Source organism: Oncorhynchus mykiss, chromosome 5 (genome assembly GCF_013265735.2).
Source record: "Oncorhynchus mykiss isolate Arlee chromosome 5, USDA_OmykA_1.1, whole genome shotgun sequence".
Lineage (NCBI taxonomy): Eukaryota > Metazoa > Chordata > Actinopteri > Salmoniformes > Salmonidae > Oncorhynchus > Oncorhynchus mykiss.
In genome coordinates, this window is record NC_048569.1 from 17,468,395 (window position 1) to 17,540,483 (window position 72,089).

The following is a 72,089-nucleotide window of genomic DNA, read 5'->3' on the forward strand; positions in this document are numbered from 1 at the left end:
AATCTGTCTTCGGTTGCAACACTCACTACCGAGTTCCAAATTGACTAGTCGGGAGCATCATTAAATGTGTCTCCATGACCGAGCATCCTAAGCTCACCATGCGCAATGCTAAACATCAGCTGGAATGGAGTAAATCTTGCCGCTATTGGACTTGCATTCTCTGGAGTGATGAATCACGCTTCACCATCTGGCAGTCTGGGTTTGGCAGATGCCAGGAGAACGCTACCTGTGCCACCATAGTGCCAACTGTAAAGTTTTGTGGAGGAGGAATAATGGTCTGATTCTGTTTTTCATGGTTCGGGCTAGGCCCCTTAGTTCCAGTTAAGGAAAATCTTAACTTTACAGCATACAATGACATTCTAGATAATTCTGTGCTTCCAACTTTGTGGCAACAGTTTGGGGAAGGACTTTTCCTGTTTCAGCATGACATTGCCCCGGTGCACAAAGTGAGGTCCATACAGAAATGGTTTGTCGAGATTGGTGTGGAAGGATTTGACTGGCCTGCACAGAGCCCTGACCTCAACCCCATCAAATACCTTTGGAATGAATTGGAACATCAACTGCGAGCCAGGCCTAATCGCCCAACATCAGTGCCCAACCTTACTCATGCTCCTGTGGCTGAACAGAAGCCCCCGTTGTAATGTTTCAAATCTAGTGGAAAGCCTTCCCAGAAGAGTGGAGGCTGTTATAGTAGCAAAGGGGAGCAACTCCATATTAATGCCCATTATTTTTGGAATGAGATGTCAGATGAGCAGGTGTCCACATACTTTTTGTAATGTAGTGTATGTCATGATATTTTGGAAAAGTGTTTATTTCCAGCAAGTATATTTTATGTGTTTTGTTTCTGTAACTAGCTTGACTGGCTAGCCATTTCGGTCTGTGTAGCTAGCTGAACCCGAAGACATGACATCACTTTTTTTCTGATTGAAGCAGATACAGTGCCTTCAGAAAGTATTCAGACTCCTTGACTTTTTCCACATTTTGTTACATTACAGCCTTATTCTAAAATGGATTAAATAAATACAAATCCTCAGCAATCTACACACAGTAACCCATATTGAAAATGGATAAACAGGTTTTTAGACATTTTTGCAAATTTATTACAAATTTAAAAAAGAAATACCTTATTGACATAAGTATTCAGACACTTTGCTATAAGACTCGAAATTGAGCTCAGGTGCATTCTGCTTCCATTGATCATCCATGAGATGGTCCTACAACTTGATTGGAGTCCACCTGTGGTAAATTCAATTGATTGGACATGATAGGAAAGCCACACACCTGTCTATATAAGGTTCCACTGTTGACAGCGCATGTCAGCGCAAAAACCAAGCCATGAGGTTTAATGAATTGTCCGTAGAGCTCAGAGACAGGATTGTGTCAAGGCACAGATCTGGGGAAGGGTAGCAAATATTTCTGCAGCATTAAAGGTCCTCAAGAACATAGTGGCCTCCATCATTCTTAAATTGAAGAAGCTTGGAACCACCAAGACTCTTCCTAGAGCTGGCCGCCCGGCCGAACTGAACAATCGGGGGAGAATGGCCTTGGTCAGGGAGGTGACCAAGAATCCAATGGTCACTCTGACAGAGCTCCACAGTTCCTCTGTGGAGATGGGAGAACCTTGCAGCAGGACAACAACCCTAAGCACACAGCCAAGACAAACCAGGAGTGGCTTCGGGACAAGTTTCTGAATGTCTTTGAGTGACCCAGCCAGAGCCTGGACTTGAACCCGATCTAACATCTCTGTAGAGACCTGAAAATAGCAGCGACGCTCCCCATCTAACCTGACAGAGCTTGAGAGGATCTTCAGAGAAAAATGAGAGAAACTCCCCAAATACAGGTGTGCCAAGATTGTAGAGCAGCGTTTCTTAAAGTATGGGTCGCGACGTAAATGTATCATTATTTCATTAATTACTGGAATTGATTTGGCCAAGTGCAACTGCGCTCTCGGTTCAGTGCACTCTCTGCTTATCAGTGGTCTCTGCACATTTTGGCAGCTGCGCAAGTGGGAGTGAGAGAGGTAGAGGGAGATGCCCATATGCTTCGCTGTTTAACTGATTATTTTCTGCAGTTTTCTTGAAAATCACTCTGTGACCCACACGCTGCAGCGCTGTCTTTCAAGCCACTGACTTGTTATACCCAGTCCCACTCGCCATCACTCACCGCTGTCATGAAGTGGACTCATGCTAGCCACAAGTTCTGACTGACCTCAGTCGTCATGAAACGCAAATACAGTGATGACTTTTTGTCTCTTTCATACAAACTTTGAGAAATAACGAGGAGCGTCCACAATGTGTTTTGTGTGGGGAAGTGCTTAGTAATGAGTCTCTCAAAACAAACAAATTAAGAAAACGACACGTTTTATCCAGGCACAACATGACGGTAAACCCAGGGAGTTCTTTCAGAACAGGGCAGATTGCTTCCGGAAACAGTACTTCGAAAGTGGAAAAGTAAGTCAACTAGCAATTCATTGTTGTCATTTTATAACAGGTGATGATAAGCAGAAATAAAGGAGTACTATCTCTCATAGAAGTAGATGTGAATTTCTCTTTCAAACCATCCCCTGGTCTTGTAATGTTACACAGCTAATAGCTAACATTAGCCAAAGCAAGTGTCGTGTCTTTGGCTATGCCAGATTAAGTGATATGACATGCTATTCTATCAAATAATTTCTCCATAATTAATATTACCTGATTGAGTTCATCATGTAAATGTAATTAACTAGAGAGTTGGGGCACCACAAAATAATATTTATAGAGCTGTTATCTTCCGAATAAACTCTTCAAGACCTAGTAATATTTTACATCAATAGCAGTCAATATTAATCGTCATCTTAATTCAGTCTCATCTGAAAGTTGTAAATTCTTGGTTATCTGCACGAACCCTGGCTAACAAGTTGAATCAGCAATACAAAATGGGGTTTAATTATTTATTTACTAAATACCTAACTAATCACACAGAATTACACATGCACATAATTAAATCATAACTTGATTACAAATTACGTCATAAAGGAAAACGTCCCTAGCGGGCGGAACAGATATGACAGCTTGTTACACAAAAGAAAAGGGCTGGGTTTGAGTGAAAGAGCGGGAAGACTGAGGAACAAAGGGCGATGCTGTGCTATCGTAAATACAGTATCTTATGCATTCTAAATTACCGCCCATGTTCATATAGCCTAGGGGCTATAGAGCTTCCTATCTGTCATGTGTTGGAGTTGAGTTGCTCTGTTACACAAACACTTACATTTTTCTTTACAGTTAAGTTGCCCTGGTCATGTCAGTATACAGAAACTTTTATTATGAACTAATGGCATGTTGTACCTCTACCTTGCTACCTTGCAGATAAGCCAAGGACGAGGACAGATGAGAACAGCAGCAGCCAGGGACAACTGGTAGGGAAGAGGATGATTTAGAAGACCCAGACACAGGCCCAAAGCAAGTTAAGCTACCCCAGTATCCCCTTGACCATTTTGGATTGCGAAACTAGTGGGAGACACACCAGACAAGACACAGAGACAGCAACAGAATAATTGGTGATGGAGAGAGACACCAGACAAGACACAGAGACAGCAACAGAAGAATATGATATGATGGATAGAGACATCAGAAGAACAGAACAGGCCATAAGAAAAAGTGAACAAAGGAGACTCAGACAGCAACTGACAAGACACAGAGAAAGTGACAGAAGAGGGCAGATAGAGAAAGAACAGTTTAAAAAATAATAATTTAACCTTTATTTAACTATGCAAGTCAGTTAAGAACAAATTCTTATTTACAATGACGGCCTACCAAAAGGCAAAAGGCCTCCTGCTGGGACGGGGGCCTGGGATACATTTTTTAAATAAAATGCAATATAAATATAGGACAAAACACACATCACAACAAGAGAGACACCACAACACTAGAAAAGAGAGACCTAAGACAACAACATAGCAAGGCAGCAACACAACATAACAACAACATGGTAGCAACACAACATGGTACAAACATTATTGGGCACAGTCAACAGCACAAAGGTCAAGAAGGTAGAGACAACAATACATCACACAAAGCAGCCACAACTGTCAGTAAGAGTGTCCATGATTGAGTCTTTGAATGAAGAGATTGAGATAAAACTGTCCAGTTTGTGTGTTTGTTGCAGCTCGTTCCAGTCGCTAGCTGCAGCGAAATGAAAAGAGGAGCGACACAGGGATGTGTGTGCTTTGGGGACCTTTAACAGAATGTGATTGGCAGAACGGGTGTTGTATGTGGAGGAAGAGGGCTGCAGTAGAAATCTCAGATAAGGGGGAGTGAGGCTTAAGAAGCATCAACCAGTGGGTCTTGCGACGGGTATACAGAGATGACCAGTTTACGAAGGAGTATAGAGTGCAGTGATGTGTCCTATAAGGAGCATTGGTGGCAAATCTGATGGCAGAATGGTAAAGAACATCTAGCCGCTCGTGAGCACCCTTACCTGCCAATCTATAAATTATTTATCCGTAATCTAGCATGGGTCGGATGGTCATCTGAATCAGGGTTAGTTTGGCAGCTGGGGTGAAAGAGGAACGATTATGATAGAGGAAACCAAGTCTAGATTTAACTTTAGGTGGGTTGAGCACACATTAGATTGTATTACTTCAAGCTGCTCTACAGATTCAAATTTGTTGTATTTATTAGCAAAAATGATAGCAGATGAAATACAGAGTGAAAAAGTAAAAACATGGTTTACAAAGAATTTGCAGGTGAGGTGAAAAAGCCTGTAATATTACTGTTAAAACAATTGTTTACTGCCGCAAAGTACACATCAGGGTCATATCGGTTGTTCCAAAATGTGAGGTGTGATGTTGCATGCAGAATGGTTTGCCACAGTGACTTAAAAATACTAAATACTCAAGTTGTACATCTGATGTACAACACATTGACAAAACAGTTGAGGTACAAATAAATAGTTTTTCTGAATCAAAATAATTACACAAACATAGTGGAGACACCACACAATGGTTGTGTAAACATTTTTGTGCAGAGTGACTCTCCGTTGAATCAAAAATATGCTGTGCATCAGTTGTAAAACCTCAGTGTACAGTCCACTGTGAGGTGTAAAGTAATTGAATGGTTTAGATCGTGAATCGTTTGTATACAAAATGGTGTAGATACAGGGCGGTTTATATAGAAGATGGTTAAGATACAGGACAGTTTGGATACAGGGCGGTTTGGATACAAGTCAGTTTGGATACAGGATGGTTTAGATACAGGACAGTTTGGATACAGGGTGGCTTAGATACAGGAGGGTTTGGATACAGGAGGGTTTAGATAATGGACAGTTTGGCAAAGTGACAGAAGATCCGGTCAGGAGGAGGGTTTTATAACCTCTATTTCCAGGTATACTTGGCTGACTGTATGCAGAGACATAAAAATGTTATCCACGAGTTTATATGTCTCTGGGTAAGCAAAAAAAACATGAAAGGTCTCTGGTTCGAATAACCAGAAAAATCTGAGAAATCTGAGAACTCGAGAAAGGCACTTTGCTCCAGGGGCCCTGTACTACTATGGCTGACCCTGTAAAACAACATATTTCACTGAACCTACCTACCCAGTGTCTCCTAAAAATCTCAAATTACCTGGTAGAACTGATACAATTAAATGAATCATAGGGGTCTTATAACTTATTCCATTCTACAGGAATTTGTTTTGGCTCATGTCTCTTTATATTCATGTATACTTGGGGCTATATAGCATCTTATCTGCCATGTTTGGAGTTGTGTTTCTCTGTTATGCAAAGACTTGAATGTTTCTTTACAGTTGAGTTGCCCTGGTCATGTCAGTATACAGTAATTTATTCGGACTCCCAATCATGGCCGGATGTGATACAGTAACTGAATTCTGTTAGTGTCTGCTGTGTCAGGTGGGAAGATGCAAGGTACCTGAAAAAGATCTAGTCTCTCAATGTTCTAATCTCTCAATGTTCATCTCAAAGTGCACCAAACTCATGCATTTAGCTGTTGAAATTCCTTATTTTTTGTCTGGGGAGGATGCCCCCAGACTCCCCTACTGGCTTTGAGCTAAGCCACCAATGTCTTCAAATCCCCAAAATGCCCCTGGCATCTGGTGGTTTGTTTAACATAAATTACCAACAACCAAGGAGTGAAACCAAACTTCTCCTGATATTATGCTATTATCCTTAACTATTATCAATAACAACCCCATTAGCTGAATATTTTACTGTGATCGTTTAATGACAAAACAGAGTGGGATACATTTGCTTTAATTAAGGCTTAGTTTAATCTAAAAAGACTACACAATTTCAGACACTTTCTGAACCACACTTGGGACAAAGGATTTCACGAAGAAAAGAGCACTCAGTCTAGGCAGCCATTTTCCAAATTGGCAAAACACTGTATGGTGATGTGTAGCTTCTATAATGTTTCAGATAAATAATAAAAGACAGTATTACACTTAAGAATCGATTGAACACTACTCTACTTCTATGTGGAATAGTGTGTTGTATTTTCAGAGTAGAACATAAAATGGACAGCATTTAAAATATTCCAAAGGTTCCATTTCAATACAGTATTCACCATCAAAACCAGAACCAAAAACAAATGGTTGATATACACTGCTACAGGGCTCCCCAACTGGCAGCCCGAGGGTCAAATTAGTTTTATCTGGCCCCCCAAGTGTTCCCACGCTTTATAGAGAGATACGTGATTGTATACATATGTCAGCAAGATTTTAAATGCTTATGTTTTAGTCAAATTGGACATCTGTTTGGGCTTCTTGCAGTCCATTTTCAGTCTATAAATTATTTGTAATTATCTTCCGGCTCCCCGACCATCCGCTCAAGAAAAAATCGCCTGCAGCTGAATCTAGTTGAATATGCACGACTACATTGTGAAAATGTGTTGCTCTTTTCAACTGCAAACAAAAAACTTTTTTTGCCTTTAAAAGACACAACCATTGATAATTTGTTTGATTTATTCCATGATTTAATATGTGTAGATCACTTTACTCCTTTTAGCAGTGGAGTAGCGCAGTTTCTCTACGCCGCCCACTAGGTCCGAGCAAGTTCTTTTTAGTGGGAAAAACAGCTAACATCTTTCAATTCTACAAATTTTGCCATGAGGCATCGCGGAGGGGGCTGCATGGGCTGTGGGGCCTGTAGGTGCTGTAGGGGCTGCGGGGCCTGTAGGAGCTGTAGGGGCTGCAGGGCCTGTGGGTGCTGTAGGGGTTGCGGGGCCTGTGGTTGTCTTAGGGGCTGTGGGGCCTGTGGGTGCTGTACGCCACTGTATTTTAGCTCCTAGTGTAGAAAAGGGCCTCGAAGTGCACATCAGGGTCATATCAGTTGTTACAAAACCCTGTGAGGTGTGATGTTGCATGCAGAATGACTTTGATAGAGAATGGTTTGGCACAGAGACTTTACCCCATGCACTCTTTGTTGTACAACTGATGTATAACATATTTGACAAAACAGTTGTGATACAAAGGAATTGTTTTTCTGTATCAAAATAATTACACAAACATAGTGGAGACATTTTTGTGCAGACTAGCAGACTAACTCTCCATTGAATCACAAATGCACTGTGCATCAGTTGTAAAACCTAAATGTGTACAGGCCACTGTGAGGTGTAATGTAGTAGAATGGTTTGGATTAATTATATTTTGGAAACAGGATGGTTTAGATACAGAATGGTTTGGATACAGGAGATATTAGATACAATATGGTTTGGACACAGGATAGTTTAGATACAGGATGGTTTGGATATAAGATGGTTTGGATACAGGATGGTTTGGATAAAGAATGGTTTGGATACAAGATGGTTTGGATACAGGACAGTTTGGCACAGTGACAGAAGGTAACACAGAGAAACAGAGGGGAACAGAGAACGAAGAGGGGATGTTTTGGGATAGTTGCAGTAAAGGAAGAGAATGTGCTCAATTATAAATCCTCTTGTGTTTTGAGATAAGCATATTGTTACAGTATAATCCCCTTCTAAAGGGAAACTGCGATACATACACAAGCGTACCTGTAGACTTCCAGTCATTGCGCTAATGCTAGACATCATTTGCTATGCGAAACTACCTTTAACTTCCTTCATACTGCATGCAGAGACATGCAAATGGTATCACAAGTTCGTCTGTCTCTGGTAAGTTGACTTTTTTTTTATCTCACAGTATCCCTTTGAACACCTACTATATCATGGTGAGACAACTGTTTCCACATAATTAACTAGAGCACTACGTTCCTTTTTTCTTCTTTTGTATTCTATTTTACTCTGTGATTGTACCACAATCAGACTGAGTCATCTACAGCATGATTATCTGTAAAAGCATATGTGAATCTGAAACTAATTTAATGAGTGAGACTTTTTGTGGACTTTATAAGCAACATTCCTACATGGCAATCTGAGAGACATATATATTGATTCAGCTGGGCCACTGTGTTTCTCTAGGTATAGTAGAGCCAGTGGGAAATCTGTGGTGGAATCAGACATAATCAGTCTAACCTTATCAGAGGGAGAGATGGAGGGAAGTAGGGAGGAAGTGAGAGGAAGAGAATGAGGGAGAGTGAGAGAGAGAGAGAGAGAGAGAGAGTAAGGGTGAGAGAATGGGAGAGTAAGAGAGAGAGAGAGAGAGAGAGAGAGAGAGAGAGAGAGAGAGATTGAGTGAGAGTAAGAGAGAGAGAGGGAGAATGAGGAAGAGTAAGAGAGAGAGAGATTAAGGGAGAGAGAATGCAGGAGAGTAACCTGCCCTGCATCTCATTTTCCTTCTTAACTTCATATGCATTATCTCCATAAAAAAAAAAACTGAAACAGCTTTTTCCTGGAATCTAGAGCTATAATCATTATGCTTAAATCTTTAAAAAAATATATTTATATTTTTCTGCATATCTAAGCATACCTCTTGGGCTGTCTGTATCCAGGTGGTTCTATTTTTAATAAAGAAACAAAATATGCTTCTCTGCATCACTCCAAAATTTTGATAAAAGATTAGAAGGAATGTGAGTCTTATTCGGTACATTTAGTTATCGCTTGCTTTTCTACCAACCTACCAACCTTGCCAGCAGGTCATACCGCAGCACACCTTGCGGACTGCCGCAGAATTGAATGGCGTGTTACATGCCGAACTCCACCATTTACGGTCGGCTCTCACCCACCATGGAACTGTGATTGGCCACCATGAGGCACGGATGCAGAAATTATCGGATGATTTAAGAACTCTTGTGTTTGCTCTGCAGACAGAACAGACGGGAGCAACATCTGCTGTGGCTGTTCCTAATCCTCCACTCCCTACCAGCTCAACGTCTTCCTCTCTTCGGGAGCCTCCTCTCCTGGCACCGGAGCGCTATGAGGGGCATCCTGGGAGGTGTCGTGGGTTCCTGCTCCTCTCTGGTCTTCGAGCTGCAGGCATCAACGTTTTCAACCAAGTGTTCCAGAGTGGCATACGTCATCTCCTTGCTCTCAGGACGGCTCTGGCCCGGGTCATGGCCATATGGGAGCAGCAATCAGACATTTGTTTTAATAGTCAAAGCTGTACTGCAGCGCCAGCTGCGCCACCAGAGATTCTGGGTTCGCGCCCAGGCTCAGTCGTAACCGGCCGCGACCGGGAGGTCCGTGGGGTGACGCACAATTGGCCTAGCGTCGATAGTAGCCACCAAGATAGTAGCCACTAAACATTTGGATACCACGAAATTGGGGAGGAAAAGGGGTTAAAAAAAAAGAAAAATAAAAAATAAATAAAAGACTAATTTCAGCCGGAGCGTAGCAGATTACACTATTGACTTTCAGACGCTCGCCGCTGAGAGCGGTTGGAATACAGAGGCACTTCACTCAGCCTTTCTGAACGGACTCAGCGAGAATCTCAAGGATGAACTGGCTTCCCGGAACATTGGACATCTGCTTTCATAGACTCTGGGGCTGTTTTCTGGATCGCACATTAGCTCGACACCACGGGCTGCCTCTCACTAAGCTGGACATTCCATTGTCAGTCACTGCGCTGGATGGTCAATCCCTAGGGTCTGGGAAGGTGAAGCAACTCACCATGCCTATTCAGCTATGAGTTCTGGATTACCATGCGGACCTTATCCACTTACATCTGGGGGACTCTCCTGAGCTTCCACTGGTTCTTGGACATCCGTGGCTTTCTATCCATAATCCTCAAATTGACTGGCCATCGGGAAGGATTCTGGGATGGAGTCCTTCATGCCAGCTCACCTACCAACAGCTCTCTCCTCATCCTTCCGGTCCTGCTCATCTGGAGGCCCCAATGCTCCTGTTCCCCCGGTTGGGGATGACAAGCCTGATCTTTCCCACGTACCTCGGGATTACTGTGATATGGGTCAGGTCTTCAGCAAATGAAGGGCCAGCGAACTGCCTCTTCACAGGTCCTACAATTGTGCCATCGACCTCCTGCATGGCACTACTCCTCCGAGAGGAGGGCAGTATTCTCTCTCAGGGACAGAGAATGCAGCCACGAAAAGTTATATTAAGGAGGTAGCTGATTTTCTTCAGACAGGGAGAAAAGTGGAAGACACCGTTCAACACCCCTAATGGACATTATGAGTACCTGGTCATGCCGTTTGGACTTACTAATGCTCCAGCAGTTTTCCAGGCCCTGGTTAATGATGTGCTGCGCAACTTCCTTCACCAGTTCGCGTTTGTATACCTGGATGACATCTTCTGGTTGAACACGTCCAACATGTACGCCATGTACGCCAGGTCCTTCAAAGACTCCTCTCTCACCACTTATTCGTGAAGGCAGAAAGTGTGAATTTCATGTTCCTCACATCTCCTTCCTGGGGTACATTGTGTCTCAAGGCTGTGTACGGATGGATTCCCAAAAGGTAGAAGTGGTGGTCAACTGGCCGCGGCCCAGCACTGTCAAGCAAGTCCAGCGTTTTTGGGGTTTTGTTAACTTCTAGATTTGTGAGAGACTTTAGTTCTGTGGCTGCGCCATTGACAGGGCTAACCAAGGGCTCGGCTGGGCATGCAAGGTGGACCTCTGCTGCTGAGAGGGCATTCCCGGACCTGAAATGTCGGTTTTCTTCTACACCCATTCTAGTTCATGCAGAGCCTTCTCTTCCCTTCGTGGTAGAGGCGGATGCCTCTGACATTGGCGTTGGTGTGGTTCTGTCTAAGCGCTCGGATAAAAACCAAAAGCTTCATCCCTATGCCTTCCAGACGTCTCACTCCAGTGGTGAGGAACTATGATGTCGGCAATCGGGAGCTGCTTGCAGTCAAACTGGCTTTGGAGGAGTGGCGGCACTGGTTGGAGGGTTCGGAACATCCTTTTACAGTTTTGATGGACCACTAAAACATAACCTACATTCAGGAGGCTAAAAGCCTCAATCGCCGACATGCTCATTGGGCTCTTTTCTTCACTTGGTTCAGATTCATGTTATCCTACCGCCCAGGGTCTAAGAACGCGAAGCCGGATGCTCTGTCTTGCAAGTTCCCCAACTCCAGTGAGGATCGGCCGTGAGGATCGGCCTTAAGTCGCTCATCCTCGCGACAGTGTCCTGGGGTATAGAGGCTGTAGTGAGGGAGGCGCACATCCTCAGAGGGCCACACTGTCATCCTGGTCATTGTGGATAGCTTTTCCATGGCGGCACATTTCGTTCTACTGCCTAAGCTTCCATGTGCCCGAGAGACTGCTCAGCTAGTTTTTCAGTATGTTTTCCACCTTCACGATCTTCCTCTGGACATTGTCTCCGACCGGGGCCCCCAGTTTGCCTCCAGATTCTGGAGGGTGTTCTGTACTCTTCTGGGGTAATCAGCCGGAGCGGGTGAACCAGGATCTGGAGGCCGCCTTGCGGTGCAGTGTGTCCACCAACCCCACCACTTGGAGTCAGCATCGTCCCTGGGTGGAGTACGCACAAAAAACTCTCCAGTATTCCTCCACCGGCCTGTCACCATTCTAGGGGTTGTGCGGGTACCAGCCTCCTCTGTTTCCAGATCAGGAGATTGAAGTGGTGGTTCCATCCGCTCAACATCTCATCTTTCGTTGCCACCGGACTGGAAGAGGGCTCGTTCAGCGCTCCTGAGGTCCTCTGCCCGGGCTCAACGACAGGCCAACCGTCATCTCCGTTCTCACCATCTCCTGCGTCCAGGCCAGATGGTCTGGTTGTCTACTAGGGATCTGCATCTATGCGTGGAATCTAGGAAGTTGGCACCCCAGAACGTTGGGCCATTCAAGGTTCTACAGTGCATCAATCCAGTGGCCTATCGCCTTCGTCTTCCCTGGCCCATGAGGGTTCACCCCACCTTCCACATCTCCAGACAAGCCGGTGGTGTTCAATCCTCTGGTTCCGGCCACTCGGCCTCCAACTCCGCCTCGCAGGATAGCAGGACAGCCATTCTACACTGTGCGACGCATCCTCTCCAGTCACCATTTCCAGCATGGGACTCAATATCTCGTGGACTGGGAGGTTTACGGTCCTGAGGAGCGATCCTGGGTTCCGGCTCCGGACATTCTGGACCCCGGACTCATTTGGGAGTTCCGTCGCCTCTCTGCTACCCTTAGTGGAACGTCAGGAGCCATTCATTGGGACCATAACCCCCCAAGGGAATGTCAGGAGCCATTCCCTTAGGTTACCGCTGGAGGGCACCCTTGCCTTGTCTTCTAGTTTCCAGGTTACCCTAATTATTACTTATTGGTTTCACCTGGTTTTGATTACCTTCTCTGTTCACCTAATTGCCTTGCTATTTATGTTCCTTTGTTGCTTGTATCTGTGCTTAGGTCTTATGTTTTGTTCAGTGCACTCTTGTGCTGTTGCCTTGTTTTTGTCAAGACTTTAAGTACCTTTACCTCTGCTTGCTGTGTTTCTCTGTGACGAGATTTGAGTTTGTACATGCATCAGTGTAACAAGGTGTAGACCTTACAGTGAAATGCTCCTTACAGTAGACCTTACAGTGAAATGCTCCTTACAGTAGACCTTACAGTGAAATGCTCCTTACAGTAGACTTTACAGTGAAATGCTTACTTATGAGCCCCTAACCAACAATGCAGTTAAAACATATATGGATAAGAATACAAAATTAAAGTAGCAAGTAATTAAAGAGCAGCAGTAAAATACCAATAGCGAGACTATATACAGGGGGGTACCGGTACAGAGTCAATGTGCGGGGACACCGGTTAGTTGAGGTAATATGTACATATAGGTAGAGTTACAGTATTAATGTGACTGTGCATAGATGATAACAACAGAGAATAGCAGCGGTGTACAAGCACCGAATACGTCAAGGGGTATGTAGGCACTGTATGTAGACATTGGATTGATGCTGGAGATAATAAATATGAGGTTGAAAAGTAGAGAAGTTGCCGTTTAGTACTGTTCTCTGATTCATGTTATGCACTTACGACCGTTGAAATAACTGATGCATTGAAACTTTATTTTTTCAGGTTGAAGGACAAATAAATAAATACAGGACAATAAGGGGAGGTTTAAAATCACAATGCTGCACAGAGTACCAGAATGTACCTTCACACGCCCTATGGTTCGTGACTGATGTACTTGATTTTGACACACACTGTAGCTATATGTGTTTATCATATTTATCATAAGGCTGTTGTTTTGTATTTTACTATATATAATGACGATTTACGTCATCTATGGAACCATTATTTTTAAACTTATTTGCCGTCTATATAATGAAATAAGATGCTACTATATCCGTAAACACACAATTTTGATTGTTAAAGTCTAATTTCTCCATTGGGTTGCTGATAAGCAGATGCCCAAATAAAGGAATCAGAATTAATTACACATTGTGGAAAGCTATATAGCCACATATAGAAGCACCCGCCTGCTGCATTTATGATTTACTATGTCAATGGTGTTGTGAGTTCACATTAAAGTTGCATTAGCCTACCAGGAACAGGGTTTGAGAGTCCTGGCCTATGTGATGAGAGCTAAACACATGCCTGTGAACAGATGGGGAGGTGCAGGCTGCACTGCCTTAGCCTTGTAGCAAGTGATTTACCTTTCAATGAGGCACAGTATGTGGAGAATTAAGAACAACAACAATAACAACTGTAACAGCAGCAAACATGCAGAGTACTTTGCTAGGTTTGATTAAGCATTAGCAGGCACCGGTGGATGTGATTTGGCAATGTGCCATAGGAGGGCCGTGAGTGTGTAATCCTGCAGGATTAGTTGGAAGACAGGCAAAGATGGGAAGGGAGAGGGATAAAGGAGAGAGAGAGGGAGAGGGAGGCAGAGTGGGAGAGAGAGCAGCAGAGAGAGAGAGAGAGGCAGAGAGGGAGAGAGAGAGATAGTGGAGAGAGGCAGAGAGAGAGCGAGAGAGATAACAGAGAGAGACAGAGAGAACGAGAGAGAGGAGAGAGAGAATGAGTGAGAATGAGAGAGAGAAAGAAGGAGAGTGCAAGTCTCAGGGTTTTCATTGACAGCGTATACCGTATACCTTCCATGTTCATCCATTAGGATTAAAAACATCTGTGGATTAAAAAGGTTTGCACATTTAATTTTGACATTTGTTTCATCCCCTTGTTTCATCCGTAGCCTGGTCTGTTTATTTTGGAATTAGGTATTATTTAAATTGAAAATTCACAGAATCCATTAGCTTAGCTAAGATGGCTGGAATCGCTACAGGGTTTACTGAACTGAACAGCCACACTTAACATGCCATAGATCTTCTACAAGTGTAGCTGCCAGTTTATTACCCTGTAACAGAACCATATAATACCGTTAGTAGGCCATAAGTAGACTAGGTGTGCAATTATGCAGTAGCACTTCACTTCACTTTCCAAAAATGGTAAGTGCTACTACAGTAGGTTCAGTAATTATAATGCTCTGTGCCATTCCTGTGAAATGTGTTGCCAACAACAAGGGCAATGTGGTGAATTCCATGTCTAAATGTGGTGGAGTCCTTGTTGAATAGACAATAATATAACTTTATTGAGTCCCAGGGGGGCATTAAGATGGAATTACTTTTATACTACTTCTGTATATGACTACTAGCCAAAACTCAGACAAGGATGATGAAACTCTAGGAACTATTTGAGCTCTCTAAAACCCAATTGACTCCATACTCCTCTTATAAATATCCAGCACAGTCCAAATCTCACAGCAGACTTGTTATACTATTCACTATTCTCTATGTTTCATCTCCAGACATAGCATACAGTAGATTTCTAGATTTTGCTAGTGAACAGAACATTGATATATTGAAAAAGTGATGTGAAACTGATAAGTGAAAATTAATTTCATGGTGAATTACAAGTCCCTCAAAGCATACATTCGTTCACAAACTCACTGACTCAACAACTTATTTTCCATGTAGATTTATAACATGTTTATTTTGAAGCCACAATGTTCTCCTCCATTAGCAATGATAAGCTCATACAGAGTACAAAGCATTTACGCAGAAGCCCAGTAACACAACATAACAACCCACATGTAAAAGTTTACAGTTTACTATAGAATACTACAGTACTTACTATAGAATTCTGTGGTAAACTGTAGAATACCCACCTACTACACACTGTAGTATACCTCGAGAATGTGTAGTACTTACTATAGAATGTTGTAGTATACTGTAGAGTAAATACTACAGTATACTTCAGACCACAAAAACACCACAGCAAATACTATAGTAATGTTCACAAAAACACTAGTCTGCAAAACACTTTAATAGTACAGTAATATCCGCAAAAACACTACAGTAATTACTATAGTATACATTCAAGTATTTGATTTGCATATACACTGCCCATTAACCCATATCCCAATGTGTGCCACCCATACGAAACCTACATGCCAAGTATAGACCATATAATGTGTTACCTACAGTTTATTAAAAAAAAGAGCAGAAGCTCTGAATCCTACATACGTGTTATGGAAAATCTGCTCTTTGAGTATTTTGTCCAGTAGGTTTCCTCAAAGACAAAGCCATCACTGCTATGTCAATGATATAACAAAAGCAGTATTGTAAATACTACTGTAATGTCTGCAAAAACACTAGAGTAAATACTACAGTACTTTAGTCTGCATAAACACTACAGTGAATACTACAGTAAAGTCCGCAAAACCACTACAGTGAATACTAAACTGTTTTTTCATGTGGGAACACACGCCTTTGATAATCTTCAAAATTAAATAATTTTTAACTGATTTATTACGATTACTTAGCAGCTGTAAACAGTTCAAATGATTGTACAATCTCAGAGGCTGGGTGGACTCATCTTCAACCGATAAGCTGAGGTATGTATTTTTACAAATTTCTTGAACCGGACAATCACAACACCGCTATTGTGGCAACACTTCATGACAAATCACAGCCCTGTCAGTTTCATGACAACAACAGACAACCTATCATAACATTTGATGACATTTGATGACTTTGACAGATATGATACAGTACATAAACAAACAACAAACCCTTTTATACAACAAACCCTGTTCCTGTCACGCTCTGACCTTAGATATCTCTGTTTTCTTTATATTTTGGTTAGGTCAGGGTGTGACGAGGGTGGGTATACTAGTTTTTGTATTGTCTAGGTTTTTGTATGTCTAGGGGTTTTGTAGGTCTAGGTCATTTGTATGTCTATGGTGGCCTGATATTGTTCCCAATCAGAGTCAGCTGTTTATCGTTGTCTCTGATTGGGGATCATATTTAGGTAGCCATTTTCCTTTTTGTGTTTGTGGGTTCTTGTCTATGTGTAGTTGCCTATTAGCACTCATTTGTATAGCATCACATGTCGTTTTGTTATTTTGGTTAGTTTGTTCTGTGTTCATCCTTATAAAGAATGTACGCATACCACGCTGCACCTTGGTCCGATTCATATGACGAACGGGACAGTTCCTGTAGGTTTTTGCTCCAATCCTAATTTAGCACACCTTAATCTGACAACGAGCTGGTTGATAAGCCAAATCAGGCTATACTTCTGGGGTTGGAACGAGAACCTACAGGAGGATAGCTCTCCAGGAACAAGTTTGGAGAGCCTTGGTCTAGATCCATAATTCCCTGTTTCCTAACAGTGTCATTGTGTCGACTGACATAACTGTGATGTTAAGACACAGTGTTGCGTGGGAACTAGAAACCATGATGGAAGTGAAATATTAGGCTACCAGTTATTTTCCACAACATAAAGGTTTTCCAACATCATAAAGGTTTTCCAACATCATAAAGGTTTTCCAACATCATAAAGGTTTTCCAACATCATAAAGGTTTTCCAACATCATAAAGGTTTTCCAACATCATAAAGGTTTTCCAACAACATAAAGGTTTTCCAACATCATAAAGGTTTTCCAACATCATAAAGGTTTTCCAACATCATAAAGGTTTTCCAACAACATAAAGGTTTTCCAACATCATAAAGGTTTTCCAACATCATAAAGGTTTTCCAACATCATAAAGGTTTTCCAACATCATAAAGGTTTTCCAACATCATAAAGGTTTTCCAACAACATAAAGGTTTTCCAACATCATAAAGGTTTTCCAACATCATAAAGGTTTTCCAACATCATAAAGGTTTTCCAACATCATAAAGGTTTTCCAACATCATAAAGGTTTTCCAAAAGAGTAAAACATGCATGAATACAGCTACAAAATTCCACCGCCACTGTATTTATATGACATATAGATTCCTTAGCCTCCAAATTAAGTAGGCTGTCAGTCATAAAGTAATATTTTCTTTGTTAACAAGGATAAATTAGTCAGAACAACTATTCCTGTTCAGCAGAAGAGTTTACAATATTTTAGCACACAGAAAAGCAGCATAAAATTCTAGTGCAAGACACTCATCGTTAAAAATGAATATTCACAATCACTGTTCAAATACAAACAAAACAACATAAAATAATATCCTTCGCTGTATCTCATAAGTACACTGCTTAACTGTTGGTGGTTGGTTGATTCTATTCCCTTTTATTCCCAGTCCTCTTGTCTAAGTGTGCAGCAGCAGGAGGCATCTCTCATCCCTGCATGGTCTCTTGTCATGTTCTAATCAGTCCCAAGGCAACTGAATAGGCACATCACTGCGTTCGCCTCGGCTCTGAGTGTCCCTCCCTTTGACTGAGAGGTGTGGAGCACAACAAGTGTCCCTCTGCATCCATCCTCTCACTCCCACCTTTGACAGAGGTGCGGAGCACAACAAGTGTCCCCCTGCATCCATCCACCCTCCCACTCCCCTCTTTGACTGAGCATAGCCCAGCAAGAGGCACAGGTATTGTCCACTGGTAAGGATGAATCCATGCATATCATATGACATTCAATAAGATGTCCCTCTTAAGTGTGAGATGTCATCCTTAAATGTCACCAGTCAGTCATGACCCTAAAGAGCCATGAGGAAATTGATGTCCACTGGCTACTGCACGGCTGAATGAAGGTTGACTGCACAATTTCTTTGTGACATTAAGTGTGTCTCATAGGTCATATATAACCTGTGGAAGGAAAAAAAGGAGAAAATGTGCCCCCTTAAACATCAGTTTAAGAACAATGTGTTCTACTTATGGTTTTCAATACAAAAGAGGTACTGGAATGGAAGGTTGCATATTTGGTGCAAGCAAATGGAATGCAATGTTCGAGACAAGACAATCAAAGTGCAGTATGATACAAGATGATGCTCAAATCAAATCTTTCTTACATCTATAGTTAATGTTGTCTTTTCCAATCAGACTTTCCCCATAGAGAGATTGGCATGTAATTGAACATAATCAAGAATTGTGTATAAAAGAATTCCCTGTTAATCATCTTCCCTCTTTGCCACAATCAGTGTCTCTGTATGGATGAATCCACCATCCACTAAACATGGACACAATAATGAAACATATTCATGACATTCAGAAAGAGATGTTTAGACAGATTGTACATACTTCTGCCAAGCAGAGATGTGCCTGCAGCGTAAAAAATATTGTGCTAGTTTAGTGACAGGTAGTCTAGCGGTTATGGCCAAAAGGTCCCTAGTTCGAATCCACGATGTGACTAAGTGAACATTCTGTCAATGTCCCCTTGAGCAAGGCTTTGCTCCTGTAAATTGCTCTGGATAAGAGTCTCCTAAATGATGTAAATGTATTTTGAAAAATACTCAACATTTTGAGTATTTCCAAGATGAGGTATTCATATGTATAATATACTTGGTGTTTCACAAGTCCAGCATCTAAAAAATGCCTTAGATCCAACTTAATTTGATCAATTCCAAAACTGTTATCTGCTAGATCTAGTTCATAATTTTGATTAGTTACTTTCAGTGATTGTGTCTTATTGTTTTAACATTGATTTATGTTTTTGATTATCAGTCATTTTAACCCACTTTCGCAGGCATTGTTGAGCATAGTGCTCAATCCACTAGCAGTAGAATAAGTGGTGGTAGAGCTGCAAGCAGTGTGGAATGTTGCATTTGCCTCGGTCATTAAGGGTGGTGCTCATGACATTGTTGATGTTGGGAAAATGTTGTGTCATTGGCTTTGATATCCATGTACCATGATCCAGTACACCTCAAAGCACAACAAACTGCTTAATACTAATATAGAACTATAGTTTTCTTTCTTCAAACATGCACATAATATTGTGTAAAAGTGTCATGAAGTCTAAAAAATTGGAATTACCCACAATCCTTTAAAAACGGGGCCACATGGCAAGTTGTTGCAATAATTTAGAGAATAGGGTGCAATTTGGGACCCAGCCTGTATCCTCTGTGCTCATTGCAGGGTCTGGCTCCTCTGGCCGGTCCTAATGGGCAATGGCACGTACAGTGTATGTGTTATAGTACATGTTAAAATTCAGTGTTTAAATCTGGGATATCTTCTCCATGGTGTTAGGGTCTTCTCAGTGCAGCGTCTGCCTCAGGTTTCTATGGCAGGTACAGTATGTGTGTATTCTGGGATACCTTCTGCATTTCCTGAACGTCTATAGCACAGTATGGGTATTGCAGTAAATGTAACAGTACATGTTTAAATGTCATGTTTAAATCTGATACCTACTCCAGGTTATGTGAATGTCTCTCTATGGCATGTGTTACAGTATATGTGATTAAAATCGCATCTTTAAATCTGCCCACTACATGTCCCAATGGCACATACAGTATATATGAAATGTTTAAATCTGTCCTGTACATGTCCCAATACAGTATGTTTTGACATTTTCAAATCTGGGATACCTTCTCCAGATCCTCCATGATCAGATCCTGCTCCTTCACGTCGCTCTCTGACGATCGCCCGCCGGATGTCCGCCCGACAACTTCCTCCCGACCCAGCCCCTTCCTGTTCACCAAAGCCAATTCCGACCCCCCTGAGCCGGCCCCGGTGGGCAGGTGCAGGTTCGCTGGTAACACTGCGTTGCCTTGGATACGATGCGAGTAGGTCTTCTGCCGCTCCATGACTGCGGAGCACAGCTGGAATTTAAATGCGGCCTGGAACCCCCGTCGGAAGTTCTCATTGAAGAAGCCGTAGATGATGGGGTTGACGGAGGAGTTGAAGAAGGCCAGCCAGTGGGCTAGCGGGTACACGTAGATGTTGATGATGCGGTGCTGGCTTGCCGTCAGGCTGGCGTAGTCGCTTAGCATCATCAGCGTCCACAGCGGGAGCCATGACAGGATGAAGAGAAGCGCTACTACCAACAGCATCTTGATCACCCTCTTCTTCTTCTTCGACTGACGGTTGTTGTCCAGGCTGGGTTTCGTCCCACCGCTGCTGCCACTACCACTGCACCCGCCGGAGGAGGGTATGGCCGTCTTAAAGAGGGTGAATCCGATGCGGGCGTACATGATGACAATGAGTGATAATGGGGCTAGATAGATGTTAGCGAATAGGACGGTGGTGTAGATCTTCCTCATCTCTTGATTGGGCCAGTTCTCACGGCACCAGTAGAAGGGGCGGGTGTTGTTGTAGCCGTCCCCCAGTAGGATAAGGACACGCTGCTCCTTGGTCACCTTGGAAATACAGAGTCACAATAAAAAAACTGAAGGGGATGAAAATGTGTCTGATGCTTACGCTTTACATTGATGTTAAACTTGACATGTTGATGTGTCCCTCTCAAATCCGTTGATTAATAAAACCTGACATGCACCAGCATTAGACAGTGTACCTGGAGCATGACCCCTGAGGGACACATTATGGAGATAGCCAGCACCCAGATGATGATGATGATCAGTGTGGAGGTGGAGATTGTCAGCTTCTGCTTGAAGGGGTATACGATGCAGCGGAACCTGTTCAGACGGGAGGTGAGGGGGAGAACGTTCTGTAAAATGTCTGTATTGTGAAATTGTCTGTTGTGCTGTGAAATTGCATTGAAATTTTCTAAACACACACAAACACGCACAATAAATTTAATAAAATGATTTAATCAGTTGAAAGAAACCTCACCTATCCACAGCTATGGCCACCAGAGTAAAGACTGAAGCTGACACTGATATGCCTTGAACCATCCCACTCAGCTTACACACTAACCTCCCAAAAGGCCAGCCTGTCAAAAGAGACATATTTAGAATATACAAGAAAGGAGATATCTGGGACAAATAATGAGTCATGTGAAATGGATTCTGAGGTTGAATCTCTTTTCACATAAAATGTTATTTGTCAGTTACGCTGAATACAACAAGTGTAGCCTTTAATGTGAAATGCTTACTTTACGAGCCACTTTCCGAACAATGCAGTTTGAAAATTAACAAAGAAATAGAAGTAACACAAAATAACACAACAAAATAACGATAACGAGGCAATATACAGATTATATACAAGGAGTAACGGTACCGAGTCAGTGTACTGAGGTACATGGTAGTTGAGGTGATTGATTGAGGTAATATGTACATGTAGGTTTGGTTAGGTGATTGATTGATTAATTGAAGTACTATGTACATTGGGGTAGAAGCTGTTCTCAAGCCTTTTGGTCCCAGACTTGGTGCTCCGGTAACGCTCTGCGGTAGCAGAAAGAACAGACTGTGACTTGGGTGGCTGTAGTCTTTGACAATTTTTCCTCTGACACCGCCTGGTATAGAGGTACTGGATGGCAGGGAGCTGAGTCGTACGCATTACCCTCTGTAGCGCCTTACGGTCTGATGCCGAGCAGTTGCCATACCAAGAGGTGATGTAGCCATTTAAGATGCTCTTGATGGTGCAGATTTAGAACTTTTTGAGGATCTGAGGGCCCATACCAAATCTTTTCAGCCCCCTGAGGGGGAAAAAGGTGTTGTCATGAATGGGGTGTGCTCGGCCCTCCGTTTCCTGTAGTCCACGATATGCTTCTTTGTCTTGCTGACGTTGAGGGAGAGTTTGTTGTCCTGGCACCACATTGACAGGTCTCTGACCTCCCTGTAGGCTGTCTCATCGTAGTCGGTGATCAGGCCTATCACCGTTGTGTCGTCAGCAAACTTAATGATGGTGTTGGAGTTGTGTGCCAGCCTCGCAGTTGTGGGTGAGTACAGGAAGGGGCTAAGCACGCACCTCTGAGGGGCACCCATGTTGAGGGTCAGCGTAGAGAACCGTATTGTTGCCTAACCTCACCACCTGGGGTATGCCTGCCAGAGGGTCCAGTATCCAATTACAGAGGGAGGTGTTTAATCCCAGGGTCCTTAGCTTAGTGATGTGCTTAGAGGGCACTGAGCTGTAATCAATAAACAGCATTCTCACGTATGCATTATTTTAATCCAGGTGGGAAAGGGAAGTGTAGAGTGCAATAGAGATTGTTTCATTTGTGAATATGTTGGGGCTGTATGTGAATTGGAGTGGGTCCAGCCTTTCAAAGCATTTTATGGCTGCAGATCTGAGCACTATGGGGCAATAGTCATTTAGACAGGTTACCTTGGTGTTCTTGAGCATGAGTACTTTGGTAGTCTGCTTGAAACATGTGGGTATTACAGACTGGGTCAGGGAAAGGTTGAAAATGTCAGTGAAGAAACTTGCCAGCTGGTCAGCACATGCTCTGAGTATGCGTCCTGCTAATCCGTCTGGCTCTGCTGCTTTGTGAATGATAACCTATGTAAAGATCTTACTCACATGGGCTATGGAGAGTGTGATCACACAGTCGTTAGGAACAGCTGGTGCTCTCATACATGATTCAGCGTTGATTGCCAGAAGCGAGCATAGAAGGCATTTAGCTCCTCTGGTAGGCTTGCGTCACTGGGCAGCTCACGGCTGGGTTTCCCTTTATAGTCCATGATAGTGTGCAAGCCCTGCCACATCTGACAAGTGTCAGAGTTGGATTAGATTTTAGTGCTGTATTGATGTTTTGCCTGTTTGATGGTTCATCGGAGGGCATAGTGGATATCTTATAAGTGTCCAGATTTGTGTCCTGCTCCTTGAAAGTGGAAGCTCTACCATTAGCTCAGTGTGGATGTTGCTCGCAATCTATGGCTTCTGGTTAAGATATGTACATACGGTGTGGGGATGTCGTCGATGCACTTATTAATTAAGCTGGTGACTAATATGGTAAACTCCTCAATGCCATTGGATGAATGCCGTAGCATATTTCAATCGGTGCTAGCGAAACAGTCCTGTAGTTTAACGTCCGCTTCATCGGACCACTTCCATTTTGAACGCATCCTTGGTACTTCCTGTTTGAGTTTTTGCTTGTAAGCAGGAATTAAGAGGATAGAGTATTGGTCAGATTTGCCAAATGGAGGGCAAGGGAGAGCTTTGTCTGCGTCATTGTGTGTAGAAAAGAGGTGACCTAGAGTTTTTTTCATCTCTAATTGCACATTAGACTTGCTGGTAGAAAGGAGGTAAAATATTTCAGTTTCCCTGCATTAAAATCCCTGGCCACTTGGAGTGTTGTATTTGGGTGAGCATTTTCTTGTTTGCTTATGGCCTTCGTCGTGTCTTTGGCATCATAAACTTTTTATGGCTGCAGGGGCAGTATTGAGTAGCTTGGATGAAAATGTGCCCATTGTAAACGGCCAGCTCCTCAGTCTCAGTTGCTAATATATGCATATTATTAGTATTGGATAGAAAACACTCTAAAGTTTCCAAAACTGTCAAAATATTGTCTGTGGGTATAACAGAACTGATATTGCAGGCGAAACCCTGAGGAAAATCAAAACAGGAAGTGGCTTCTATTTTGAAAACTCCATGTTCCATAGCCTCCCTTTGCTGGATTTAAAGGGATATGAACCAGATTCCTTTTCCTATCGCTTCCTCAAGGTGTCAACAGTCTTCAGACATAGTTTCAGGCTTTTATTTTGAAAAATGAGCCAGAACGATAACATCGCGTCAAGTGGTCACATGAGTTTTGCTCACGCAACAGAGTTTGGATAGGTATTGCTTTTCCCTCTCCTACTCTGAAAGACATTTGCGGGCGATATATTATCGATTATATATTTTAAAAACATCCTGAGGCTTGATTATAAAAAAAATGTAAATGTAATTAACTAGGATGTTGGGGCACCAAGGAAAATCTTCAGATTACAAAATTAGAATTTTCCTAATATAACTCAATTAATCTTCTAATTAATTAATTATTCTTTACCTCACATTAGTCTCATTCCAAACGTCGTAAATTGTTGGTTATCTGCACGAACCCAGCCTTTACTATGAATCTTCCATACACCAATTGTCTTAATAATGTATTTACTAACTAACTAAATAATCACGGAAATACACAAACAAACCAACAGTAGATATGGTTACAAGGAAATGATAGGGGAGGTTCCCTAGTAGGCTAAGCCGATATGACGAGGTACGCATGGCCCGAAGAGGATTTCTTCAGGTGTGGGTTTTAGTCGTAACAGTAGAAAAGGGCTGTCCCATGAGCCAGATCATGTCTGTGCTCATGGGGGCGGGCCAATGACTTAGGTAAACTTTAAAGGGAATACAATTCTCTCACATTAACGGTTTAAAATCACATTACATAAATTCACAAATAATTTAATCTGTACTCATTCATTTTATACAATAATTAGACGCAAACCTCATAACAGAGGCTCCTGTATAAACAGAGTTATGGTAATGTGGCTGTATTGTCTTTCATGAGGTCACAAACATGAAACAAAACGGACGGGTTATAGCTGGCTTCTCCACCGACCGACCGACACATTCTCCAAAACATGGATATTGTTCAGTTCTCAAGTTCTGTGATGTAGAAGGAGTTCCTTTGCTCTCTATGTGTCTCTTTCTGCATGGCCAGAAGGAGAGAGTCTCCTCCAGGAATTTACGACCTGAGATAACAGAACCTGGGTGTAGGAGGGAGAGAGGGGGAAGCCACTCACTATACCCAAAGAGGGCCACGTCATGACACCTTATACAGCTCATTCAGTGCGGTCTTAGTGGCACCATGTATTTGTGGTGGTAACAAAAAAAATATTATGAAAAATAACATAAGCATTAACAAAAATGTATAGGGATTGAGCAAGGGGATACTTGGAAAGACGAGCAGAGTGATTGGAAACTGTGTAATAGACGTTGGGCAAAAGTAGATAGCACTCTAAGCACTAAGTTCATGACTTTGTCACTTTAAGTAAGTGCTGAGGTATAGAAGTAGCAATGGTTGATGCTCTTGGACTGATTTTATCCATTGGACCTATCAGCTGTCAGAATATGACCATTACAGTACACACAAACGTTGAAGAAAATAACTCCAATACCACAAACAACATGTTAGCAATACTATCACAGAGAAAGTGTGGAAAGTGTGTGACATGTTATAAAGTTGTTGGCATGCAGGATTGTTAGGGTTAGGGTTACTGTGGTTAGAGTTGAGCCAGAGGGTGGACATGAAGCTAGGGTTAGGGTTGTGGTCGAGGGTTAGGGTTGAGTCGGAGTGTGGACATGAAGCTAGGGCTAGGGTTGTGGTCAAGAGTTAGGGTTGAGTCGGAGTGTGGACGTGAAGCTAGGGCTAGGGTTGTGGTCGAGGGTTAGGGTTGAGTCGGAGTGTGGACATGAAGTTAGGGCTAGGGTTGTGGTCGAGGGTTAGAGTTGAGCCAGAGGGTGGACATGAAGCTAGGGCTAGGGTTGTAGTCGAGGGTTAAGGTTGAGTCGGAGTGTGGACATGAAGTTAGGGCTAGGGTTGTGGTCGAGAGTTAGGGTTGAGTCGGAGTGTGGACATGAAGCTAGGGCTAGGGTTGTGGTCGAGGGTTAGGGTTGAGTCGGAGTGTGGACATGAAGCTAGGGCTAGGGTTGTGGTCGAGGGTTAGAGTTGAGCCAGAGGGTGGACATGAGGCTATGGTTAGGGTTGTGGTCGAGGGTTAGGGTTGAGTCGGAGTGTGGACATGAAGCTAGTGTTAGATTTAGGGTTCTGGCTGAGGCAAAAAAAAATTGGTGTTGCGATTCTGCGCTTCAGTGTTTTTTATTTTTTAAATACACTTCAGGAAAGGTGATACCTAGTCAGTTGAACAACTCAATGCATGAGAGATTTTATATGTCTAAGACACATTTTATAACTATAAAACCATTGTTTTAAGTGTTTTATTTCGGGATCACGGTGTTAATGCTGTTCTTAACAGACCGTGTTCGGCTGTATTTTACCGTCTCCTGTAGCTAAGTATAAGCATGTCAGACTCCTCTGTTTTGGAGTCAGATCCAGAGATGGAGTGTCAAGCCATAAAATGTGAGACCTGTGATACAGTATGTTCACTGTAGTGAAAGCAAAATAATTTACTGACTTAAACAATTAAGAAGAGAATGGATGCTGTTTTGATGGAACAAAGGGGATGATCCAGGGTTCTCCATGAGATTCGGTTTCTATCCTGTAGCTACTGAGGATACTACCTTGCACCACTTTGTCGTTTTAACACATCAGGAGGTTGAAAAGATTTGGCACAAATCCTCAACAAGTTCTTCAGCTGTACCATTGAGAGCATATTGACTGGCTGCATCACTGTTTGGTATGGCAATTACACTGACCTTGATCACATGGTGCTACAGAGGGTGGTGCAGACAGCCCAGTACATCATTGGGGCTGAGCTCCCTACCATACAGGACCTCTATAGCAGGTGGTGTGATTGGAAGGCACGGAAAATTGTTAGACTCCAGCCACCCAAGTCATAGAGTGTTCTCACTCCTTCCGCATGGCAAGCGGTACCGTTGCCTCAAGTCTGAGAACAACGGCTCTTGAACAGCTTCTATCCTCAAGCCTCTCAAGAAACTACACTGGACTTTGTGCAAACTAGAAACTGCATATACTGAGGCTGCATTTATTTAATTAAGCAAATCTGAGGACAATGTGACAGAAGATGTATCAACACATCGTCTGCACTACTCGCTCATCAAGAATTCTAAACCATTGTTACTCCCCCTTCCGCGATGGCTACAAGGCCCTCCCCCACCCTCCCTTCAGCAAATCAGATCACACCTCCATTCTGCTCCTCCCTTCCAATAGACAGAAACTTAAACAGGAAGTACACTTGGTAAGGACTGTTCAACGTTGGTCTGACCAATTGGAATCTATGTTTCAAGATTGTTTTCATCCCACGGACTGGGATATGTTCTGGGTTACCACTGGTAATTACATTGACGTATACACTAATTCTGTGACCTAGTTCATCAGGAAGTACATATAGGATGTTGTTCCCACTAGAACAATTAGAACTTATCCAAACCAAACACAGTGGATAGATGGCAGCATTTAAAGACAGCAAGGTGACTAGGAACATGGACGAGTACAAACAGCCCAGCTATGCCCTCCCTAAGGCAATCAAACAGGCAAAACGTCAATACAGATACAACGGATCAGATGCGAGACGTATGTGGCGGAGACTCCAGACAATAACAGGGAAAACCAGGCACATCGCCTTGCTTCTGGATAAGCTAAACACCTTCTTCACCCACATTGAGGAAAACACAGTTTTGCCGATGCGGTCCATCTTTGCTCATGAGAACTTTGAGCTCTCATTTTCCATGGCCAACATGAGTAAGACATTTAAGCGTGTTAACCCTCACAAGGCTGCCTGCCCAGATGGCAACCCTAGCCACGTCCTATGGCCTCTCCCCTGAAGCCCCTCTCTCCCTGGCTCTCGCTCTGGTAACCCAGCCTGGATTATTTTGCCATCGTGTGGGCCCCAGCCTGGATTCTTTTGCTATCGCGTGGGCCCCAGCCTGGATTATTTTGCCATTGCGTGGGCCCCAGCCGACTATCGCATTGAGTAAGTCTCCGCTCTGGTAACCCAGCCTGGATTCTTTTGCCATCGCGTGGGCCCCAGCCTGGATTCTTTTGCCATCGCGTGGGCCCCACCCTGGATTCTTTTGCCATCGCGTGGGCCCCAGCCGACTATCGCATTGAGTTAGTCTCCGCTCTGGTAACCCAGCCTGGATTATTTTGCCATCGCGTGGGCCCCGGCGGACTATCGCATTGAGTAAATCTACGCTCTGGTAACCCAGCCTGGATTCTTTTGCCATCGCGTGGGCCCCAGCCTGGATTATTTTGCCATCGCGTGGGCCCCAGCATGGATACTTTTGCCATCGCGTGGGCCCCAGCCTGGATTCTTTTGCCATCGCGCGGGCCCCAGCCTGGATTATTTTGCCATCGCGCGGGCCCCAGCCTGGATTATTTTGCCATCGCGTGGGCCCCAGCCTGGATTCTTTTGCCATCGAGGGTTCCCCAGCCGACTATCGCATTGAGTAAGTCTCCGCTCTCTCTTTGCTTTTGCTCTGCTGGCAAGGCAGAGCGATTTCACATGTGTTTTAGACTGTGGGTTCACACGCTTTTTCAATTCTGCCCACAAAGTTTCTATAGGATTGAGGTCAGGGCTTTGTGATGGCCACTCCAATACCTTGACTTTGTTGTCCTTAAGCCATTTTGCCACAACTTTGGAAGTATGCTTGGGGTCATTGTCCACTTGGAAGACCCATTTGCGACCAAGTTTTAACTTCCTGACTGATGTCTTGAGATGTTGCTTCAATATATCCACAGAATTTTTCTTTCTCATGATGCCATCTATTTTGTGAAGTGCACCAGTCCCTACTGCAGCAAAGCACCCCCACAACATGCTTCAAGGTTGGGATGGTCTTCTTTGGCTTGCAAGCATCCCCCTTTATCCTTCAAACATAATGATGGTCATTATGGCCAAACAGTTATATTTCTGTTTCATCAGACCAGAAGACATTTCTCAAAAAAATATGATCTTAGTTCCCATGTACAGTTGCAAACCGTAGTCTGGATTTTTTATGGCTGTTTTTGAGCAGTAGCTTCTTCCTTGCTGAGCGGCCTTTCGGGTTATGTCGATATAGGACTCGTTTTACTGTGGATATAGATACATTTGTACCTGTTTCCTCCAGCATCTTCACAAGGTCATTTGCTGTTCTTCTGGGATTGATTTGTCTCTAGGAGACAAAACACGTCTCCTTCCTGAGCGGTATGATGGCTGCGTGGTCCCATGGTGTTTATACTTGCGTACTATTGTTTGTACAGATGAACGTGGTACCTTCAGGCGTTTGGAAATTGCTCCCAAGGATGAACCAGACTTGGGGGGGTCTAAAAAGGTTTTTGGTTCACTTCCGACTTCAACTGTAGATACCGCTACCTGCATCGTAGCACACATCACAACTGGTCTGTCAACAATGCTACTTGTAGCAACATTAACTCTCTCTGGTTTCACTCGCATCCTGCCCCCAATCTATAATCTCGTACTGTAAACCATGACTGCCTACCACTATCCATAAACTCACTTCTCAGTCTCGCAATACCAACTTTGTTCTCCTCAACACTCGATCAATGAAATAAGCCCCCTTGCTAATCTGACAACTAATATCTTTATAACAAGCTAGACTTCCTCCTCTGAACTGAAACTTGCCAACAACCTGGTGATTATTTTTCTCTTAACCAAGCTACTACGGGTAAGAATACTGGATTGGATGGATGATGTGGTAGGCACAACTTGTCCCAAGAATTAATCACAAAAATTGAGGATTAGCTGATAACTACGAAACAAACATTCTGGATAATATAGAGAATCTGGAACTATTTATTGATCAGCATTTTGATATGCTCGAAAAAGAAATACATCGAAGCGAACAAGAGAAGACCTTTCCTCGAGTTCTACGAGCGAAACGGGAGGAAAGTCAACGTCTAAAATTCCAAACTTAACATTGGAGGAGGACGTTTTTATAACTAAGTCTCCAGAAGAGAGAGTTTTGCTTGTAAGCATGAGTGAGCAGTTAAGAAAAACTGGATATTTTGCCTGGGCTACTGGGGGAGGTTGAGGCCTTAAAAACAGGAATGGATTACAGTAATAAAATTATGGAAGAACTACGAGCGGAAAATAAGATATTGAAAACTACCGTGGACTCCCTAAAAGATACTACAGAGAGGCTATGGTATGATAATAAAACAGTTGAATTACTTGATCTAAAGTGCAGGAGTATGAGAAATAATATTGTTATAATGGAAATAAAGGAGGATGAAAACGAAAACTATCAGTCAATGGAGGAAAAGGTCAAGGTGTTCATGAAACATAATATCAAGATGACGAACGAACAGGTGGAAACAATTGGTTTTCAAAGAGCTCACCGTTTTGGTGGCAGAGCAGAGGGAAGGCCCCGTCCGATCGTAGCTATGCTAACCCACTACAAAATGAACATTGCCTTGTTACAACAAGGTAGAGAATGGAAGAACACCCCATTCTCAATTAATGAACAATTTCCTCATGAAATAGTGGAAAGACAACGTGCCCTGTCCCCCTTCGTCATGTGGTCAATAAATGATATGTAAATAATCAAACGTTCAAGGATTTGAAGATTACAACATGGCTGTGAGTGATATCTACCTCCTGTTGAAGTAGTCCCTGATACATATTTACACCGTTCTTACACAGTACAAATAGGGATTCATAGTTTTTTTTACAAAAAAATACTTTTTTGCATGAACAACTTTTTTTATTTTGTATTCATGCATTATGGAACCGTGAACTATGTGGATTTAAAATAAGGTTGGATTTATGGTAATGCAGATCGGGTGTGATGAACTTATCCTTTTTCTATTTAGGCAATATGGAACTTTGGACTGTATGGACGTAATATCAGGTTTTGATTTAGGGCAAGGCGAGGATGGGTAAGGCAGACCTTTTTTTCTTTATGACTTTTATCTATTTCAATTGAAGATTGTACATTAGAAATACCAAGGTACTTTTTTTTGTTCAATATGATACGTCCTAATTGAAGAGGTCGGGTATATTAAGACTAAAACGCTGTTATATAGTGTGACCCTTGTTCACTAATGTGAATCAGAATTGTGGTATTTGGTATTTTATAAGGATCTCCATTAGCTGTTGCGAAAGCAGCAGCTACTCTTCCTGGGGTCCACATGAAACATGAAACATAATACAGAATGACATAATACAGTGCATCATTAGACAAGAACAGCTCAAGGACAGAACTACATACATTTTTAAAATGGCACATGTAGCCTACATATCAATGTATACACAGAAACTATCTAGGTCAGAATTATTAGCTTTTAAGATAAAACTTAATAAATATGAATATATGTATTATAGGGCTAGGATAAAGGATTATATAATTAAACACCTGCTTAGGTTCTCTATTGGAATAGGCCTATACGATCCTAAAACAATTGGTATTATCCTTTTACATTTTTAAAATAAATCTCAATATAAAAACGTAAAGGATGATTATTCTTCCGATACACACCGGCAAATGGATGGATTAGGTATTGTCAACAGGGTTGTTGTCTCTAGTGTGTGTGGGCTGGTTAACACTGGGATAAAGGGATTCAAGTTAACGGTATAACTAATACAATAATTGTCTTATGGAAGCACTTCTCTAAGCGAGAGAAAGGTATATTATATATTTCTATATAAGCTATTTATGCTACCTTTTATATTATTGATCCTAATGATATAGACCTAGGTGTAAAACAGCTGAGGTGATAGAGCAACGACCCTGGAATAAAAAACATAATGTGTAGGGTGGAGAGAGGGTTGGTTTTACAGCTTTACTCGCTCTGGATTGTCAGTACTGCATGTGTTCTTGACTGTCGTGTCGTGGCTGTGTCGGAATCAATTGTGAGTTGAACTTCAGTATGCCTTCCCATAAGGGAGTGCCCGGGGTTGGCTTGCGGTCGGCTCTGGCACAGCCATGGCATGATACAACCGGATATAATGTGATGCCTAAGACACATTTTTTTACTTGCGGTCATTAGAGGCCGTTAGAATCTGTTCCTTTTTCCTTCTTCCTTTTTTTTGTCGGAATACAACATGATATAATGAGGACTACATGAAATATGTCTTGCATGTAATGGACATTAAAAAAAGGTACTGGTCTTGTGATATATTTTGGTTGTTTTCTTTTTTTAACAATTGAATCCAATGAATTGAGCAGGATAGACTGACATGCTTATAGCCTAGCTAGGGCTTTCAAATATGAGCATGCATGTATAAGATTGTGCTGTGTGCTGTTATTATTTATTTTAATATTATGTATTATTGTTACAATTCTTTTCTGACTGTTTTCCATGTTATTTGGTTAGTTCTCTTAGGCATCCTAATAGATAATGATGTTATCATGGGACTGCCCACATTTCCCTCTGGCCAACGCCAATTGGCGGCCAAGGGTTTGCCTTAGGACGCAAAGGTGCATCGTGAGTCAGGGAGATGGTCTGATGGTCTTAGTGACAACAGACCTAGATATGGGGGGAGGTTTTAGTGGGTGAAATATTAGGACAATTGGTTTACAAAGTTGCAGCTACAGTATGCTTAACAGTGCAAATTATATGGACACTTAATCATCATGGTGCTTTTTAATGGTAAGTTTACAGACATTGGTTGTGGTAAGTATAATTGAAACTTGAGTATCATTAAGTGGGAAAATAAGTATAGCAAGTTATAATTGTAAAGCAGATCATAAAAAAAGTAGCTACATTTTTACATGGCTAAAAGAGAAATAATATATATTGTTTACAGGAAACTAATTCTAAGAATATAGATGAGGTTGGGTGGAAAAAGGACTGGGAGGGAGAAATATATATTTGTCATGGGCAAAGAAACTCAAAGGGGGGGGAGGGATTTAACTAATTAATACACATTTTGATCTGATTGTGCAAACTGTGCAAACAGATCCACAAGGAAGATGGATTATTTTAAATATGCTACTGGACCAAAAACAGATCTGACTAATTAATCTATATTGGCCCAATAATGATGAAAATATTTGAAAATATATATAATAATCTATTGAGCTCACAAGCAACAAAATCATATATTATTATGGTGGGAGATTATAATTCGGTTTTAAGTACCTCAATGGATCGTAAAGGAAATCATTCTACAAACTATCACCCTCAAGCACTTAAGGAGATCACAAAGATCATGGATACATGAGAACTAGGGGATATATGGAGGTTGAAAAACCCTGACCTAGTGAGATGTATATGGAGGAGGCTTAATCAACCTAGTCGTCTTGATTACTTCCTAGTCTCATTCTTGCTAGCATCAAAAGTTTTAAAAAAGTATTAATAGGAATTGGCCTCCATATAACTCTTACAGAATTTCCACGTGGACGGGGATATTGGAAATTTAATCAAAGCCTATTGGATGACAATTTGTTCTTAACTAAGACAAAATCATTCATAATTAACTTTGTTTTGTACAAAGTCAAAAGAGATTAGACTAATAAAATAAATAGAGGAAGTAATAGCGCAGGTAGACGTTAATGGCAACTGTACTATAGAGGCACAAAAAAGGTTAGAGGAACAACAAAAAGAAATGGAGGTACTTATTCAAGAACGATCAAGTGTAATGCAGTACAAAAATAAAGCGAATTGGATGGAAAATGGAGGAAAATGCACAAAAATGTTCTTGAATATTCAACACAGAAATTCTACCGAAAATAATTTACAGAAACTCGATACAAATGACGGAGTTATCTATGATTCACCAAATTATATTTTGAAAGAGGAAGCAAAATATTTTAAGCATATGTTTTCTTTTCAGTCTACTCCATTTCCACTGAATTATGTTAACTGTAAGGATTTATTTCCTACTACTACTACTAATAATAATAATAATGTAAAATGAACAAATTTCCAGAAAGACCCGTGTGAATGCCAATTTACAGAAGAGGAACTTTTTAAGGCAATACAATCTTTTCAGTCTGGAAAAACACCTTTTTTGATGTACTAAAATATCCATTATTAGAATGTTTTAATTACATTACTGTTATACAAATGGTAGACTTTCAGGTACTCAACAAGAAGGTCTGATATCATTACGACTAAAACAGTACCCAGGTGGTAAGTATAAAGATCCAGTCCATTTAAAAAACTGGAGACCTCTAACACTTCAATGTTGTGATGTGAAAATCCTGGCAAAATGCATAGCATATAGAATAAAAAAAAGTTATACCAGATATTGTTAATCCTGATCAGACAGGTTTTTGCATGGACAATATATTGGAGATAACATACGACAATTACTTGAAACAATTGAACATTATGGAACATTGAAGATACCAGGTCTGGTCTTCATAGCAGATAAAGTACGATTATAATTTATATATAAATGCCTGGAATACTTGAATATTGGTGAATCTCTTATACAATGGGTTAAAGTTATGCACAGCAACCCCATATGTAAAATAGTAAACAATGGTTCCTCTCAGAAAGTATTGAGCTTTTAAGAGGAGTAAAACAAGGCTGTCCATTGTCACCATATCTATGTATTATGGCCATTGAAATGCTAGCTATTAAAATTAGTTCCAAGAGGAACATCAAGGGGTTACACATCCAGGGGATAAAAACAAAAGTGTCAATGTATGCTGATGAGTTTTTTTCTTAAGTCCGCAATCTGGATCCCTGCACAGTCTCATTGAAGATCTGATCACTTTTCTAGCCTCTCTGGATTAAAATCTAATTATGACAAGTGTACCATATTACTTATTGGATCGTTAAAAAATACATTGTTTACACTACCTTGTAGTTGACCAATAAAATGGGTGGATGATGAGGATGATGATGATGATACTCTCAAAAAATATAAATGAACTTAACACAATTCATTTCAAGAGAAAGTTAGCAAACATGGATATCATTTTGCAACCCCAGAGTGGTAAATACTTGTCTATTAATGGAAAATTACATTGATTAACTCTTTGGTTCTATCACAGTTTACTTACTTACTAATGATATTGCCTACTCCATATTATTTGTTTTTAAAATCATATGAGCAATAAATATATACTTTTATTTGGAATGCTAAGCCAGACAAAATTAAACATGCCTATTTATATAGTGAATATGAGTTTGGGGGGCTAAAATTATAAAATATTAAAGCTTTAAACCTCTCACTAAAAGCTTCACTCATCCCAAAATTATACTTAAACCCCAAAATGGTTCTCCAGTAGATTATTAAACATCTGCTATCTGAGCAGCTAACCGATCGCTGCAGCTGTACACAGTCTATCGGTAAACAGCCCACCCATTTTTACCTACCTCATCCCCATACTGTTTTTATTTATTTACTTTTCTGCTCTTTTGCACACCAGTATCTCTACCTGTACATGACCATCTGATCATTTATCACTCCAGTGTTAATCTGCTAAATTGTAATTATTCGCCTACCTCCTTATGCTTTTTGCACACAATGTATATAGACTCCCCATTTTTTTCTATTGTGTTACTGACTCGTTAATTGTTTATTCCATGTGTAACTCTGTGTTGTCTGTTCACACTGCTATGCTTTATCTTGGCCAGGTCGCAGTTGCAAATGAGAACTTGTTCTCAACTAGCCTACCTGGTTAAATAAAGGTGAAATAAAAAATAAATTAAAAAAAATAAGAAAAGCTCATCCTTTGTTCAAAATAGCTTTTTTGCCTATATACAGATTAAAACTTCTAATTTCCGACTAATTGAAAATGAAATTTTGTTTAATGTATCGCCCTTTCTTAAATAAGCCATACTAAGCTGCTTACAATTTCATTTTTATCCTCCAGAAAAGACAGAACATATATTACAACAAACTCAAATATATTGATTAATAAAAAATATTCTTTATGGAAAAAATGTTAATTTTTTAAATTATATTTATTAATGATATTATGAATATAAATGGAGGAGTTATGTCACACATGCAGTTATCAAAAATATATGGGAATATCTGCTCTATCCAAATTTATTTCCAACTGATTGCAGCACTACCACAAAAATGGAGCTGGCAAGTGGAAAAGGGAGAAGGTAGGGAACTTGTTTGCCTGCCATATATTAAAGATACAAATTGGCTGAAAGGAACTGGCATAAATGGAAAAATCTACCAGTTTTATCTGAGGACAAAAATGTTGACCATGACACATGGTTTATGAAATGGTACAAAAAACTACACTTGACTCAACAATTAGAGTTTTTCAATTTAAATTATTATTTCAAATTCTTGCAGCAGAATGCTATATATATGGGGCATACAACAGTCTCAGCTCTGTAGATTTTGTTGCGAAAAGACAGAATCCATAGATCATTTATTCTGGTGTTGCCCCTATGTAGCTTGTTTCTGGTCGCAGGTTCAGGAATGGTTAAAAAATCACAACATGCATTTAAAATGAACCTTCCAAATAGCAGTGTTGTGCGATCTGGAAAGCCATAGTCAGTCAATAAATAATGTAATAATACTCGTAGGAAAGGTTTTCATCTTTAGCTCACAATCTGTGGAAAATACACAATTAGAAAGATTTAAAATGTTGTAAAACAGCACAGCACAATTGAAAAATATATGGTACATAGAAACCGAACAAGGGCGGTCTATGGTGATACTGTAGGTGGGATGGGCTGAGAGTGGCTGAGGGTTGGGATTAAAGAGTTTTTTTGGTAATGTATTGTTGTTATATGTAAAAGTACCATGTATGTAAAATGTATATGTAAAATGTGTATGTAAAATGTATAGGCAAAATGTATGTTAAAAAAAACGAAGATATTTGTCCTCCGTGGAGGGGTGACATTATTATTATAATTTTTTAAAAAATATATATTTACAAAAAAATAGCTACTCCCGCTGGTTTTGGCTACCAGTGTCACCCTCACTCCACCGGCCGTGGTGGAGTCCTAGCTGTACTGTGCAACTCCAAAATCAAAATAACTAAACTGTCCTACTATCTCCTCATTTGAATACATTGCTTACAAATCATCTTGCTCCATGATTACTATTCTTGTGTACTGTCCTCCTAAAGCTAATGAATAATTCCTGTCTGAACTGCTCACCGTTGCGGTCCCACTCTCCCTCCGCTTACTGTTGCTTGGTACGTGGATCAAACTCAAAACTTACCTCTAATTTCATTGCTGTTCTGGACTGTTTCAATATTACCCAACATGTCAATTTTCCCACTCATATCAAGGGACACATACTTGATCTTGTTGGAGACTATCTGACTTGAGCCCGTTTTAATCTGTTTATAATTGTATAATTAGCCTGCCAGTAGTAATTTTTGTGTTATGGGTTAGATGGAATGATCTACTGTATGTGCATTATACTTAGGCAGAGAGCAAGGATGTTTCCATGTGGGTTGAATAGAAGCCATACTCTGTAAAACATACAAGTCAAAACTGTAACTAGGCCACTCAGGAACATTCAATGTCGGCTTGGTAAGCAACTTCAGAGTATATTTGGCCTTGTGTTTTAAGTTATTGTCCTGCTGAAAGGTGAATTAGTCTACCAGCCTCTGTTGGAAAACAGACTGAACAAGGTTTTCCTCTAGGATTTTACATTTATTTTTATCCCCCCCCAAAAAACTCCCTAGTCCTTGCCTGACAAGCATACCCATCAATGGCAGTCAATGCCGTTTAAGATGAGGGAGGACTTTTTTTAAGTGAGTATGGCCTTATTTCTATTACAGCATGTTGGTTGACTGTCATTCATATTCCATTCACCCAGCTCAATGTAACATCGATAGGTTTAGGCTAATACATGATACTAAAATGTTCCCTATACCCATCATGGAGGTTGCTACAACCTAGCTACGAATGAAAGTTTACAACATAGGTGCACAGGTCAAGAGGATTTTTTTTGTAATCAAGGTGACAGACAGTGACACATTCAATACTGCCTTGCATACTCTTGCCTGCATCTAGCTGATCTAGGGTGTAATCATTAGTCCAACAGTTGCAAACAAGAGTTTCTATTGGACAAATTCCTGTATGTTCATCCCAGTTTTGCTTCCGTTCAACAGAATTGGCGGAATGAATACACACCTGATCACCGCCAGTTCACTTTCATAGCAGCCATACGCAAACAGCATGATAATTTGCTTGTTGTATAATTCCTTCTCAGATCTACGCAATCTCCTCCTCTCACCTTTTCCCATCCCTTGTGGACTTCCGTGCACTACAACAGCTGTCTATGACCAGGCGAAAAATCCTTTCCAAGCCTAACCTTCATACCATAACCACTACACACGGCCTACATCATTGTCACCATTTTATTATTATTATATTATTATTTCAGAGTCAACATAGCTAGCTACAAGAACTAATGCCTTAGTAAACATGCTACAATTATGCAGTGCAGTGTAGAGAAAGCCGTTTAGCAGTTACACTGGCAGGCCCCGGTGGCAATACATTTATAAAACCAAAAGCTTACTTGACTTGGAAAAGTTCCCATATTAGATAACCATAGCCAGCTAGCTAACATAGCATCCCTCTCTGTTTGAGACCGGGGTTTGATTGGGCTAAACTAGCCAGCTGCATTCTCTAGCTAGGTAAGTGAAAGTGAGAAAAAAAATACAAGGAAATATAGCTCTCTCAATCTCTCTCTTTCTATTGCTTCTCCTTCATTTTTGAAGTAATTAATTTGTTAAAAACTGTTCAAATATTGTGTTTCTCACTCTTTAAGTCAAAGTCACATTCTCTGCACCGCAGTGATAGCTAGCTGTAGCTTATGCTGTTTTAATTCTTAGAATTTTTGATTGGGTCGAGAAAATGTCAGTTCATACTGCAAGTGCTCTGATAGGTTGGAGGACGTCCTCCAGAAGTTGTCCTAATTACTGTGTAAGTCTTTGAAAGGGGAGAGAAACATGAGCCTCCAAAGTTTTGTTTTGAAGTAAATATACTCAGAGGAAGATGGAAACTAGCTGTCCACCCGGCTACACCATGGTGCTACCTCATCAAATCAAAATCACATTTTATTTGGCAATATGAATAGAATGCTGTTGATTGCTGTTGAAGCGACTGTAGACCTTCATCGCAAAACAGTGTGTTTTAATCAATCATTTGAAGACGTGAAAATATTTAGTATAGTTTTATCTTAAAAGGATAATTTTATTGTTTCACTATATTTATTTTTCTGAAATTCACTGAGGATGGTCCTCCCCTTCTTCCTCTGAGGAGCCTCCACTGACACCCATAACATAATGCAGCCACCACCATGCTTGAAAATAAAAAGAGTGGTACTCATTGATGTGTTGTATTGGATTTCTCACGAACACGATTGTGTTCTACGTTTTTCTCTATAGGACTCATCTGAAGATAACCCATACAAACAAATGGAAGTATAGAGGTAGTTTTGTGCCCCAAAATATAAGTTAAAGAGTTAAATATGTGTCCAAAAAATATACAGTTGAAGTCAGAAGTTTACATACACCTAAGCCAAATACATTTAAACTCAGTTTTTCACAATTCCTGACATTTAATCCAAGTAAAAATTCCCTGTTTTAGGTCATGTAGGATCACCACTTTATTTTAAGAATGTGAAATGTCAGAATAATAGAATAAATAATTATTTATTTCAGCTTTTATTTCTTTCATCACATTCCCAGTGGGTCAGAAGTATACATACACTCAATTAGTATTTGGTAGCATTGCCTTTACATTTTTTAACTTGGGTCAAAAATTTTGGGTAGCCTTCAACAAGCATCCAACAATAAGTTGGAGGAATTTTGGCCCATTCCTCTTGACAGAGCTGGTGTAACTGAGTCAGGTTTGTGGGCCTCCTTGCTCACTCATTCTTTTTCAGTTCTGCCCACAAATTTTCTATAGGATTGAGGTCAGGGCTTTGTGAAAGGCCACTCCAAAACCTTGACTATGTTGTCCTTAAGCCATTTTCCCACAACTTTGGGAGTATGTTTGGGGTCATTGTCCATTTGGAAGACCCATTTGCCACCAAGCTTTAACTTCCTGATTGATGTCTTGAGATGTTGCTTCAATATATCCACAGAATTTTCTTTCTCATAATGCCATCTATTTTGTGAAGTGCACCAGTCCCTTCTGCAGCAAAGCACCCCCACAACATGATGCTGCCACCCCCATGCTTCACAGTTGCGATGGTGTTCTTTGGCTTGCAAGCCTCCCCCATTTTCCTCCAAACATAACGATGGTCATTATGCCCAAAAGGTCCTATTTTTGTTTCATCAGACCAGAGGACATATCTCCAAAAAGTACAATCTTTGTCCCCATGTACAGTTGAAAAGCGTAGTCTGGCTTTTTTATGGTGGTTTTGAAGCAGTGGCTTTTTCCTTGCTGAGCGGCCTTTCAGGTTATGTTGATATAGGACTCGTTTTACTGTGGATATAGCTACTTTTGTACCTGTTTTCTCCAGCATCTTCACAAGGTCCTTTGCTGTTCTTCTGCGATTGATTTGCACTTTTCGCACCAAAGTACGTTCATCTCTAGGAGACAGAACGCGTCTCCTTCCTGAGCGGTATGACGGCTGCATGGTCCCATGGTGTTTATACTTACGGACTATTGTTTGTACAGATGAGGTCTTAGCTGATTTCTTTTTATTTTCCCATGATGACAAGCAAAGAGGCACTGAGTTTGGAGGTACACCTCCAATTGAATCAAATGATGTAAATTAGCCAAACAGAAGCTTCTAAAGCCATGACATCATTTTCTGGAATTTTCCAAGCTGTTTAAAGGCACAGTCAACTTAGTGTATGTACACTTTAGACCCACTGGAAATGTGATACAGTGAATTATAAGTGAAATAATCTGTCTGTAAACATGGTTGGAAAAATTACTTGAGTCATGCACAAAGAAGATGTTCTAACTGACTCGCCAAAACTATAGTTTGTTAACAAGAAATGTGTGGAGTGGTTGAAAAACAAGTTTTAATGATTCTAACCTACGTGTATGTAAACCTCCAACTTCAACTGTATTTCCTGAGCTTTCTTATCTCTTAGACATAGGACAAAGATTTGAAAACCTTAATCTTTATGATACATTTTTTGACTCTCTTTTTTGTCATTTATGAATGTGTAACTCAATGTTCTAAAATTCAAAATTAAATAGCTAAATGATCCATTATATGTCACATGTTAGCTTAGTCCAAGTGTCACACCCTGGTCAAAGTATTTTGTGTTTATCTTTATTTATTTGGTCAGGCCAGGGTGTGGCATGGGTTTTTGTATGTGGTGTGTATGTATGGGGATTGTAGCTAGTGGGGTGTTCTAGCTAAGTCTATGGCTGTCTGAAGTGGTTCTCAATCAGAGGCAGGTGTTTATCGTTGTCTCTGGTTGGGAACCATATTTAGGCAGCCATATTCTTTGAGTTTGTCGTGGGTGATTGTCCTTGGTGTCATTGTTCTGTGTTAGGTTACACAAGTATAGGCTGTTTCGGTTTTCGTTAAGGTTATTGTTTTGGTAGTGTTTGTGTTTAGTGTGTTACTTCATTAAACATGGATTGCAATAGACACGCTGCATTTTGGTCCGACTCTCCTTCTCATCAAGAAAACCGTTACAGAATCACCCACCACCAACGGACCAAGCAGCGTGTCAACAGGCAGCAACAACAGCGTAAAGAGGAATGGACATGGGAGGACGTTTTAGATGGCAAGGGCTGTTACACTTGGGAGGAGATACTGGCTGGAAGAGATCGCCTCCCATGGGAACAGGTGGAGGCACTTAGGAGAGCAGAGGCAGCCGGAGAGAGGAGCCGGCGATATGAGGGAACACGGCTGGCAAGGAAGCCCGAGAGGCAGCCCCAAAAATTTCTTGGGGGGGGGCTAACAGGGAGTATGGCTACGCCAGGTAGGAGACCTGGGCAGACTCCCTGTGCTTACCGGGGGGCTAGAGAGACCGGACAGGCACCGTGTTATGCAGTGGTGCGCACGGTGTCTCCAGTGCGGGTGCATAGCCCGGTGCGGTATATTCCAGCTCTGCGTGTCGGCCGGGCTAGATTGAGCGTCGAGCCTAATGCCATGAAGCCGGCTCTACGCAGCTGGTCCCCAGTGCGTCTCCTTGGGCCGGCTTACATGGCACCAGCCTTGCTCTCGGTGTCTCCGGTTCGCCTGCATAGCCCAGTGCGGGCTATTCCACCTCGCCGCACTGGCAGGGCGACCGTGAGCATTCAACCAGGTAAGGTTGGGCAGGCTCGGTGCTCAAGAGCTCCAGTGCGCCTGCACGGTCCGGTTTTTCCAGTACCACCTCCACACCCCAGCCCTCCGGTAGCAGCTCCCCGCACCAGGCTTCCTGTGCGTGTCCTCGGCCCAGTACCACCAGTGCCAGCACCACGCACCAGGCCTACAGTGCGCCTCGCCTGTCTAGCGCTGTCGGAGCCCTCCTCCTCTCCAGCGCTGTCGGAGTCTCCCGCCTGTTTAGCGCTGTTAGAGCCTTCCTTCTCTACAGCGCTGCCGGAGTCTCCCGCCTGTTCAGAACTGCCAGTTAGCATAGAGCTGCCAGTTAGCATAGAGCTGCCAGTTAGCATAGAGCTGCCAGTCTGCAAGGAGCTGCCAGTCTGCAAGGAGCTGCCAGTCTGCAAGGAGCTGCCAGTCTGCAAGGAGCTGCCAGTCTGCAAGGAGCCGCCAGAGCTGCCTGTCTGCAGGATGCCGCCAAAGCTGCCAGTCTGCAAGGAGCCGCCAGAGCTGCCAGTCTGCAAGGAGCTGCCAGAGCTGCCAGTTAGCATGGAGCAGCCAGGGCCGCCAGTCAGCATGGAGCAGCCAGGGCCGCCAGTCAGCATGGAGCAGCCAGGGCCGCCAGTCAGCATGGAGCAGCCAGGGCCGCCAGTCAGCATGGAGCAGCCAGGGCCGCCAGTCAGCATGGAGCAGCCAGGGCCGCCAGTCAGCATGGAGCAGCCAGTCAGCATGGAGCAGCCAGAGCAGCCAGTCAGCATGGAGCAGCCAGAGCAGCCAGTCAGCATGGAGCAGCCAGAGCTGCCAGTCAGCATGGAGCAGCCAGTCAGCATGGAGCAGCCAGAGCTGCCAGTCAGCATGGAGCTGCCAGTCATCATGGAGCAGCCAGTCAGCATGGAGCAGCCAGAGCTGCCAGTCGACCAGACTCTCCCAGATCTGCCAGTCGACCAGACTCTCCCAGATCTGCCAGTCGACCAGACTCTCCCAGATCTGCCAGTCGACCAGACTCTTCCAGATCTGCCAGTCGACCAGACTCTTCCAGATCTGCCAGTCAACCAGACTCTTCCAGATCTGCCAGTCGACCAGACTCTTCCAGATCTGCCAGTCGACCAGACTCTTCCAGATCTGCCAGTCGACCAGACTCTTCCAGATCTGCCAGTCGACCAGACTCTTCCAGATCTGCCAGCCGACCAGACTCTTCCAGATCTGCCAGCCGACCAGACTCTTCCAGATCTGCCAGCCAGCCAGGATCTGGTAGATTCATCAACCTGCCTGAGCTTCCTCTCACTCCTGAGCTTCCTTTCACTCCTGAGCTTCCTCTCACTCCTGAGCTTCCCCTCAGTCCCGAGCTGCCTCAGTCCCGAGCTGCCCCTCAGTCCCGATCTGCTCCTCAGTCCAGTGGGGTTCTGGGTGAGGACTACTAGGCCATGGTCGGCGGCGAGGGTGGACTATCCAGGGACGCGAGGAGAAGGGACTAAGACATTGATTGAGTGGGGTCCACGTCCCGCGCCGGAGCCGCCACCATGGACAGACGCCCACCCGGACCCTCCCTATTGTTTTGAGGTGCGTTCGGGAGTCCGCACCTTAGGGGGGGGGGTTCTGTCACACCCTGGTCAAAGTATTTTGTGTTTATCTTTATTTATTTGGTCAGGCCAGGGTGTGGCATGGGTTTTTGTATGTGGTGTGTATGTATGGGGATTGTAGCTAGTGGGGTGTTCTAGCTAAGTCTATGGCTGTCTGAAGTGGTTCTCAATCAGAGGCAGGTGTTTATCGTTGTCTCTGGTTGGGAACCATATTTAGGCAGCCATATTCTTTGAGTTTGTCGTGGGTGATTGTCCTTAGTGTCCTTAGTGTCATTGTTCTGTGTTAGGTTACACAAGTATAGGCTGTTTCGGTTTTCGTTAAGTTTATTGTTTTGGTAGTGTTTGTGTTTAGTGTGTTACTTCATTAAACATGGATTGCAATAGACACGCTGCATTTTGGTCCGACTCTCCTTCTCATCAAGAAAACCGTTACACCAAGCAACTTATTATGTGACCTGTTAAGGAAATGTGTACTACTGAACTTATTTAGGCATGCCATAACAAAGGGGTTGAATACTTAATGACTCAAGACATTTCAGCTTTCATTTTTTATGAATTTGTAAAATTGTATCTGATGATTTCTGCATACGTACTTTGTATGGTGCCCTCATTGATCCTGTCCCCACTTATAAAGATCTGGGAATCTGGATTGACTAAAAGCTATCTTTCAAAAAACATGTTGATAAGTTAGTTAAGAAATTAAGAATTAAACTAGGCTTTTTCTATAGCAGGGATAGTCAACTAGTTTCAGCCATGGGCCATCTTTGAACACAACTAATCCCAAAAACAGATTGTATTTGAAAATAACAATCATTTCAGACCTTGATTACAGTGAGGCATTATCTCTTTTTCTCTTTGTGGGAATACTTGGGAACAGATTTCCTAAATTAAACTCACTCTAAATCAAATCAAATCAAACCAAATCAAATTTTATTTGTCACATACACATGGTTAGCAGATGTTAATGCGAGTGTAGCGAAATGCTTGTGCTTCTAGTTCCGACAATGCAGTAATAACCAACAAGTAATCTAACTAACAATTCCAAAACTACTGTCTTGTACACAGTGTAAGGGGATAAAGAATATGTACATAAGGATATATGAATGAGTGATGGTACAGAGCAGCATAGGCAAGATACAGTAGATGGTATTGAGTACAGTATATACATATGAGATGAGTATGTAAACAAAGTGGCATAGTTAAAGTGGCTAGTGATACATGTATTACATAAGGATACAGTCGATGATATAGAGTACAGTATATACGTATGCATATGAGATGAAAATTGTAGGGTAAGTAACATTACATAAGGTAGCATTGTTTAAAGTGGCTAGTGATATATTTACATCATTTCCCATCAATTCCCATTATTAAAGTGGCTGGAGTTGAGTCAGTGTCAATGTCAGTGTGTTGGCAGCAGCCACTCAATGTTAGTGGTGGCTGTTTAACAGTCTGATGGCCTTGAGATAGAAGCTGTTTTTCAGTCTCTCGGTCCCAGCTTTGATGCACCTGTACTGACCTCGCCTTATGGATGATAGCGGGGTGAACAGGCAGTGGCTCGGGTGGTTGATGTCCTTGATGATCTTTATGGCCTTTCTGTAACATCGGGTGGTGTAGGTGTCCTGGAGGGCAGGTAGTTTGCCCCCGGTGATGCGTTGTGCAGACCTCACTACCCTCTGGAGAGCCTTACGGTTGTGGGCGGAGCAGTTGCCGTACCAGGCGGTGATACAGCCCGCCAGGATGCTCTCGATTGTGCATCTGTAGAAGTTTGTGAGTGCTTTTGGTGACAAGCCAAATTTATTCAGCCTCCTGAGGTTGAAGAGGCGCTGCTGCGCCTTCTTCACGATGCTGTCTGTGTGAGTGGACCAATTCAGTTTGTCTGTGATGTGTATGCCGAGGAACTTAAAACTTGCTATCCTCTCCACTACTGTTCCATCGATGTGGATAGGGGGGTGTTCCCTCTGCTGTTTCCTGAAGTCCACAATCATCTCCTTAGTTTTGTTGACGTTGAGTGTGAGGTTATTTTCCTGACACCACACTCCGAGGGCCCTCACCTCCTCCCTGTAGGCCGTCTCGTCGTTGTTGGTAATCAAGCCTACCACTGTTGTGTCGTCCGCAAACTTGATGATTGAGTTGGAGGCGTGCGTGGCCACGCAGTCGTGGGTGAACAGGGAGTACAGGAGAGGGCTCAGAACGCACCCTTGTGGGGCCCCAGTGTTGAGGATCAGCGGGGAGGAGATGTTGTTGCCTACCCTCACCACCTGGGGGCGGCCCGTCAGGAAGTCCAGTACCCAGTTGCACAGGGCGGGGTCGAGACCCAGGGTCTCGAGCTTGATGACGAGCTTGGAGGGTACTATGGTGTTGAATGCCGAGCTGTAGTCGATGAACAGCATTCTCACATAGGTATTCCTCTTGTCCAGATGGGTTAGGGCAGTGTGCAGTGTGGTTGAGATTGCATCGTCTGTGAACCTATTTGGGCGATAAGCAAATTGGAGTGGGTCTAGGGTGTCAGGTAGGGTGGAGGTGATATGGTCCTTGACTAGTCTCTCAAAGCACTTCATGATGACGGAAGTGAGTGCTACGGGGCGGTAGTCGTTTAGCTCAGTTACCTTAGCTTTCTTGGGAACAGGAACAATGGTGGCCCTCTTGAAGCATGTGGGAACAGCAGACTGGTATAGGGATTGATTGAATATGTCCGTAAACACACCGGCCAGCTGGTCTGCGCATGCTCTGAGGGCGCGGCTGGGGATGCCGTCTGGGCCTGCAGCCTTGCGAGGGTTAACACGTTTAAATGTCTTACTCACCTCGGCTGCAGTGAAGGAGAGACCGCATGTTTTCGTTGCAGGCCGTGTCAGTGGCACTGTATTGTCCTCAAAGCGGGCAAAAAAATTATTTAGTCTGCCTGGGAGCAAGACATCCTGGTCCGTGACTGGGCTGGATTTCTTCCTGTAGTCCGTGATTGACTGTAGACCCTGCCACATGCATGCTGAAAATCTTTAGGTGCCTTTTGGCAAACTACAAGCGTGCTGTCATGTGCCTTTTACTGAGGAGTGGATTCTGTCGCACCACTCTACCTGAGGCCTGATTGGTGGAGCGCTGCAGAGATGGTTGTCCTTCAGGAAAGGTTATCCCATCTCCACAGAGAATCTCTGGAGCTCTGTCAGAGTGACCATCGGGTTCTTGGTCACCTCCCTGACCAAGGCCCTTTCCCCCCAATTGCTCAGTTTGGTCGAGCGGTAGAGTCTTGGTGGTTCCAAACTTCTTCCATTTAAGAATGGAGGCCACTGTGTTCTTGGGGACCTTCAATGCTGCAGAAATGTTTTGGTACCCTTCCGCAGATCTATCCCTTGACACAATCCTGCCTTGGAGCTCTACTGAATATCCCTTCGACCTCATGACCCAGCTTGACATGCACTGTCAACTGTGGGACCTTATGTAGACAGGTTTGTGCCTTTCCAAATGATGTCCAATCAATTTAATTTACCACAGGTGGACTCCTATCAAGTTGTAGAGACATCTCAAGGATGATCAATGGAGGGAGAATGCACCTGAGCTCAATTTCGAGTCTCAAAGCAAAGGGTCTGAATAATTATGTAAATAAGATATTTCTGTTGAATTTTTTTATAAACATTTCCAAAAAAACTGTTTTCGCTTTTTCATTATGGGGTATTGCTTGGGGGGAAATTATTTAAAGTGGGGAAAAAAAGTGGGAAAGTGGGAAAAAGGGCTGCCTAAGTATGATTCCCAATCAGGACAACGATAGACAGCCTCTGATTGGGAACCATACTCGGCCAAAAACAAGGAAATAGACAACATAGAATGCCCACCCCAAATCACACCTTGACCTAACCAAATAGAGAAATAAAACGGCTTTCTAAGGTTAGGGCGTGACATCATATGAGGAAATCAGTCAATTTAAATAAATTCTTTAGGCCCTAATCTATGGATTTCACATGACTGGAAATACAGATATGCATCTGTTGGTCAAAGATTCCTTAAAATAAATGGGCCTCACAATGGGCCTGAGAATCTAGTGACGATTTTTCTGTGCTTTCAAATTGCCATCCATAAAATGCAATTGTATTTGTTGTCCTTAGCTTATGCCTTCCCATACCATAACCCCACCTCCACCATGGGGAACTCTGTTCACAACGCCAGCAATCCGCTCGCCCACATGATGCCATCAGTAGCATTGTGTTGTGTGACAAAACTGCACATTTTAAAGTGGACTCATTGTCCCCAGCTCAAAGTGCACCTGTGTAATAATCATGCTGTATAATCAGCTGCTTGATATGCCACAACTATCAGGTGGATGGATTATCTTGGCAATGGAGAACTGCTCACTAACAGGGAGGTAAACAAATTTGTGCACATAATTTGAGAGAAACAAGTTTTTTGAGCATAAACAACATTTCTGGGATCATTTATTTCAGCTCATGAAACATGGGACCAACACTTTACATGTTGTGTTATTAATAATTATAATAATTATATACTATAATTGCAGTTAAACCAGGGTTGAGCAGGAGTGTGGACATGAAGCTAGGGTTAGGGTTGTGGTTGAGGCTAGGATTAGGGTTAAGAGGCCTTTGGCTACTAACCTGTTATGATGTTGTCCACCAGGGTAGTTGGCATGCAGAAGATGCCCACCAGTAGGTCACTGATGGCCAGGTTGAGTATAAAGAGGTTGGTGACCGTCCTCATGTTCTTGCTTCGCAACACAATGAAACACACAACACAATTCCCCACCATGCAGACCAGGAAAATGAGCAAGTAAGACACAATGAAGACTACCACTACCGAGGGCTTGTGGAGGTAGAGGTCCACGTAGGTGATGTTCTGTTGGTAATATGGGTATGGGGGGTGCTGGAGGTCCCTGGAAGAGGTGAAGAAAGTGGTGTTCCAGTCTTCTGTGCTGTTGGAGCTGATGGGATCCAGAGCGTGCGTCATGGTGGAATCTGAGGACAGAGAGAGAGAGAGAGATAGAGAGAGAGAGAGACAGAGAGAGAGAGAGAGAGACAGAGAGAGAGAGAGAGAGAGAGAGAGAGAGAGAGAGAAAGAGAGAGAGAGACAGAGAGAGAGAGAGAGGAGATAAGGTAGTTTTAGTTTGTGGGTTTCTTTGTGGTTTTCACACAGTGAATTATTTGTCACATTGGACACCTCTAGAATATATTGTAGTCTATATCGTCTACTGCATCTTGCCATCTTTATGTAATACATGATTCACTAGCCACTTTAAACTATGCCACTTTTATGTTTACATACCCTACATTACTCATCTCATATGTATATACTGTACTCGATACCATCTACTGCATCTTGCCTATGCCGTTCTGTACCATCACCCATTCATATATCTTTATGTACATATTCTTTATCCCTTTACACTTGTGTGTATAAGGTAGTAGTTGTGGAACTGTTAGGTTAGATTAGTTGTTGGTTATTACTGTCTTGTCTGAACTAGAAGCACAAGCATTTCGCTACACTCGCATTAACATCTGCTAACCATGTGTATGTGACAAATAAAATTTGATTTGATTTGATGTAGTCATTCACAAAATAGAAGTTCTGGCTGAGAGGGTGTGCTACCTTCTGGTTATTTTATTTTTATTTTTCTACTTTAAAAGCCATTTCTATGGTGGGGTGGAACCTTGAAGGCACTGTCCATTGACAAACAGTGCACCTTATGTGAATAATCTTCTAATGTATGTACATAGTGTGTGTGTGTGTGTGTGTGTGTGTGTGTGTGTGTGTGTGTGTGTGTGTGTGTGTGTGTGTGTGTGTGTGTGTGTGTGTGTGTGTGTGTGTGTGTGTGTGTGTGTGTGTGTGTGTGTGTGTGTGTGTGTGTGTGTGTGTGTGTGTGTGTGTGTGTGTGTGCAACAGTGGATGGGTGGAGGTATAACCTTTCCATTCACATCAATAAGATTTCAATTACCATGACCGTGTGCTGAGACCTTGTTAGAAACATCCCCTTGTCAAAGTCATCCAATCAAGAGAGCCCATACTTAGACAGATTAGAGCCTTTACAATACCTAGGTAATAACAGGCAACACCACACTCACAGGACGTGGATATTGATTGGTTATAACATATAAAACACAACATAGTCTCCAGAAATCCATAACAACCATTTTTCTGCCTTGATGATTGTGTGATGATTCAGTCAACTATATGCCATCTCTCACACACACACTCACTCCCTCACTCAAACACACACTCAAACACAGATGACAAAAGAATGAGCGAAGTGAAAAATGTCAAGGTATTTTTGCTAGTGATTATATTCTGCTGGTGTGCTGGTACCCTGCTGAGCACCATGGCATCAAAACGTTATTCATCAATCACATCAGCTCTGCCTCAAAAACGGTCAAAGTTTCTTCTCAACTGGAGAGAATAACTATTGACTTCAAGCTCCTTTCTCTCTGAAGTTTCTAACCTGCCAATGATTGATAAGTGGCCTAAGCTCCCTTGGGCTTTTGTTAATTAACTTTCACATGTGAAACATTGACAGAATTGACAAGTTGTTTTGAAGTCCGAAGTACTGTAAGCGAGGAATTTTAATTGGATGGAGAATAAAAACCAACCTGGGAAATGAGCAGCTAATTTCCAGGGTCAGTGCACCTGCAACACCTCATAACTCAAAATACAGGTTAGAGATCTGCTGATCAAATGTACTCTAGTAATCATTTAGAATTTCAATCCGCCTATTCTCCAGGGATGTCTCCTGCTCAGATCTGGGTCCAGATGTTCAATCCCAGTGCTAGGCACTTGTTTTTTGTTTTAAGCCTTTCCCAAACCTTCACCCTTAACTCAACCACTCGGAATTAATGCCTAAACTTAAGTTTAACCCTATCCCTAACTTTAACCGAGTGGTGTAATGGGAATATACGCAGGTATGCGTCATATACCCACTATTTTTCATATGCTCACTTCTTAATCCTCACACAAAGTGGAGTAGTGGAAGTATATGTCATATCAATTAAGGATGATGGAACAGATCAGAATGTTTAGCTTAAAATGTTGATACACTATTATTTCTTCACATTTTAGGCGCAGAAATGTACACACGGCAGTAGGCCTATGCGTGAATGTTTCAAAATGCATTTGCAAATGTGCATGCGAGCGGTTTCATGGACAGAGATGGAAATATCCGTTAGAAATTTAGGAAGAGGGGGTATTTAAAGACGTATCAACTATGATGGGTTGCCAATATGTTTAGGATAATGCCTTTGGCTGCTAGACAATGAAAGAAAGTTTAAAGAAAACCATTAAAACAGGAGATTTTGGCTATGGGCTATTTTGACGCAAGGCAAGACATGACTCATAATATCAAGTAAATCGTCCAGGTGTCAAACAATTAAGGAACAGGACAAATATAGCCACGTTAATGATAGACCTGACTGTTTTCTGGTAGATGGCAAGGCTTTCCCAAAAACGTGCCTTTTAAATGTTACCTAGCTACAAAGCCTACCTGTCAGAATATAATTTGCATCAATCCAGTGGCCATTTCTTTTGCAAACTCCTTCTCATGTTCAAAAGAAACACTGCTAATCAAACAACAGTGCTAGGTACCTGCACAATTGAATTAAAAGGCAATTAAATAAAAATGTAGAGAATTCTTAGATTTTTTCAGAGACCTCAAAAGTGGGCTGCTGATGTTGTTCAAGCATTATAATATACAATTGTGTTGTATTTCTGTTTTTTTTTTAAGTGTGACATTGAGAGCGAAATCGGAAATCTGAATTTCTGACTCAGTTTAAAGCCTACATTTTCTGTTTCAATAGTCGGCCTACTATTAATCTACTTGCACAGTACAGCTTGGTTTGGCCTGACTGAAATACCAATTTGTGATTTTTTATTTTAGGTCATTCAGATTGTGTCACTCTTTCTCAGCGGGCTGGGCTCCTGAGTGGCGCAGCGGTCTAAGGCGCTGCACCGCAGCACTACAGTCCCTGGTTTGATTCCAGGCTATTGTATAATGTATCACATTCAGCTGTGATTGGGAGTCCCATAGGGTAGCGCAAAATTGTCCCAGCGTCGTCCGGGTTTGGCCAGAGTGTGTTCCTAACTGTGTTCTTAACTGGCTTGCCTAGTTAAATAAAGGTAAAATAAAAATATATATAATTCTCATAGAATGTTTCACACAGGGAGCCTTTCCTTCGCTGGACGGGCCGTTTGGAAATGTTTTGCCATAATTAGAGTATACTGACAGCTTGACTGACAGCTAAGATATGGCACCACGTGGCATAATTAAAACGTCAAGCCATGGCGTAATTTTGTGACAGCTAAAATATGGCACCACAATGTCCAGCCATGGCGTAATTATGTTGCTGCACGGGTTGGCGTTTTATTGGAGCTTAGGTTGTCCGTAAACCTCTTCAACCTCCAGTCAACAACTAGACAAAACCAAGACCGAGATATTAAGGTAAAGAAGCAGGATGACTGAGCAGAAGTAAGTCACCCTCCCTCTGCACGTATACAGAATGTCAGATGTGAACAAATCCAGAGAGATTTCATTTCAGAACCATGGACAGCGGGATAGCGGCGTTCGGAGGTTCCAACCTTCAGCACCATAGGTCAATGGATAACGACAGTTATAGAAATAATTCAAATTCTACTCATGTACATGTTAATTCGATATGTAATTAAATGTCCATATTTAATTACATACACATAAACTCAATTTCAGTTCCTGAACTAGCTAACTATAAACTAACTAACTATTAACTAGCATTAAATTATGTGGATGGGAGAGTGTATACTGCTAAACCATCTATCATTGTTCAGAAATATCAGTACTATACACTGTAGGCCAGCCCTCTGCTCACTGAGCTCCGTCAGTCAACTCTGCAAGAGTTGAGCAAATGACACGAATATTTTAATTTGCAGTTGCAATCAAGCACGGTCAATAATTAGGTTGATTATTGACCACGGAACAGAGTCGTTCTCTTGATTTGAAGAGGCGATGCAATCTGTATGCATTTCAAATTAAATAAAGGCAAAGTCTTTTTCAATAGGTAGGCGAAATCATTGATGATTGATCATTATTTTCTAACATACTTCATGTAATTATTAAGCTATTACAATTTCTGCTCACATTCACTCCTAAAATATGCTTTTGTTGTTATAAGATTTTGTATTATTATTCAATCAGCAAAACCTTCAAAAAATAAAAACAAGAAAGATCTTACCTTGAGTAACTTGAAAAAGATGTCCAATTTATATTTCCTTCCAAAATGTGAATATGGAAGACCCAAAAGTCCAAAGAGATGTATGTGCGCCACTTGTTAATGAGAAAGCGTTGCTGTGAAGATGCTCCGTAGCCTACATCGCAACGACCGAGAGGACAGACACGGACAGAGTGCTGTTGCTCCACGCGCTTTGGCACAAATAGCTAAATCCACTAACAAGCGCCAGATACATTGAATGGGGTGGGAGGAGGCGCGCAGGGCGGGTAAGTAAAGTGCGTGCCACCCAGCGCCCCACTGTTTCTCGCGCAACAAGAGGTTGCTCAAAGAGGGAATTATAGAGGAGAGCAAAGGTGACGAGATCACACCAACTGCGTGGGTGGTGGTGGTGCTGTAATTCAATTAAATGCCTCCAATTAAAATGAAATTGTCATATCTAGCTCCATACAAAAGCAAATCCGGTAAATATCGAATTTTTGGCATCTCACAGTATCTGTCTTCGAGTTCATGCTTATTGCTCTGTATGGATTTTAATTCATAAAAAAATGTGATAAGGATTTATCCAGAGCTCTAGCCAAGCCATGAGCTGGTGGAGGTTGAAGTGGAGGGAGTAGTTCTTAGCATGTCTCTTGAGGAGGCTTAAAAGAGATTTATGTTTGGAAAAGTTGAATATGTTCAGAAGGAGTTGGGTAATTGGTTAAGGAAGGAGGACTGGAGGGAAAAAGAGGGGGTTGAAAAGACAGAGGGAGGCAGATGATGGTTTGAATCTGTTGAAGCTAGCAATAACAAGGGAGAAGGTATGTCGAGGAAGATTGGTGTCAAATTCAGTGTGAGCCAGATGCCAGTTTGAGTTCTGGAGGTGAACTGGTGGTGGTAGAAAGTGTTGTGAGGAGCTTGGAGCCTGAGCCGTTGATGGACATGGTTATGATAAAGTTGCGTTTGGTCCAGTATGAGTGATATTTTTTGAGAAAGTGGATCCTTGCCTTTTGGTGGATCTTTTCAGGGTGGGTGTGAAAGAAGTTGAATCAGTGAAGGTAACCTGTAGTGGACTTGTGATTGTTTCTTCTGAGCAGAGGGAGTGGACGCTCCGTGTCATGCAACTTGGGTCAAGATCTGTTTCTTGCTTTGCTCTTAAGAACAGGGCACTTTTGAAAGGAGTGATTTCTGTGGAGGTGTGGAGGTGGAGCCGTTGAAGATCCCTGGTGTTTGTGACGCCTGCTGTTTAGTGCGACACAGAGCCGGTGGTGAGTGTGGTGAAACGGAGGCATCACATCAGTCCTTTTGAGTCAGTCTTTACCTGACAAGGTCTTGTTAGGATATCATTTATCCTGTTAGAGCGAGTCCACCACGCTGTTTCAAGTGCAACTTTACGGTCAGATCGCAGCAGTGTAGTAGGGAGATTCCAAGATGTGGGAAGTGTGCAGGAGGGCTTGGGATAGAGGATTGTGTAGTTTCGGTGGATAAAGTTATCAACTGTAGGGGTGCACATATTGCTGAGGTCTAGGCCAATGAGTGATATGCTTCGGCAAGGTTGGCTTCTTAGTGTTCACAGCAATGGTTATCAACTTTACTGCAGAAATTGAAATTAAATCACAGAAAAGAGATGTGGTGGAAGCTGCAGAGAAGTAGTTGGGGTTATGAGATTTGACTTCAGAAGTTACAAGGTGTGTTGAGTGGTAGTGTCCCGTCCTCTCAGGCTGTTGGCCTGGGGTAGGATCAGATGGGGTTAAAATAATGGAATAAGGTGATAGGTTTTAATGAGTATAGGGTTAATTGATAGGGTAATTCAAATGTATGTATTTTTAGTTTTCCTGGTTCCCCTTTCCAATTTTGTGTCAAATTGTAATAGACCTATAGTTGAGTTGGGGGCGGTAATGCAACATATTGGATGACAAATGCCGTTAAACCTCACTGAAGAAGTGTTCTAGGCGGCTGCGCATGGGAATTGATGCAGTCCAAAGCCGTGGCAGCTTCCTGGGCCATGTGTGAGATTTGGGTTTAGAGGACAATAGAAGCTCATAGAAAATTAATACCTGCCTCCTGGGCTGCATCGCTTCCTGTGCTTGTTTCTTTTCTCCCTTATGGTATGTTTTGTGTTTATCTTGCATGGTTTTTTAAGTATACTGAAGAAAAATATAAATGCAACTTGTAAAGTGTTGGTTTCATGAGCAGAAATAAGGTTCCATACACACAAATTATTTCTTATTTTGTGTCCACAATTGTTTACATCCCTGTTATTGGGCATTTCTACTTTGCCAAGATAATTCATCCACCTGACAAGTGGTGTATCAAGAAGTTGATTAAAGAGCATGATTATTACACAGGTGCACCTTGTGCTGTGGACAATAAAAGGCCAGTTTTGTCACAACACAATGCCACGGATGTCTCAATTTTGAGGGAGTGTACAATTGGCATTCTGACTGCAGGAATGTTTGCCAGAGCTGTTGCCAGAATGACATGGCAATTTCACTACCATAAGCCGCCTCCAACGTAATTTGAGATAATTTGGCTGGACATCCAACTGGCCTAACAACCGCAGACCATGTGTAACCATGTCAGCCCAGGATCTCCACATTGAGCTTCTTCACCTGCGGGATCGTCTGAAACCAGTCCCCCAGACAGCTGATGAAATTAGTATTTCCTTCTGTAATTAAGCCCTTTTGTGGGGAAAAGCTCATTCTGATTCTGCGAACCTGCTTAGCAAAGTGAAATCCATAGATTAGAACCTAATTAATGTATTTCAATTGACTGATTTCCTTATGAACTGTAACTCAGTAAAATCTTTAAGTGTTGCATGTTGCGTTTATTTTTGTTCAGTATAATTTATGGGTACAACTTAAAAGTGCAATGTTATGGAAAGAACCATGCCCTAAAATGTTATGGAAATAACCATGCCCTAAAATGTTATGGAAATAACCATGCCCTAAAATGTTATGGAAAGAACCATGCCCTAAAATGTTATGGAAAGAACCATGCCCTAAAATGTTAGGGAAAGAACCATGCCCTAAAATGTTAGGGAAAGAACCATGCCATAAAACAATGCAAACTGTTCCTTTGTCTGCCTCTACTTCACGCTGTCTGTTCAACCCAGATTCTAAAGAACTTGTCACTTTTCCACCTCGTGACAGAATCCTAAATGTTTCTGAGAACCACATGGTGCCATCTTCCTCTGTAATTTTCCATAGACTGCCTGCTTTCTTGTAGCCTAATGGCTTACACTTCCATTAGCTACAGATTGTAACACCAGACAATGTGATTTAACTAATACATTTTGGATCATTAAACTGGTAGTTACAGATGTGGCTATACAAAATGTTGCCAGAGATTTTTCAACCAACCTGTTATTCGTCTTCAATTCGTGGAAATGGGAGTTTCAAGTCTGTGTCCAGTTGAAGGGGCTCAGTTTGAATTTAGAAAATGCTCCCTTATTAAAATAAATGTGTTAGTCCAAGAAGTAATCCAACAATGCATACACCGCCTCTTGTCTTTTTCAAATCTCTCGAGACAGGTCGGTCCATTCCAAATTGCCGCATGTCATGATGTCAGACACCTGTCTCGATCAATGAGAGAAGACTTGAAATAGACAAGATGGCACCGTACCCTATACCAGGCTAGTTGAAAAATCTCTGCAAACTTTTTGTATAGCCACATCTGTAACTACCAGTATAATGGTCCAAATTGTTTTGGTTAAATCACATCTCGTGTTACAATCTGTAGCTACACTTCCTGGTTAGAGCGCACAGCATACACACCGGTGTTCAAATACTATTCAACATCTTTCAAATACTTTGAGTTTTTGCTTTAGAGTGCCCGGCATGCAAGGATTACACTTTTGGGACTTTTCTATTGGTTGCAGCGTAACTGGCAAGCTCATTCAAGAGCAGCAGAAGTATTTGAAATGATTTCAAATAGTTTGAACCCAGTCCTGGTTCGATCACATTTTAATGAGCTTGGATGGTTTCCCTAGAGACAGACGGATCGAGAATCACTTTCACAATGTGTTTTCATAATGTAGTTGCCTTCTCAAAACAATATTGTACTGTCAAAATTGCAAATAGATTCCACAAAAGAACGCAACGGCCTGCAAAAGATGAATGCATAATCCATACTGCATAATAAAACCATATTTTGCGTCCAAGCAGACAAAACAGAAAGTTAGAATTGTCTTTTAAAAATCCCAGTAGAGCAGTCACTAAATCATGATGATAATAATTGGGAGTACTATCCAAAAGAGCAGAATTATAGGCCTATTTCAACAAATAATTTCATACATGTCAAATATTATTCCTGATTTTAAAATAAATAAGGATTCATCATCGGTATCATCACAATCCAATTCCATGTATTCAATACAAAGGCTGCTTTGCTGGTTGTTTTGTAGACTTTCCATTGGTGCACAGAAACACTATCACAATATAAATAAGGAGAGGTGACTGACATGAAGATACAGTATCTATATATTTTTTTTACATTTAACCTTTATTTAACTAGGCAAATCAGTTAAGAACAAACTCTTATTTACAATGACAGCCTACCAGGGAACAGTGTGTTAACTGCCTTGTTCAGGGACAGAATAACAGATTTTTACCTTGTCAGCTCAGGGATTCAAACTAGTAACCTTTTGGTTACTTGCCCAACACTCTAACCACTAGGCTACCTGCCGACACCAAGTATAGTCCTCGATCCACACTAAAGAGAAGCTTTATGATGGTAGGTCACATGTTGGAGATGATGACTTAGTCGTAACCCAAAGTTACTTAGAAGTAACATAACATAATTCTCTGCATCAATGCATGTCCGCAATATTGTAAAAAATCGTAACAATTACATCAGACGGTCCACATTGACTAGATCTTTCCATATACTGTACATGGTATGACACTGATGAGGTGATTTATAATTTTGTGCAGTAATATTTACTGATTGCCGGAAACAGTGAACACAATTGCACACATTTCTCTTCTAATGAAAACAATGTGTTATATTCTGTAAACTGACCACTTAATAGTGAATTTTGTTTTCGTTGATTGCATTTGTATTTAAAGTTGTGCAAAAGGTGGTCTAAGCTATGCAAGTCAGGTACTAAGGCAAGAAAATGATCAGAACTTCTCTAAATGTATTTGAGCATTTGATCATTGATGTTCTGCTATAGATACATTTCACCACAAATCGCAAAATTGCTTGTGATTAAGAAAAACTTTAATGAACTGATACAGGCTATGTTTTATGAATCCAAAACATGTTTGTCTTGACAATGAGTAAAGGAGTTGGCAAGAGCACACACATAGATCTGCGACCAGGCTAACATGGAGTTTGCTCTTCTAGTAATGTGTTTCTCAACTGTCTTTACTCTTTACTTTCTTCCCCATTCCAGGTGTGCAAGGTGTGATGTACCTTAGGCTATGATACAGACAGGGTTTCAATTACCTGTGCCATTGACTAAAGAAGTCAATATTCTTGATGCTGTCACCCTGCGCATACAGAGGCTCCGCAGAGGAGGAAGGGGAGGACCATCCTCCTCAGTGAATTTCATCAAAATAAAAAGTGAAACATTAAAAAAGTTATCCTTTTTAGATAAAACTATACTAAATATATTCACGTACCAAATATTTTATTAAAACACACTGTTTTGCAATGAAGATCTACAGTAGCCTCAGTAGCACTCTGTAGCACCATGCCTTAGCCGGAGGACAGCTAGCTTCTGTCCTCTTCTGGGTACATTGACTTCAATACAAAACATAGGAGGCTCATGGTTCTCAACCCCTTCCATAGACTTACACAGTAATTATGATAACTTCTGGAGGACGTCCTCCAACCTATCAGAGCTCTTGTCGCATTAATAACCTCTTTGGGCTGAGATCCCGCTAACGGGATCTAATGTAATTGTTACGATTTTTTACAATATTGCGGACATGCATTGATGCAGAGAATCATGTTATGTTACTTCTAAGTAACTTTGGGTTACTACTAAGTCATCATCTCCAACATTGTGACCTACCATCATAAAGCTTTGCTTTAGTGTGGATCGAGGCCTACACTTGGAGTCGGCAGGTAGCCTAGTGGTTAGAGTGTTGGGCCAGTAACCTAAAGGTTGCATCCCTGAGCTGACAAGGTAAAAATCTGTTGTTCTGCCCCTGAACAAGGCAGTTAACCCACTGTTCCCTGGTAGGCTGTCATTGTAAATAAGAATTTGTTCTTAACTGTCTTGCCTAGTTAAATAGCCAGTGAAACTGCAGGGCGCCAAATTCGAAACAACAGAAACCCCATATTTAGAATTCCTCAAACATACAAGTATTTTACACCATTTTATAGATGCACTTCTTGTTAATCCCACCACAGTGTCCGATTTCAAAAAGGCTTTACGACGAAAGCACACCAAATGATTATGCTAGGTCAGAGCCAAGTCACAGAAAAACACAGCCATTTTTCCAGCCAAAGAGAGGAGTCACAAAAAGCAGAAATAGAGATAAATGAATCACTAACCTTTGCTGATCTTCATCATATGACACTCATAGGACTTCATGTTACACAATACATGTATGTTTTGTTCGGTAAAGTTCATATTTATATCCAAAAATCTGAATTTACATTGGCATGTTATGTTCAGTAGCTCCAAAACATTTTTGATTTTGCAGAGAGCCACATCAATTTACAGGAATACTCATCATAAATGTTGATGAAAATACAAGTGTTATACTGTACATGGAACTTTAGATAAACTTCCCCTTAATGCAACCACTGTGTCAGATTTCAAAAAAGCTTTACCGAAAAAGCACACCATGCTATAATCTGAGTACAGAGCTCAGAGACCAAAACAACCCAAACAGATATCCGCCATGTTGTGTAGTCAACAGAAGTTAGAAATAGCATTGTAAATATTCACTTACCTTTGATGATCTTCATCAAAATGCACTCCCAGGAATCCCAGTTTCACAATAAATGTTTGTTTTGTTCGATAATGTCCATCATTTGTGTCCAAATACCTCCTTTTTGTTTGCGCTTTTAGCCCAGTAATCCAAATTCATGACGCGCGATCACTAGGTCCAGACGAAAAGTCAAAAAGTTCTGTTACAGTCCGTAGAAACATGTCAAACGATGTATAGAATCAATGTTTAGGATGTTTTTAACATAAATCTTCAATAATGTTCCAACCTGAGAATTCTTTTGTCTTCAGAAATGCAATGGAACTCAAGCTAACTCTCAAGTGAACGAGCATGGCCAGCTCGTGGCTCTCTGGCAGACCTCTGACTCATTCGCTCCCACTTCACAGTAGAAGCATCAAACAAGGTTTTAACGACTGTTGACATCTACTGGAAGCCTTAGGAAGTGCAATTTCACCCCATAGACACTGTGCATTCGATAGGGAATTAGTTGAAAAACTACAAACCTCAGATTTCCCACTTCCTGGTTGGATTTTTTCTCAGGTTTTTTGCCTGCCATATGAGTTATGTTATACATCATGTTAGACATCATTCAAACAGTTTTAGAAACTTCAGAGTGTTTTCTATCCAAATCTACTAATACTATGCATATATTAGCAACTGGGCCTGAGTAGCAGGCAGTTTACTCTGGGCACCTTATTCATCCAAGCTACTAAATACTGCCCCCAGCCATAACAAGTGTTAACTGACATGATGTCCACCCAATCAAAGGATCAGATAATTAATATAGTACTGAAAGCATATGCTACAGCTAGCTAGCACAGTAGTGCATAAAATGTGGTGAGTAGTTGACTCAAATAGAGAGAAAGACAATAGTTGAATAGTTTTTAAATATTAATTTCTTCAAAATGAAAGAGAAGCAAGAGAGAGAGAGAGAGAGAGAGAGAGAGTGTGTGGGAGAGAGAGAGAGAGAGAGTGTGGGTGAGAGAGAGAGAGAGAGAGACATACAGTGCCTTGCAAAAGTATTCATCCCCCTTGGCGTTTTTCCTATTTTGTTGCAGTACAACCTGTAATTTAAATTGATTTTTATTTGATATTTCATATAATTGACATACACAAAATAGTCAAAATTGATGAAGTGTAATGAAAAAAATAACTTGTTTCAAAACATTTACAAAACAATTAAAAACGTAAAAGTGGCGCGTGCATACATATTCAACCCCTTTGTTATGAAGCCCCTAAATAAGTACTGGTGCAACCATTTTCTGGATGTTTTTTTCTAATTTTGTCTGTCATAGTTGAAGTGTACCTATGATGAAAATTACAGGCCTCTCTCATCTTTTTAAGTGGGAGAACTTGCACAATTGGTGGCTGACTAAATACTGTTTTGCCCCACTGTAACCCTGAAGGAGCTGCAAAGTTCCACAGCGGAGATTGGAGTATCTGTCCATAGGACCACTTTAAGCCGTATACTCCACAGAGCTGGGCTTTAAGAAGAGTGGCCAGGAAAAAGCCATTGCTTAAAGAAAAATTAAGCAAATACATTTGGTGTTCGCCAACAGGCATGTGGGAGACTACCCAAACATATGGAAGAATGTACTCTGGCCAGATGAGACAAAAATGTTGCTTTTTGGCCATCAAGGAAAACACCATGTCTGGCGTAAACACAAAACCTCTCGTCACCCCAAGAACACCATTTCCACAGTGAAGCATTGTGGTGGCAGCATCTTGCTGTGGGGCTGTTTGTCAACGGCAGGGACTGAGAAACAGTTCAGAATTGAAGGAATGATGAATGGTGCTAAATACAGGGAAATTCCTGAGAGAAAACTGTTTCGGTCTTCCAGAGATTTGAGACTGGGACAGAGGTTTACCTTCCAGCGGGACAATGACCCTAAACATACTGCTAAAGCAACACTTGAGTGGTTTAATGGGAAACATTCAAATGTCTTGGAATGGCCTAGTCAAAGCCCAGACCTCAATCCAATTGAGATTCTGTGGTATGACTTAAAGATTGCTGTACACCAGCGGAACTACTCCAACTTGAAGGAGCTGGAGCACTTTTGCCTTGAAGAATGGGCAAAAATCTCAGTGGCTAGAAGTGCCAAGCTTATAGAGACATACTCCAAGAGACTTGCAGGTGTAATTGTTGGCGAAGGTGGTTCTACAAAGTATTGACTTTGGGAGGTGAATAGTTATGCACTCTCAAATTTTTTGTTGTTGTCTTATTTCTTGTTTGTTTCATCTTCAAAGTCGTAAGCATGTTGTGTAAATCAAATGATACACACCCCCAAAAATAAATTTTACTTCCAGGTTGTAAGGCAACATAATAGGAAAAATGCCAAGGGGGGTGAATACTTTCGCAAGCCACTGTATATATTTGTTTCACTTTCACTTACCCAGCTAGTATCAAATGCAGCTAGCTAGTTTAGCCTGTTCAAACACCAGGCTCAAACAGAGAGGGATGCTATGTTAGCTAGCTGGCTATGACTATCCAACACTGGAACTCTTCCAAGTCAAGGTAAGCTTTTGGTTTTATACATGTATTGCCACCGGGACCTACCAGTGTATCTGCTAAACTTCTTGCTTCTGACTGTAGACTGTAGTGCTTGATTGTAGCAGGTTTACTAAGGCGTTAGTTCCAGCAACTGTGGTTATTGTCTATGATCTGACTATTTAGGCTGTGTGTAGCAGTTTGTGGTCATGATATGAAGGTTTGGCTTAGAAAGGTTTTTTCACCTGATCACAGACAGCTGATGTGTTGTGCACTGAAGTCCACAAGCTAAGGAAAAAAGTGAGAGGAGAAGAACATGTAGATATTTGCTAGGAGGAATTTTATATACAACAAGCTGTTTGTATGTGGTTGCTATGAAAGTGATCAGGGGTGTATTTATTCCGCCGATTCTGTTGAAATACGTTTCTTAAACAGAAGCAAAGGGAACAAAACAGGGTAAACATACCTGCATTTGTCCAATAGAAACTTGCAACTGTTGGACTAATTATTGCACCCTAGATCAGCTAGATGCAGGCAAGAGTGTGCAAGGCTGTATTGAATGTGTCACTCACTGTATGTCACCTTGGGTGTGTTCGTAAATTACCTCCGGATTGCTAGAGTACGCTCATGTTGCACTCTGGTTGTGTGTAAATTCAGAGAGTTGTCAGATTTTCTGTTTGTATATTCAGAGCGTGTTGCTTTCAGAGCGTTCAGTAGGGTTGATGCGAGAGTTCTAACCTCACAATGGCAGTCAAGCACCCAAGCTAATTGGCTAAAGTTGGGTAGCTACTTCCAGACACAAATGAGAGAACAACTCACTCTGACCATTTTACTCGCCCTAGCATATTATCGAGAGCCTTAGTAACTGTGCTGCTGTCAACAATTTAATTAATTTTCTTTGTCAATGTTTACTGACACCTCCCCATATTCAACGGTGTTGCACATTCATAAATTCATCAGTTATTCTGCGCTCTGGCACACAGACGAGTGCTCTGAAATCAGAGTAGATAGCCAGAGTGAATTTACAAACACACCCCTTGATTACTTACATTATTCTCTCGACCTGTGCACCTACGTTGTAAACTTTCTTTCCTTAGGCTAGGTTGTAGCAACCTCTTGATTTGTATAGGGAAAATTCTAGTATCATGTAGTAGCCTAAACCTATCGATGTTACATTGAGCTGGGTGTATAGAATATGAATGACAGTCATCCAATGTGCTGTAATAGAAATAAGGCCATGCTCATAAAAAAAATTATAATCCTCCCTCATCTTAAACGGCACCGAACGCCACTGGTCTATACCAGGGAAAACAATTACTACAGTATTCTTTACTGTAAAGTCTGGTTGCAGACGTGGGAGGAATTAACGGTGTGATTATGCAGTGTGTGTGTGTATATTCAGTATATCATGTATGTATGCTGTAACAACTCTGATACTCATTAGTCTCTAATTATTATTCACCATTTTCAAGACTTTTATATCAAACCATAGCCTACATCCCAAATGGCACCCTATTCCCTATATACTGTAGTGCACTACTTTTGACCAGAGCTCTATGTGCACTATATAGGGAATAGGGTTCCATTTGGGATTAAGGCATTTTCTCCTTGTCTTTTACTATGCCCTTTGTACTGGCCTTGTTTAACCCATCAGCTGTTCCAGGAAAGAGAACAGAATGTCTCTTTCCATTCTATTCCTAGTCACAGAATTCCAGAGGGGGAAAAACGCTCATTATTGTTCTGGCCTTTATGTAATGTAATCATCAACTGGGTCAAAGTTCAGTGTTTTCCTCTATATTAGAGTCATTAATAATGGATGACTATAAGCCTATTTGCATGTGTGATTCCGGTCTCAAAGGGTTCTATCCCAAAATATTCATCCTATTTCAGGGTTGTGTCCTGAATGGCACCCTATTCCCTATACAGTATAAACAGTGCATTCAAAAATAAAATTATCCTCATCAATCTACACACATCGATCGGGTTCAAGTTTGGGCTCAGAGACTTATTCCGAAGCCACTCCTGTGTTGTCTTGACTGTGTGCTTAATGTCGTTGTCCTCACGCCCTGACCTTAGTTATCTTTGTTTTCTTTATTATTTCTGTTAGGTCCGGGTGTGACGAGGGTGGTTTCTTTAGTTTTTGTATTGTCTAGGGTTTTTTGTAAGTCGAGGTATTTATATGTCTAGGGTTGCCTAGATTAGTTCTCAATCCGAGGCAGCTGTTTATCGTTGTCTCTGATTGGGGACCATATTTAGGTACCCATATTCCTTGGGTAGTTTGTGGGTTCTTATTCTATGTTTAGTTATTCTATGTTCCCAACACTCGCCCTGAGGTGCGTGTCAACAGACCAGTACCACCAGTGCCGGCACCACGCACCAGGCCTACAGTGCGCCTCGGAAGTCCAGCACACCCTGTTCCTGCTCCTCGCACTCGCCCTGAGGTGCATGTCCCCAGCCCGGTACCACCAGTGCCGGCACCACGCACCAGTCCTACAGTGCGCCTCGGCAGTCCAGAGCGTCCGGCGACAGTACCCAGTCCAGAGCGTCTGGCGACAGTACCCAGTCCAGAGCGTCTGGCGACAGTACCCAGTCCAGAGCATCCGGCGACAGTACCCAGTCCAGAGCGTCTGGCGACAGTAACCAGTCCAGAGCGTCCGGCGACAGTACCCAGTCCAGAGCGTCTGGCGACAGTACCCATTCCAGAGTGTCCGGCGACAATACCCAGTCCAGAGCGTCTGGCGACAGTAACCAGTCCAGAGCGTCCGGCGACAGTACCCAGTCCAGAGCATCCGGCGACAGTACCCAGTCCAGAGCGTCTGGCGACAGTAACCAGTCCAGAGCGTCCGGCGACAGTACCCAGTCGAGAGCATCCGGCGACAGTACCCAGTCCAGAGCATCCGGCGACAGTACCCAGTCCAGAGCTTCCGGCGACAGTTCACAGACCGGAACCTCCAACGACGGGCCAGAGTCCGGAATATCCAACGATGGGCCACAGTCCGGAACCTCCAGCGACGATGCCACAGTCCGGAGCCTCCAGCGACGATCCCCAGCCCAGAGCCTCCAGCGACGATCCCCAGCTCGGGGTCTCCAGCGATGGTTCCCAGCCCGGGGTCTCCAGCAACGGTCCCAAGTCCAGATCCTACGGCGATGATCCACGCAGTGAGGGTCCCCAGCCCGGGGCCTACGGCGAGGATCCGCAGTCCAGAGCCTCCGGCGATGATCCACGAGTCAGTGCTACAAGGGCGGAGGGATCAGTGTAAAGAAGGGGGGCGGCATCCAGAACCAAAGCCGCCACCGAAGTTAGATGCCCACCCAGACCCTCCCATATAGGTTTAGGTTTGCGGCCGGGAGTCTGCACCTTTGGGATGGGTACTGTCATGCCCTGACCTTAGTTATCTTTGTTTTCTTTATTATTTTGGTTAGGTCAGGGTGTGACGAGGGTGGTTTGTTTAGTTTTTGAATTGTCTAGGTGTTTTGTATGTCTAGGGGTTTTTGTAAGTCTAGGTGTTTATATGTCTATGGTTGCCTAGATTGGTTCTCAATCAGAGGCAGCTGTTTATCGTTGTCTCTGATTGGGGACCATAGTTAGGTAGCCATATTCCTTGGGTAGTTTGTGGGTTCTTTTTCTATGTTTAGTTGCCTGTCTGCACTAGCCATATTAGCTTCACATTTTGTTGTTTTGTATAGTTTGTTCAGTGTTCTTTCTTTATTAAAGAAGTATGTACGCTTACCACGCTGCGCCTTGGTCTCCTCCATATGACAACCGTGACAGTTGGAAGGTGAACATTCACCCAAGTCTGAGGTCCTGAGCGCTCTGGAGCAGGTTTTCTTCAAGGATCTCTCTGTACTTTGCTCCATTCATCTTTGCCTCGATCCTGACTAGTCTCCCAGTCCATGCCGCTGAAAAAATACCCACAGCATGATGTTGCCATCACCATGCTTCACCGTAGGGATGGTGCCATGTTTCCTCCAGAATTGACGCTTGGCATTCTGGCCAAATAGTTCAATCTTTGTTTCATCAGACCATAACATTTTGTTTCTCATGGTCTGAGAGTCTTTAGGTGTCTTTTGGAAAACTCCAAGCGGGCTGTCATGTGCCTTTTACTGAGGAGCAGCTTCCGTCTGGTCACTCTACCATAAAGGCCCTTTTGGTGGAATGCTGCATAGATGGTTGTTCTTCTGGGAGGGTCCTTTCCAAATCATGTCCAATCAAATGAATTTACCATAGGTGGACTCCAATGAAGTTGTAGACACATCTCAAGGATGATCAATATAAACATAATGCATCTGAGCTCAATTTTGAGTCTCATAGCAAAGGGTCTGAATACATATCTAAATAAGCTATCTTTTTTTTATACATTTGCAAAAATGTAAAAAAAAACTGTTTTCACTTCATCATTATGGGGTATTGTCTGTTGATTGCTGAGGATTCAGAAACATGTAATCCGTTTTGGAATAAGCTTGTATCGTAACAAAATGTGGAAAAAAGTCAAGGGGTCTGAATACTTTCCGAAGGCATTGTATTTTTATTTATTTTCCCCAATTGAGACCAAGGTGTCTTTTCAAGGGAGCCTTGCAGTGCAACCCTTAATTATAATGAGCCCTTTTGGATATAACCCACTGGGATAGAACCTTCTGAGATAGAACCATTTGTGACAGAAATCACACGCAAATAGGCTTCCATCCATTATTAATGCAGTGCACTATGTAGGGAATAGGGTGCCTTTTAGGATGCAGACTAGGTCATTGCAAGAAATTTCCTCAGAATATGTACAAAACACTAGCCAGTAGCCACATCAAGGGAGTTACACAATACACTAGCCCTGTAGCCCCAACTAATCTCTTGTGATCATCCTCTAATAACATCAAAATATATTTTATTTTCCTGTCATCGTTGGCATGCCCTGCATTGCCCCTCTGGAGAGCACAGTGATTGGATTGATCAAAAGGGTACTTTTAAAGTATTTATAAGGATCTCAAAGAATCATAAGTACATAATTGTGTGATGACACGTTTGTGGCGTGAGTGTGTGAGTGCTCTGCCCCAGTTTCGCACTCAGATAAGGTGTTATGTTATGCATAATTACAGTGGCACTGTACTGTAGCAAGTGACTGTATAGTGGAATAGCTAAAGCACAGACATTAACAATTAATTAAAATTAAGAATACAAAAGAGGAGGTCCAAGAAAACACAACCATGTAAATGAAAAGAGTACAATACATAATACATCTGTGGTAGCACTGAAGTGTGACCCCAAAAACCCACAAGATATGTTCAAGTCTATTGCACAATTGATTTTCCCGAGCTAGATTGCATGAGTTTAAAAGTCTAAATACACATTTTAATCATGTGCAGATATAGGTTTGAATCAGACAAATAATACTATTTAGGGTATTTCAATTACTTTCAAAACATTTCGAAATAAGTATTTGGATATTTTTTCTATGGAAATACAAATACAATATTGGAAAGTTTTTGGAAATACACTTGGAAAGTATTGGAATCTATTTGAAAATACAATACACCAACAAGTGTAATTTCAAATACTTATTTGAACCAAATATGCATTTGAACCAAGGTCTGGTTGGTCCCAGGGGTATTTGAAATAATGTATTTATCGGGAAGTTATAGAATAAGCTGATTTGGCCAAATTATTTAAAAATACATCAAATATGTTTCATATAAAAAATCATTAAATACCTATGTATTTTCACCTAGGTCTGGCTTGAGTCCAACGGCATGCATTGTTACAGGCCCATTGGACACAGCAACACAGAGAAAGACTAGCTAGATCTGGCCCGTGGGCCATATGCGGCCCGCAACCTGAATCAATACGGCCCGCGGAATCATGCTCAGATCACATAAGAATTTGCGATAGTAAAGTTTTGAAAAAGGTATTTGTTCTTCAAATCAAAAGCCCAATGAATACTCCCCTATGTGTAATGATTTAACTCCCACCGCTAGTGGGACGTTCATTATGAAGACACATAAATAATAACTGCACGAGGACAGACTAACTGACAGGTACAGTTACACAGTTACAAATAGTAGCTAGTTAGAAATTGTGCAATGAATGTAGGGTGTTCCAGCAAGAGTAGACATTGACATACTTCTTTATTGAGGTATCAGGGAAAGCTGTGTGCTTAGTGTGCAAAGAGAGCATCGCTGTTTACAACTTGTCCTGACGCTTCCAGATGAAAAATGCAGAGAAATATAGGAATATATCTTCTGAGCAGAGGGCAGGTGCATCAAAAGAGTTGCTTTCTCAGTTGCAAAAGATGACTTTTCAGTTTCTCAGTTGACTTTTCACAAAACTGCATATTTCACAAAACTGCAAAGACTTATGGATGACCTGGAGCCAGTGGGTTTGGCGACGAAAATGAAGTGAGGGCCAGCCAACGAGAGCATACAGGTCGCAGTGGTGGGTAGTATATGGGGCTTTGGTAACAAAACGGATGGCACTGTGATAGACTACATCCAATTTACTGAATAGAGTGTTGGAGGCTATTTTATAAATGGCATCGCTGAAGTCAAGGATCGGTAGAATAGTCAGTTCTACGTGGGTATGTTTGGCAGCATGAGTGAAGGAGGCTTTGTTGCAAAATAGGAAGTTGATTCTAGATTTAATTTTGGATTAGAGATGCTAAATGTGAGTCTGAAAGGAGAGTTTACAGTCTAACCAGACACCTAGGTTTTTGTAGTTGTCCACATATTCTAAGTCAGAACCGTCCACAGTAGTGATGCTAGAAGGGCGGGTGCATGAGGGCAGCGATTGGTTGAAGAGCATGCAGTTAGTTTTGCTTGCATTTAAGAGCATTTGGAGACCACGGAAGGAGTGTTGCATGGCATTGAAGCTTGTCTGGAGGTTTGTTAACACAGTGTCCAAAGAAAGGCCAGAAGTATACAGAAGGGTGTCGTCTGCAGCAAGAGCGACATCATTGATGTATACAGAGAAAAGAGTCGGCCCGAGAATTGATACCTGTGGCACCCCCATAGAGACTGCCAAAGGTCCGGACAACAGACGCTCTGAGTTGACACACTGAACTCTATCTGAGAAGTAGTTGGTGAACCAGACGAGGCAATCATTTGAGAAACCAAGGCTGTTGAGTCTGCCGATAAGAATGTGGTGATTGACAGAGTCGAAAGCCTTGGCCAGGTTGATGAAGACGGCTGCACAGTACTGTCTAATATCGATGGCAGTTATGATATATTTTAGGACCTTGAGCGTGGCTGAAGGTCAGAAACCAGATTGCATAGCGGGGAAGGTAAAGTGGGATTCGAAATGGCCTGTGATCTGTTTGTTAACTTGGCTTTCAAAGACTTTAGAAATGCAGGGTAGGATAGATAGGTCTGTAACATTTTGGGTCTAGAATGTCCCCCCCTTAAAGATGGAGATGACCGCGGCAGCTTTCCAACCTTTAAGGATTTCAGATGATACAAAAGAGAGGTTGAACAGGCTAGTAATAGGGGTTGCAACAATTGCTGCGGATAATGTTAGAAAAGAGAGGGTCCAGATTGTCTAGCCCAGCTGATATGTAGGGGTCCAGATTTTGCAGCTCTTTCAGAACATCAGCTATCTGGATTTGGGTGAAGGAGAAATGGGGAGGCTTGGGCAAGTTTCTGTGGGGGGTGCAGAGCTGTTGACCGGGTTAGGGGTAGCCAGGTGAAAAGCATGGCCAGCCGTAGAAAAATGCTTGTTGAAATTATCAATTATCGTAGATTTTATGTGGTGACAGTATTTCCTAGCCTCAGTGCAGTGGGCAGCTGGGAGGAGGTGCTCTTATTATCCATGGACTTTACAGTGTCCCAGAACTTTTTGGAGTTTGTGCTACAGGATGCAAATTTCTGTTTGAAAAAGCTAGCCTTTACTTTCCTAACTGCCTGTGTATATTGGTTCCTAACTTCCCTGAAAAGTTGCATATCGCGGGGGATGTTCGATGCTAATGCAATACGTCACATTATGTTTTTGTGCTGGTCAAGGGCAGTCAGGTATGGATTTATTTTTAATAGGGCATGCTTATTTAAGATTGTGAGGAAAGCATTTTTAAAGAATAATAAGTTTGTGAGTGCTTTTGGTGACAAGCCGAATTTCTTCAGCCTCCTGAGGTTGAAGAAGCACTGCTGCACCTTCTTCACAACGCTGTCTGTGTGGGTGGACAAATTCAGTTTGTCCGTGATGTGTACGCCGAGGAACATAAAACTTACTACCCTCAACTACTGTCACGTCGATGTGGATAGGGGGGTGCTCCCTCTGCTGTTTCCTGAAGTCCACAATCATCTCCTTTGTTTTGTTGACATTGAGTGTGAGGTTATTTTCCTGACACCACACTCCGAGGACCCTCACCTCCTCCCTGTAGGCCGTCTCGTCGTTGTTGGTAATCAAGCCTACCACTGTAGTGTCGTCCGCAAACTTGATGATTGAGTTGGAGGCGTGCATGGCCAAGCAGTAGTGGGTGAACAGGGAGTACAGGGAGGGCTCAGAACGCACCCTTGTGGGGCCCCAGTGTTGAGGATCAGCGGGGTGGAGATGTTGTTACCTACCCTCACCACCTGGGGGCAGCCCGTCAGGAAGTCCAGTACCCAGTTGCACAGGGCGGCGTTGAGTCCCAGGGTCTCGAGCTTGATGACGAGTTTGGAGGGTACTATGGTGTTAAATACTGAGCTGTAGTCGATGAACAGCATTCTCACATAGGTATTCCTCGTATGCAGTGTGGTTGCGATTGCGTCGTCTGTGGACCTATTGGGGCGGTAAGCAAACTGGAGTGGGTCTCGGGTCTCAGGTAGGGTGGAGGTGATATGGTCCTTGACTAGTCTCTCAAAGCACTTCATGATGACGGAAGTGAGTGCTACGGGGGGCGGTAGTCATTTAGCTCAGTTACTTTAGCTTTCTTGGGAACAGGAACAATGGTGGCCCTCTTGAAGCATGTGGGAACAGCAGACTGGTATAAGGATTGAGTGACGATAACAGACGTTTAGTCTCTGGAGGGTGTTGATAAATAAGATGTTTTATCAATGTTCATAAGTATGCTTATGTGGGAAAGTTACTTGGGGCGCAGAGAGGGGAGAGGTCAGGTTTGTCTTATCTGTGAATGTGTCTAACTATTCCTAAACCATTTGAAGGGATGGTGTGATTAATGAGGAACCAGTTAGTTGGCTCCACAATGTCTGTGTGCCAGTCACTCCTCTCCGTAAGCTTGTCCAGGAGGGGTTGCATTTTTGATGGGAGTATCTGGAATTGACAATTAATAATGTTTTGTTTTGTAATGTTTTGGTACTAAGTGGTACCAAAAATGAGATAAGAACAAACTGAACAATAATTTATAGCTAATGCTATAAATGATTGGGATACTCCTTTTTCAAGTAAAAAGTTATTTGTGTAATGTTCCTAAGATCTGTTATTTGTCATGTGAGTTGAGATGGGTGTTTCTTGGCTATAAATTATAATAAGAACTGTTTTGTAAGCACTCAGAGAATTCATTTATTAGACACTGAATTGATCTGAGAGTCACAGGGCTATGGTGAAGCTCATATACAGTGGGGCCAAAAAAGTATTTAGTCAGCCACCAATTGTGCAAGTTCTCCCACTTAAAAATATGAGAGAGGTCTGTAATTTTCATCATAGGTACACTTCAACTATGACAGACAAAATGAGAGAAAAAAATCTCTTTATTTGCAAATTATGGTGGAAAATAAGTATTTGGTCACCTACAAACACGCAAGATTTCTGGCTCTCACAGACCTGTAACTTCTTCTTTAAGAGGCTCCTCTGTCCTCCACTCGTTACCTGTATTAATGGCACCTGTTTGAACTTG

The 72,089-nt window shown here is 42.1% G+C and overlaps 1 protein-coding gene across 1 annotated transcript; it reads right to left on the bottom strand.

Annotated features, from left to right (window-relative positions):
- Positions 1–17,501: 17,501 nt before the first annotated feature.
- Positions 17,502–53,113, bottom strand: LOC110523354 (neuropeptide FF receptor 2). The gene is made up of 6 exons (XM_021601980.2): positions 52,909–53,113; positions 48,319–48,675; positions 21,298–21,397; positions 21,020–21,140; positions 20,094–20,864; positions 17,502–18,378 (listed from the first exon to the last, which is right to left on the bottom strand). The coding sequence occupies exons 2-6, from the start codon at positions 48,665–48,667 to the stop codon at positions 18,361–18,363; spliced, it is 1,359 nt and encodes a 452-aa protein (XP_021457655.1). The 5' UTR covers positions 48,668–48,675; positions 52,909–53,113; the 3' UTR covers positions 17,502–18,360.
- Positions 53,114–72,089: the final 18,976 nt, after the last annotated feature.

Bases quoted from the DNA above. Each gene is read 5' to 3' on its own strand.
- LOC110523354 (XM_021601980.2), bottom strand. From the start codon at position 48,667: ATGACGCACGCTCTGGATCCCATCAGCTCCAACAGCACAGAAGACTGG. The intron at 21,398-48,318 runs GTTAGTAGCCAA...CTCTTTTGACAG, and splicing joins GGTGGACAACATCATAACAG to GCTGGCCTTTTGGGAGGTTA. The intron at 21,141-21,297 runs GTGAGGTTTCTT...CCGTCTGAACAG, and splicing joins GTGGCCATAGCTGTGGATAG to GTTCCGCTGCATCGTATACC.